Source organism: Saimiri boliviensis, chromosome 6 (assembly GCF_048565385.1).
Source record: "Saimiri boliviensis isolate mSaiBol1 chromosome 6, mSaiBol1.pri, whole genome shotgun sequence".
NCBI classification, from domain to species: Eukaryota; Metazoa; Chordata; class Mammalia; order Primates; family Cebidae; genus Saimiri; species Saimiri boliviensis.
The window spans coordinates 121,413,834-121,485,430 of NC_133454.1; the positions used below are offsets into that span (position 1 = coordinate 121,413,834).

A 71,597-nucleotide genomic window follows, 5' to 3' on the forward strand; every position below is an offset into this window, starting at 1 on the left:
CATGTAGCCCAAATATTTGATGATTCCAGGACCGGCATATAGACAAGTTATGAAACTGTCTGTACCTTGAAGAATAAGGAGAAGAGGAAGAGACAAAGAGGAGTAGAAGAAAAATAATAGGAGGAGGAGGAAGAAGAAGGGAAGGACTAGAAGAAAAGTACAAGAATAACAACAGTGTTGCGAACACCAGATCACACCCTTGGGTTTTGCTTTATATTTTGGAAAACACTGCCACATTCATTCTACTGAAAGCCACGTGTGATTACTGCAGTCCCCAAATTGTCAGGGGTCCAAATATTACTGCCTTCTTGGTTTCTACAAACAGAGCACAGGCTGGCTGGGTTCCCCTTGGTCAGGCTGTCGTGTCCTGGTCCCATGCCAGGTTGAGACATTGCCTCATTCCTGGGAGGGACTAAGGTGCCTCCCTGGGGGATAAATAGAGGAGGGCTGGGTGCTCACCTCCACGGTGGCTTCCTTGATCCCTGCCACACACGACTGAACGCCTGCAGCAGCTGTCTCACCATGAAGCTGCTGACGGTCCTCATGCTGGTGGCCCTTCCGCTGCACTGCTATGCGGGTGAGTTCTGGGCAGAGAGGGCTGGCTGCCTCTGGGCTGGGACTTGTCACCGGGCCCCCTGTAGAAAAACTCCCAGTCCCTAATCCCCAGAACAGATCAGCCCCAGTGTGAAGGGTCTTGGTGTGACAGGCCTTACGATCTCCATGAGCTCCTGACAATCAAGCAGGCAGTGACCACATGGACTGTCCCCTGCATTGGAGCTGCACGCGGCATGCCATGGCACTCAGGGTCTCGCCATGGTCACGGCGACCATAGAAACCAGGATGATTCTCAGGATTAGATATTGAAATTAACGATTTCAGTGGGGCAAGGGCGAGATGGCATCTACACCTAGAAACCACAATATAATCACGGGTGGCCTTCAATGTGGAAAGAAATACAAAACCTCCCAGGACAGAAGGCCCAGGCTGCAGAGTGTGGCCCAGTGTCTCTCACCCTGTGGGGTTCACTCTGCGCTCTCAGAGTTTATCTGAGACCTTCCGGGATGTCCTTTCCCTCCCAATTCCTTCAGGCTCAAGGCAGACCGGGGAGGAGAACTCACAAGATCCGGTGGGAGGAAAAAGCCCTGGCCGCTGAAATCAGCACTGATAGGTTCCATAGGTAGCCTGCCTTGTGCAATTCATAAAGGCGGATTCCAACCCTACCTTATTGGTGCCCAGAGTAGGTGCAGACGGGTAGAAGGGTGACAAGCTCATAGTCAACTAACTAGAAAATCACAAAGTCCAGAGCACAACCAGCTCACATGAACCCAAGTCCTCAGCAATTTCTCCTTCCTTACAGTGGGGTTGGGGGGGGCACCTTAGATGCCTTTATGAACAAGTTCTATTTCACATTCGTGTGTGTGTGTGTGTGTGTGTGTGTGTGTGTGTGTGTGTGTGTGTGACAGGGTCTTGCTCTATCACCCAGGCTGGGAATGGAGTGTAGTGGTGCAATCTCAGCTCACTGCAACTTCTTCCTCCCAGTCTCAAGTAATGCTCCTGTCTCAGCCTCCCAGATAGCTGGGACTACAGGTGCACACCATCATGTCTGGCTAAGTTTTAAATTTTTTGTAGAAATGAGGTCTTCCTATGTTGTCCAGGCTGGTCTTGAACTCCTGAGCTCAAGCAATTCACCTGCCTTGGCCTCCCTAAGTTCTGGGATTACAGGCATGAGCCACCATGCCTGGACGTTCCCTTTTATTGCAGTAGAGTCAACAGAACTAATGGACAATGCCCTAGACCCATTCATCTGAAATCCTTGGAAACCCTCCCTGATGCTGGGCATGATAGCACGGAAGCATTGTATGTCTTTGAACCAAGAAAGCCCAAGCAGTGTCTGCCATGTCCTCCCAGTCAGAGCACCTCATACCTTGAGGGTTCTCTTCACCAAGGCTACACGGGCTTGGGCTTCTTTGGGTTTGGGAGGTTGGCGAGAATTTGCAGACCCTGAGTTTATGCTCCCAGAGTTGAGAACTTTGCATTCTGCAGCAACATCTTTCTGAACTTCGGTCTGTCCTGGAAGGTACGAAGATAACCAGCTTTCCCAATTCATCTGTAAAATGGGTTCACCCCTCTGGTAATGGCCCATGTTCTCGTGTCTTTGCTTTTTCAGATTCTGGCTGCAAACTCCTGGAGGATGTGGTTGAAAAGACCATCAGTTCTGACATATCTATACCTCAGTACAAAGAACTTCTTCAAGACTTCATAGACAGTGATGCCGCTGCAGAGGCTATGGGGAAATTCAAGGAGTGTTTCCTCAGCCAGTCACATAGAACTCTCAAAAACTTTGGACTCATGATGGTAATTTTAGTTTCTTCTTATGTACCTTTTGAAAATCACTGATCAGAAGCAGCAGACTCTAAATTCGGCACCAAGAATGCCAAGCAACTGGTAAACAAACTTCCTGTATCAGTTCATTAAACTTTGTTTCCAGGCTGCTTTGCCACTTCACACTGAGAATCCTTAGGGAGCGATACAGGGAAAAAGCAAAAGGGAGAAAAGGAAGTTTTAGAGATTGCCGATCTACCTCTGACCCCACCAGTCCATCCTCACACAGACATAGACACACACAGACACAGAGGGACAGGCACCTGCACTTTTTTTTTTTTTTTTTGAGACAGAGTCTCGCTCTGTCACCCACGCTGGAGTGCAGTGGTGCGATCTCGGCTCACTGCAACCTCCCCCTCCCAGGTTCAAGTGATTCTCCTGCCTCTGCTTCCCTAGTAGTTGGGATTACAGGTGTGCGCCACCATGCCCGACTAATTTTTGTATTTTTACTAGAGACTAGGTTTTGCCATGTTGGCCAGGCTGGTCTTGAACTCTTGATCTCAAGTGATCTGCCTCCCTTGGCCTCCCAAAGTTCTGGGATTACAGGTGTGAGCCATGGTGCCCAGATAGACACCTGCACATTTTTATCAAGAGAAAATATCTGATTCTCAAAGAGTCACTCACTTGTAGGAACAACCTGCTAAGAAATTCCCTTTCACAAAAACAAATATTCAAGACGTTCTTAATATTTTTATCTAGCTCAGAAAATACAATTTGTGTAAATTCTACAGTTTCAAAAATAAAGAAAAAAATTTTTTTTTGAGACGAAGTTTCACTCCATTGCCCAGGCTGGAGTGCAATGGCATGATCTTGGCTCACTGCAACCTCTGCCTCCTGGGTTCAAGCGATCCTCCTGCCTCAGCCTCCTGAGTAGCTGGGATTACAGATGTAAGCCACCATGCCCAGCTAATTTTTTGTATTTTTAGTAGAGACAGGGTTTCACCATGTTGGCCAGGCTGGTCTCGAACTCCTGAAACTCAGGTATTGCCTGCTTCAGCCTCCCAAAGTGCTGGGAGTATGTTACGAGTTTTTCAAAGAATTTTTTAATATCTCAAAATTTTATTTAAAACATTTCATAATAGAAAATCTAGAGATATATCAAATGCTCAAGGAAAATAGCAAATATTCACTGCAATTTGGGATGGTTGAATTATTTTTTTCTTTAAAAACTCCAATTAGTAGGGCATGGTTGCTCAGGTCTGTAATCCCAGCACTTTGGGAGGCCAAGGTGGGTGGATCACTTGAGGTCAGGAGTTTGAGTACAGCCTGACCAAAACGGTGAAACTCTGTCTCTACTAAAAATACAAAAATTAGCCAGGTGTAGTGGCACACACCTGTAATTCCAGCTACTCAGGAGGCTGAGGCAGGAGAATTGCTTGAATCCAGGAGGCAGAGGGTGCAGTGAACCGAGATAGTGCTACTGCACTCCAGCCTGGGCAACAGAGTGAGACTGCATCTAAAAAAAAAAAAAAAAAAATACTGTAAAATTCCAACCTTTCTTGTTTTTGTTTGGTTTTGTTTTGTTTGGGAAGGGTCTTGCTCTTTTGCCCAGGCTAGAGTGCAGTGGTGCCATCACGGCTCACTGCAGGCTCCATCTCCCGGGCTCCAGTGATCCTCCTGCCTCAGACTCCTGAGCGTTGCCCAGGCTGGTTTAAACTCCTGGGGTCAAGCAATCTGCTTACCTTAGCTTCCCAAAGTGCCTGGATTATAGGCGTGAGCCGTCACACCCAGCCCAGCTCCAGTATTTCATAGGCCTCCAAGGTAATGGTGAAGCGTCTTGGACTGTTACAACATTTCTACCTTTGATGCCTGTGCAGCAACTCAAAACCATCCCATTCTTGTATTTAAGCTGAGATTTTTAACAATTCTGTGTTGTAAAAGTGGTATCAGAAAGAGTCCAAATGATCAGGTCTTCAACAAATCGTATCTGCAGTGTATTTATTGGATAAGTTATTTCAAGGAATAGAATTTTTGAAGAAAAAAGTATTACATGGATCCCTGGTAGGGAAGAGGTCTTAAAACCCTGACCCCTATTTGGCGTTATGAGGTGTCTCCTCGATGACAGAATGAATGGAGAGGGGATGCCGGTTTTGCTTCCCCTGTAAATTTTTCTGGGAGTTAGCTGTTCGTGGACACAAGAGGACAAGTTTTAATATTTGACTAACTTGCAAACCTGAGTGATCTGTCTGTTTTTGTTTTCTAGCATACAATGTACGACAGCATTTGGTGTAACATTAAGAGTAATTAACTTTGCACAAGACGTTTGGCTCAGAGGACTACGGACTACGGCCAGAACTCATCTGGTGATTGCTAGAAACCACAACTTTTCCTTCTTGTTATGTCTTTTTGTGTGGAAACTGCTAGACAATTGTTGAAACCTCAAATTCATTTTCATTTCAATAAACTAACTGCAAATCATTAAAGTTCCTCCTTGTTCTTCTATAAAAAGAGAGGCTTGGCTGGGCGTGGTGGCTCACACCTGTAATCCCAGCACTTTGGGAGGCCAAGGTGGGCGGATCACGAGATCAGGAGATTGAGACCATCTGGGCCAACATGGTGAAACCCCATCACTACTAAAATACAAAAAGTTAGCCGGGCATGGTGGCATGCACCTGTAGTTCCAGCTACTTGGGAGGCTGAGGCAGGAGAATCGCTTGAACCCAGGAGGTGGAGGTTATAGTGAGCCAAGATTGCACAGTGCACTCTGGCCTGGCCACAGAGCAAGACTCCATCTCAAAAAGAGAGAGAGAGAGAGAGAGAGAGAGAGAGAGAGAGAGAGAGAGAGAGGTTTTCCAGGCTTCCAGGCTTCCAGGGTGCACAGTCAGGCTGTAAATGGCAGACAGAGACAAAACTCAAAGGAGAGCGTCCAAGGCTTCTGGGAAACACTTTATTTCTCATCATCTCTAGCCCAAGAGTTGGTCTTCTCTCTCTGAAGTTTTCCACTCTCTACATCCCACTACCTCCCTAAGCCACTTTCTCTGGGGACCTCACGCTCTTGGGCTGTGCTCAGAGGCCCTGATTTTACCCCGGTCCTATCCATGCTGAGCCCTTCTGGTTATGCCAGGCTCCTCTGGGCTGTCTTTGGGCCTCTCTCACGCATGCAGGGCCCAGACCAGAGCCAGCCTGCAAAGCAAGGTGAATCTTTGCATGAAAATATGACTTGCCCTGATTACTGAGTTTTCTAGCATAGCAACACTTTAAATCATACAATGTCCCCTGGTCCAGTCTCTGCCAGGCAGTTCATTCTTCCCTGCCCCACAGTGAGCTGTGAAGGCAGTGAGGGTGGAGGGGAGTTAGTGTGCTGTGCAGGGACCCAGCACAGCAGGGGATGTTTAAATGGAAACTGGGGTCTCCATCATGTCCTGTCCCCAGCACTCTTATCACCAGGGTTAGGTTATTGCCACCTCTTCTGCTCTCACCTCAGCCTGTCCCTCTTCTTTTGGGGGCCATCCCCTCACCCAGGAAGACCCTGTCTATGTCTCTGGACCACTCAGCTTCACCAGGGCTGACTCTTCCATCCAGGTCTGCAATATATAGAGGGGTGTCTGAAAATGTTATAATTTAAAAAATAATTTCCTGAAGTGATTATAATATTAATGAACATATACCAATGAATCTAGCCTGGATTCTATACTTCATCTTACCAACATGGTTGTAAAGTATGTTTAGTATCTTATTGTTAGATACAGTAAGTAACTCTTCAAAGGTTCGGCTTGATTAACTTCCTTGTCCTTTGTTCTTAAGGTCAACCTTCTTGTACAACCCCACTCCTAGTTACCTGCTTAGTAAACAACTTCTCCTGCCTACCTTAATCACCCTTGGCTACATACTCTGTAACTGTTCTTCCCACTGAAACTACCTTTCCCACCTTTGCTGGGCCCTGACATGCCTGGAAATGCCTTGTACCATAATGGACAGCCTCTCCCTTTCCGTTTAATTAGCCATACTCAATTTTAAACAGTAGCCAATTGGATCAGCTTATATTGTACCATCTGACTCCAGCCAATGGGGACAGAACACAGAAGCAGGAACTGACTGCATTAGGGATAAAAACCCCTTCCTTCTCTTGTCCGGTGTGCTCTTTCCATAATAAGGAGTGCCAGTGGCACCCTTCTGCAGAAATAAATTCGCCTTGCTGAGAAATCTTTTGTTTGAGTGCTCGTTTTCCTTGCGACCCTGAGCTCTTGTTTCTAACATTATGAAAAAGTGGCCTATAAAGGCGATAAAATACCTGTGGCCTACAAAACTCATAATGAGCCCCTGCCCACAACACCTTTCCCAAGCCACAGCCCATGGTCTTTGCCTTATGATCCTGAAAGGGAGGAAAATGGAAAAGAGATTCAGAGCTAAAAACTGCAAAATGAACACATGGGTGCCCAGAATATGCAAATCCGTTCAGTGAAGGCCCTGGACCATTTGGTGAGGAGGCCAAACACATTGTAGAAAAGGAACAGGCTCCAAAGTTAGGGGTCACTCCAGGGTGCCTATGTCATGTGGGGAGCATCCCACAACCAGAAATACTTCGTTCCCCTGGGAGCCTATACCCAAGCATGTCAGATTCATGCAGTTGAAAGGGGACCCTACACAGGGGAGGAGACAGAACAAAGAGCTTCTGAAAGTTCTGATGAAATGAACATTCCTGAGAAGAGGTCTTAAGCAAGCACAAAAGTGGTGGGAAATTCTGACTTGGGGCCTTGGGGCATAAGATCCCCACACTCAGCATTTCCTGAAGACCTCTGGGGAACTTAGCACCATCCCCTCCAGTGTCCTGGCTCAGTGGATGACACAAGACTTCAAGGTAGTCCATGGAACAGGAAGCATGGAAAAGCATGGCCTTATCAAACTATAAAGAGGCTAAAAGTTGGAGCTTACACCCAGGTGAGGGAAAGTTCATAGTAGGCTCTGGAGGGAACACATTCAAAGTGGCATTGGTGCCCACCTAAGGCCAGAGATGTCTGGAACTCTAAGATTGGACCCCACAGAAGGATTCTCCAGGGGAACCTCCAGATCTTAAACTCTCCAAAGAGAATGCTCTCCATAGAGGCTCCAAGGTCTAGTAATAAACCCTCCTTAGAATTTTTTTCTCATGATTGCAATGCTGCTTGGCCCCAAAATTGTTTCAAATCTAGTTTACTGTCTAATGGGAAAGTGAAATGGCATTGATGTAACCAGGCTTTTGTGCTGCTGTTCTAAGCATGGGGCCTGGTTAATGTGTGACTTCCTCCTTCGGTACTGTTTGGCCCCAGTGCTCCCTGGAGTCTGGGGACATTTAGTCTTTAAAAATCAAACTGTCATGGAGCTGCTTTATCTCAGATTTTGGTTCACAGCCTTCCTTGGATTATCACTGGGGCAAAGTAAAACCAGCAAGCTTGTATTGCTATCTGATGGCTAAGGTTCCAAGCCATTGAATCTTTATGTGTGTGTGTGTATCCATGTCCAGATGTGTTTATTTGTATGTACACTTATTGTTATATGTTTTATCTACCAAACTGGCTTATAAGTAAAAGGACGTCACAAGTTAAGTAAATAAGTCTAAGTGTTGGAAACAAATGCTTGGTGCCACAAAGAAGAACTAGCACTCAGGCAAAAAATTTTCTCAACAAGGCTATTAACTTCTGTAGAAGGGTGCTGCCCACATCAGTCACGATTGCAAGAGCATGCCAAACAAAGGAGAGAAGCGGTTTTTATCTCTAATGCAGTTCCTGTCCCTGTGTCCTTCCCCTATTGGTTAAGGTTGAACTGTACAATCTAAGCTGATCCTGCTTGCCTAAGACTTAAACTTTTCTGAATATGATAAGCACACAATTTTTTTTATTAGGTTTTGGGGTACATGTGAAGAACATGCAAGATTGTTGCATAGGTACACACATGGCAGTGTGATTTGCTGCCTTCCTTCCCCTCAGCTACATCTGTCATTTCTCCCATGCTATCTCTCCCCACCTCCCCATCCCCCCGTCCCTCCCCCATTTCCCCCCAACCGACCCCAGTGTGTAGTGCTCCCCTCCCCATGTCCATGTGTTCTCATTGTTCAACACCCACCTATGAGTGAGAACATGCGGTGTTTGATTTTCTGTTCTTGTGTCAGTTTGCTAAGAATGATGGTTTCCAGGTTCATCCATGTCCCTACAAAGGACACGAACTCATTGTTTTTGATGGCTGCATAATATTCCATGGTGTATATGTACCACATTTCCCCTGTCCAGTCTATCATTGGTGGGCATTTGGGTTGATAAGCACACAATTTGTAAGGGAAGAAGGGGGTGGGAGTGGTTTGTTTGTTACAGTACGGGACATGTCTGGACATGTTTGTGTATGCCAGGGCACAACCAGAGCAGGAGGGTGGTTTGCAGGCTAGAAACAAGAAAGCACAAGGAGGTTGGGCTTTTGGATAAAGGATAAGAACATTACACAATTAAACCTTTTGAAGGAACTCATTATTCCTAACACAAGCAATTTTCAAGTACATGTGACCCAAGCATAGCTTTACTAAATAAACTGGCATTAAAATTATCGATAAAATAAAGATAGAAATGCCTTCAAAATTATCAGCATACATTTTTGTCTGAATTTTATGTTTGTCTTTCCTAGATTTTTTTTTTTTTTTTTTTTTTTTTCAAGACAGAGTCTCCCTCTGTCACCCAGGCTGGAGTGCAGTGGCATGATCTTGGCTCAAGGCAACCTCTGCCTCCCAGGTTCAAGCGATTCTCCTGCCTCAGCCTCCCGAGTAGCTGGGACTACAGGTGCCCAACACCACACTCAGCTAATTTTTTGTATTTTTAGTAGAGATGGGGTTTCACCATGTTAGCCAGGATGGTCTCGATCTCTTGACCTTGTGATCCACTCACTTTGGCCTCGATTTCCTGACCTCATGATCCACTATTCTTTGCTAGGTATTTTTAAATGTCAATGTTAATTTAAGCTAGGAGCTGCTTGGGACAAGCCTGTCTCCTATTCTGTTCAAAGTCTCACTGAGATACACGCATATGTGAATGCTTCCTTCGGAAAGGATCATCAGAAACTCTAAAGAATGCAACCATTTGTCTCATACCTGTGATCTGAAAGCCCCCAATCCCTCTGCCTGCTCCCCTCCCGCTTTTCCTGACCAAATCAATGTTGTTTATTTTACCTATGTTGATTGATGTCTCACGTCTCCCTTTTTAAAAGTAAAATTTAAGTACAATAAATGAGATAAAATTTTAAAGTAAACTTTTTATGTAAATTAAAATCGTAAAGTTATTATTGATGCTCATTTAATATATGGGTCATTTCCAATTAAGAAAGGGTTGTGATAGGGAAAATATGTTTCTAAAATTGTGGAATTGTTCTTTTCAGTAAATGCCCATATCAGACGGTTCAGGATTTCTTGCTTTTAGGTTACTAAGGATAAACATTTTAGTTAACACGTAATTCTGTATAGCAAATGGCCCAGAAAGGGTTACTTTATTACTGGAAAAAAGAATAGGCTGGGCGCGGTGGCTGAAGCCTGTAATCCCAGCACTTTGGGAGGCTGAGGCGGGTGGATCACGAGGTCAAGAGATCGAGACCATCCTGGTCATCATGGTGAAACCCCCGTCTCTACTAAACATACAAAAAATTAGCTGGGCATGGTGGCGCATGCCTGTAATCCCAGCTACTCAGGAGGCTGAGGCAGGAGAATTGCCTGAACCCAGGAGGTGGAGGTTGTAGTGAGCCGAGATCGCGCCATTGCACTCCAGCCTGGGTAATAAGAGCGAAATTCTGTCTCAAAAAAAAAAAAAAAAAAAAAAAAAAGAATAATTTTGCCTAATTCAGAAGTTATCTAAAAGTTAGTGCAAATTACAGATTTGTAAATGTTATTTGTAAAACAATGTAATGAGGAATCATTAAGTAGGAAGGAAAGATGTGAAAAAAGTTTAAATAACAAAATATTCTTTAAATCCTGATTGAGAATTGGAGACATTTGGCTGATTAACATTTTCATAGTTAAAGCTCTTAGTCTTAATTAAGGTAAAATAAGAAGTATTGTAAAAATGCATCAGCATTTTAGCAATTCTCTCTTTTTTATTGCATAGGTACACACATGACAGTGTGATTTGCTGCCTTCCTCCCCTTCACCTATATCTGGCATTTCTCCCCATGCTTTACCCCCCAGCATTTTCATACATTCTAAGCAATCAAGGAAGCTGTCCCTCCCCTATTTCCCCCTGACAGACCCCAGTGTGAGATGCTCCCCTCCCTGTGTCCATGTGTTCTCATTTTTCAACACCCACCTATGAGTGAGAACATGCGGTGTTTGATTTTCTGTTCTTGTGTCAGTTTGCTGAGTATGGTGGTTTCCAGGTTCATCCATGTCCCTACAAAGGACACGAACTCATCATTTTTTATGGCTGCATAGTATTCCATGGTGTATATGTGCCACATTTTACCTGTCCAGTCTATCATCGATGGGCATTTGGGTTGGTCAATTCTCTTTTTAATATAGTTAAACATGAAGCTGGATTTAGTGTGGAGCCAAATTTCGCACACATGCTTGCATTGCTTCACCTTGTATTTACTGTTTTGCACGGATAGTGTTAGAGTACTTATTGGTCACGTGCCTAAAGTGGATTCCTTGATTGCTTAGAATGTATGAAAATACTGGTGAACTTAAGGATATTGAATTGCGTATCAGAAGTAAAATATTCATTATGTTGGTTTTTGGGGGCCCTAGGTAACCCTGTAGCCCTGAGGGTAAATTAAGTATGAAACTTTAGAGTTGGTTTCTTGTTTGTTTGTGTTTGCTTCTAGTTTCAATCATTTTCTGTTTATCCTCTGGTTTTGCTTGTGTATGCATATATATAAAACCATGATTTTTTAACTTTCAAGTGGAAGGCTTTTATTTGGTTCTGCGAATAGTTATTTCATTTCCTATGTATTTCTAGCAATTCATCATTCAATTTATCTGGAATTCCTAAGCAAGCTTTGTTGGGCTGTAGGAATTAATGGAGCACACCAGCTGTTTATCCTTCAACTAATGTTTTGGATTTTAGGCTTCTTGATACTTTAAGTGTGTTGAATATATACTTACAAATAGAATTTAAGTCATATTTCTCTCTCTGCTTAGTTTCTCCAAAATCTGCAAACTATCTATGAATATTCTTAATTCATGGCAATGTATTTGTCTATAGTCGAGCAGGGTCGCCAGGGTTGCTCAGGGAGAGAGAACCCAGAAACCCAGCATGCCGGCAAAAGGATAAGAATTTCTTACCAGTCAGTCTCTGGCCTCTTTCTCTCTGTGCAAACTGGTTAATCTGCTCTGTGAAGTTTTAGATTAATTGGCTTAATAATAATAAAAGCTTAAATCAAAGATTTTGTCAGAAAAGTAGAAAGTGTAATGCCTTTTAGTTCATGTGACTTTAGCAATCTTTGGGAAATAAAGATGGTTTTCTTGTTGTGGCTGTTGTTGTTGTTTTTTGAGACGGAGTCTTGCCCTGTTGCCCAGGCTGGAGTGCAATAGTGTGATGTCAGCTCAGTGCAACCTCCGCCTCCCAGGTTCAAGCGATTCTCCTGCCTCAGCCTACCAAGTAGCTGGGACTACAGGCGTGTGCCACCGCACCCAGCTACTTTTTGTATTTGAGTAGAGATGGGGTTTCACCATGTTGGCCAGGCCGGTGTCAAACTCCTGACCTCGTGATCTGCCCATCTTGGCCTCCCAAAGTGCTGGAATTACAGGCATGAGCCACCCCACCCAGCCAGTTTTCAAGATTATGGTTAGAATACAAATGTCTTCAAAATGTCAACATGTGGCCTAAATTGTGTTCAAATATTAGGTTGCTAAATGCTTTAAGGTCATAAACTATTTCTTTGGATTTTGAAATATGTTTAACTTGTCTGCTTTCCAGCTAGGTAAGACCTGGAGCCCAGCTGAATTCCTCTCTCATCTTCTTGTCTTGTGTCTTTCTTTCCTGCGATCTATCATCTCCGCACACAAATGAACACCCACTAGACCCTGCAGGGCTGGACCTTGCACCCTGGCACTTAGGATCTGCAGAGTATTTACCTCATGCCTGGTTATTGTCAACCCCCTCACCACACCTACCTACGCCACACACACAAAGGCTGCATCCCACTCCCTAGATAAAGGTAATGGCAGTTTCACCAACCTTAGTTTTAACCACTTATATTAGGTTGGTGCAAAAGTAATCGCAGTTTTGCAATTACTTTTAGTGGCAAAAACCGCAATGACTTTTGCACCAACCTATAGTCTCTCTCCTATCCCAGAAGTCCGTGTTGCTCAGTACTGAGAATGCACTGCGATCAGGTCTTCCTGTTTTCATTGTATGCAAAGTTGCTGAAGGTTGACTGTTATTCCAGCCTAGATCCCTTCTTTATTTCATTTCATAACATACGCTCCAAAGACCCACCTCTGAGTGCCCCCTTTGGTTTAGATAATCATTTTCCAAGTTCTCGTCATTTTTGGATCACAGCTCCATACAAGCACTGAGCTCATCTAAATAGAAGATCTTTGGGGGCGTTCAGTTGCATTCAGTACAATGGTGACTAAGGGATATCTTTTTGGGTCTGCTTCTCCCAGAAGATTGGAACCTTTGAATACATAAATGTGTCTTTTTAATCTTCAAATCACCAAGTCTAGCACCAGGACTGGAATAATGAGGTTTCCTTAGATTGACCATGACTGTGAACTGTGAACCTCAAGGTGGCGCTATTTGTGTAAAATTTGGAATCTCCTTGAATATTTGCAATATGCCTCCAGTCAGTAGGGGGAGGCCTTCACTTTCATAACCAGATGCAAAGCTCAAAGTGTCTAAAATGAAATGATAGTTTCACTGGGTTCTATGAGATCAAGACAACTGACTGGCGTTTCTTTTTTCTTTTTCTTTTTTTTTTTTTGTCAAAAGAGGGTTTTGCATCATCCTGGCAGGTGTATCTAAGGACTGTCTCATTGGATTTCACACCCATGGAGAAAGGAATAAGAGAATGTGGACAAAAAGGCACAGGAAGACAAATTTTGCATATTCTCACTCATACATGGGACATGAAAAAGTTGATTTCATGGAGGCAGAAATTTGAATGAAAAGTTACCAGGAGCCGGAGAAAGTGTGGGGAATAAAGAGAGGATGGTTAATGGGTACAAGCCATAGTTTGATAGAAGGAATATATTCTAATGTTCGGCAGCACAGTAAGGTGACTATAGTTAACGATAATTGATTTATATTTCAAAATAGCTTGAAGATTGAAATGTTCCCAACATAAAAAATGTTAAATCTTTGAGGTGACGGATACCTTAATTATACTGATTTGATCATTATACATTGTATGCATGTATCAAAATACTATTATTTAGTTTGTATGACTGTTATCTTAAAAAAGTGTAGTCTTGGTCAGGCACAGTGGCTCACACCTGTAATTCCAGCACTTTGGGAGGCCGAGGCATGTGGATCACTTGAGGTCAGGAGTTTGAGACCAGCCTAGCTAACATGGCAAAACCTCGTCTCCACTGAAGAATACAAAAATTAACCAGGCGTTGTGGTGGGTACCTGTAATCCCAGCTATTTGAAAGGCTGAGGCAAGAGAATCGCTTGAACCCAGGAGGTGAAGGTTGAAGTGAGCTGAGATCATGCCATTGAACCCTAGCGTAAGTGACAGAGTGAGACCCTGTCTCAAAAAAAAAAAAAAAAGTGTAGTCTTAATTTACTGAGAATAGAAAGATTCTATGGCTCTCCCAAGCTGATGTAGTCCATACTACATAATCCATAGTTGGAAACTAGTTTCAGACCTCACAGCCTTGATTTGACCAATTTGCCTCTCTTTCTCTTTCCTGTTTATCATAGGAATATATTAGGATGCTCAATTCTTGCTGTCCTACAAATAGACAATTTCTAACCTGGATTTTAAGAACTGAAACAATAAACAATACTAGAGGACCTTTCCCTACTGTTGTTACAACTCCTCTTTTTGAAATTGTCTTCCTCCTTGTCACTACTATAAGTTTAGAAAGGTGAACATTTCTCACTACAGGAGCAAAGTTCAAAAAAAGATTTGGAGGGAGTTACTTTTGCTTTTAAACGTAAGTGGCTCTAGTAGGCCCAGCATAGTGGCTCGTGTCTGTAATCCCAGCACTTTGGAAGGCTGAGGTGGGTGGATTGCTTTAAGCTTAAGAGTTTGAGATCAGCCTAGGCAACATGGAAAAACTCTATCTCCACAAAACAAAACACATTAGCTGGCTGTTGGAGGCTCATGCCTGTAGTCCCAGCTACTTGGGACATTGAGGCTGGAGAATCTCTTGAGCCTGGCATATGGAGGTTGTAGTGAGCTGAGATGGCACCACTGCACTCCAGCCTGGGTGACAGAGTGAGACCTGTCTAAAAAAAAAAAAAAAAAAAAAAAAAAAGAAAACAAACCAGGTGGTTTTTGCCTGTAATTCCAGCTCAGCTGGAGGCTGAGCAGGGGCAGTGTCTAAAGCCAGGAGTTTGATAAAATCTGGGCAACAAAGAAAGACACTGTCACTTAAAAAATAAAATGAAAACAAAAACAAGAACAAAGGGAAACAACATCCTTTTGCCATGATTGTCACAATTATCTGTCAGTCAAAGCGCATGACTACAATGGAAATCAACAAAGAAAACACATCTCTTTAGGACGGACCAAGACCGCAGCCTGAGCATGTGTTGAATCTTTTACCATCCTCCTATGAAATCTCAAAAGTTAATCAATTAGAACAACAACAAAAGAGGAAGGTGGTAAACTCTACAGTGTGATGGAAACAAAACAGTGACAACCCTTGGTGAGAATGTTTAAGATTCTCTGACAGAGAGCAGATAGCATGAGCTCCACAGGGAAATAAGACTGGAGAAAACTGAGGTACAAAATATGCTGCAGAAAAAAAAAGAACTTTAGATAGAGGAGCTTTTCATGGAAAAGAGGGAACGATGTTTAGGGCACAACTTGGGTAATTACTGAAGCTGAACGCAGGAAAGGATGAGAGCAGAAACATACAATCGGATAGGGACCGCTATTTCATCCCAGTTCCCTCTGTCCTTTCTTGGTAAGTGTTTTTTCTTAACAGAAGACAGGAGTATAATTTGGACAACTGATTTTCCATAACTACATTAAGTCCGGAGATCAGGTGATCAAGCTGAAAGAAGCCAGGATCACAAAAGATTATGTAGTGTCAACTATCAAGGAAAAATATGTTAGCAAAATACCATTGGTCAAAGCTGCTGGTCACATATTTTTGAAGATGTGAGGATATTTATCCAGAAAACCTGAAACCTCAGAGTCATACAGTTGGCCACCCATTAATTCTCTCTCTAGTTGGCGGGCAGTGTGACATATAGCCTTGCCCATGACAGGACTTCTCTCTTCCCTTTGTCATTCTGCAAGCCACACATCTCCAAGTCTACACTCATTTAAGACATTCTTTTCCAGTGTTTACCAGCCAGTGTCCAGTCAAGAAATATAAAACATTATAGGTAAACTGAACCAAGAAAATTTCATACAGGAGCTGGAATTAGTGGGTTTGATGAGTTGCAGAAGCAAAAAAGGGGTTGTGAACGGTGCCCACTGATTGATAATGGCAGGAAGATCATACCACCCCTAGGCCTGGAAGAGAAGAAGAAAAATGGTGCTGCCTAGATCACAAGACGGCGGGCGAAGGGGAGGCTGCTCTTGATGAAATTGAGCCACCTCAGCAGGAATGGAAGCCATCGCTATGGACTCTTCCCTGCTGGGCTGTTGGGTGCTACAGGCACTGCTGCCATAATCTCTGCAAAAGGCAATGTCAGCAGCAGAGACTTCTGCCTCCTCCAGTCTTCTAGTCTCCCAGCAGTGCCTTCCACTGGAGAACCCACAGAAGCCGTCTACCACAAGTTTCTTCGATGTGAAATACACAGACCTTGTGTTTTAGCAATGATGAGACACATTAGTAGAAAAAAAGCAAATCTGGAGCTACAAAATATGAGCCCTCTCATGCATCCCATGACTGTAATCTGGAGTCTTGGTTTTGATTTTTTAGCTGATTGGTGGCCATTTGTCTGATTTATTGAAGAGTTAATAGCTGGAAAGTTTGTTGTGTATAAGTACCAGATGTAAGGATGTTAGGGGAGCCAGTAACATGTAAAACAAAAGGTTTTTATTGTCTCTTTCAGTGCAGCAGACTGTTGGGGAAGAAAGGCTTTTCTCCTGAGTAAACTGTCAAGTTCTTCAAAGTAAACAGTCCCTAGGAACGCACAGTGAGTGTCAGCCGGTCAGATTCCTGCTTTATCTCACATATCCTGAGGTGATTTGTTCTGCTTCTCCATGAAATTTTCCCAAAATGTACAAAGCACGTCATTAAGCCTGTTGTGGGTGCCATAGGGTAACTGCTTGCTTCTCCAGAACAAGATGAAGAAAATCTACGTAATTTCATCATTCCAAGCGGCACCGGTGCTTGCAGGGGACTCAAATATCCCCGCTTGACATTGTACCTCTGATATGGTTATGGTTTGCGTGCTTATGTGTGTTGCTCACACATGGGGCTGACTTACAAAGACATGCAGGTACCTCAAGCACACCTTACGGACTGTGGGGAAGATCAAGAAGAGGTGTGATGAGGACCTGGCTCAGTTCTCTGGCAGGCAGTTCTCCCTCCGAGATTCCTTTATGTGGAAGAGGTGGTAGAAAAGAGAACCATGGTGACCACCCAATAAGTGTGTGATCTGTGATAGCCTAACCTGTGTTAGCCTGACAGACTCCATCTTGCTGAGAGCCAGACAGACTCCAACTTAACCTCCACCTCAGCCCTCCCGCCATTTCTCTCTTGAGTACATGCCAGAGTCATGCTACTGTGTTGGGTCATGCTACTATAGAAGCATATAAGCTTTGTAACCATATCTTGCTCGACAAGCCCACTTGCTATTGTGAATACTCCCCTTGATTGATTGTATAGCAAGTACTGAATACCTCCCTTGGTAACGAGCAATCATGGGGACCGCTTGTGTGTACCCTCCTTAGTTAATCAACAATCATGGGAGCCTCCTGCCTCCTAGTTACCAGCTTCCTTATCTAACTTGCTTGCTCTGCTTCTGTAAAATTCTGCTTCAGCTAGACTCCCCCTCCCCTCTCTTAAGCATGGTATAAAAAGGAATCCAGCCCCTTCCTCGGGGCCGAGAGATTTTTGAGTGTGAGCTCTCGGTCGCTGGCAGTAAAGGACTCGTGATTCGAACTTAGAGTGTGGTGCTTTCTCTAACACACAGGTTACAACAGTCAAAGTATTTGGACATTAGAATCTCGACTGATCCTCTTAAGGTTTCCATTTTCCTGGAAGATGTCCACCTGTTTGAAGGCCAATCCCTAGAAAATCCCTGGGTAGTAGCTTCAGGCAGAAGGACACCGGCACCAACACATCCTGGTGAGGACAGGAGTCCAAGTACTCTGTGTGTTTTGGGGATCAGTAACCCCACCCCCACCATCCTGTAGACCTAGGTCCAAGACTCATTTTTAAGGCATATTAACAACATCATAATAATAGTCACTTTCACCTAACCATAAAACAATAAATTAGGTTATTAAAAAGTAATGATCTTAACTGTGGAGAATCCTAAGGAAACCAGAACCAAATTCTGAAGCACTCTTTGTTAGCACTTACGGTAAATAAACATTCCTTGTTGGAGGAATCAGTTAGCTTCAGTTTGATATTTTGTTGAGAAAGAGGTGATTGATTTTCTTTGACTTTTCCTGTAGTTACGTAAGTGTAGAAATTGACATTTGGTGCTGAGACACTGTGATGTGTATTTTCCTCCATTAATTCATTTCTTATGTAAATCCTGTGAAACAGATACTGTTTTCACCACCTGAGATTAAAAATGAAGAAACTATGGCTTCAAGGCTAAGCCACTTGCTGAAGAACTCACAAGTGGAAAATGCCAGGGCAGAGCTTCAACCCAGAGAGTCTGGTCCCAAAATTGGGCATCTCCTCACTCCTCAATCATGGATACATTCTAATTTTGAAAGATCCAAACAGCATTTCAGAATTAAACCAAAAAATCAAACTGCCCTAGTAAGATTCTGTTAGAGGCTAGCAAGGTTGTAGAGAAAAGAGAATGCTTATACAGTGTTGGTGGGAGTATAAATTAGTTTGTCCCTTGTGGAAATCAGTGCGGCAATTCCTCAAAGAGCTAACAACAGAACTACCATTTGACCCAGCAATCCCATTACTAGGTGTACACCCAAAGGAATATAAAACATTCTACCATAAAGACACATGCAGGCATAGATTCATTGCAGCTCTATTCACAATAGCAAAGACATGAAACCAATCTAAATGTCCATCAGTGGCAGAGTGGATAAAGAAAACATGGTTCATATGTACCATGTTATACCATAAAGCCATAAAAAAAGAATGAGATCATGTCATTTCCAGGAACATGGATGGAGCTGGAGGCCACTGTCCATAGCAAACTAATGCAGGAAAAGAAAACCAAATACTGCATGTTCGCACTTAAAAGTGGGAGCTGAATGATGAGAACACGTGGACACATAGAGGTGAATAGACAGTGGGGCCAACTTGAGTGTGGAGAGTGAAAGGAGAGAGAAAAAATGTGCTTAATACCTGAGTGATGAAATAATCTGTACAACACCCCCATGATACCAGTTGACCTATGTAACAAACCTGCACATGTACCCCAAACCTAAAATAAGAAGCAAGAAAGAATTCTGTAAGAGGTGACATTGAATTTGTAGAATAATAAAGCATAGCTGACATCTTTGAATTTTTTACTGTTTCTTCCAGGAACCAGGTGTGTGTCTTTATTTATTTACATTTCCTTTTTATGTTGTGAATAATATTTCATGACTTTATTATTAGTGGCTTGCATATCTCTACTCAGATAGATTTCAACATATTTTTGTTGTTGTTGCTTATATTCTTGTCAAAGAACCATTTTCCATTATGGTATGTAATGGTGTAGCTAGTTTGCAAGAAAGCAATTGATTTCTGTATTCTGATCATACATTCAGCTAACTTTATGTACTCATATTCTTTTGAAAGTTTTCTAGTAGATTGTCTTAGATTTTCATCAAAGTTGATCAGCTATCTATAATAGTGTACAATTCATTGATTCAGCTTTTTTCAATAGGATATTTTTCTTGTGAGAAGAGAATATTTCTATACAATTTGCTTCTTTCTTATTTTTCTAAAGCATAATTTTTTAGAACACTTTCAGGTTTACAGAATAATTGAGGATAAAATACAGGGTTCACATCTAACCCCTTCCCCCACATAGGCACAGCCTTCCTTGTTAGTCATACCCTAACCCAGAGTAATATAAATAATTAATAAACTCACCTTGACAAATTATTTTCATCCAAAGAGCATAGTTTATGTTAAGGTTCACTCTTGCTGTGCTACATTCTGTAAGTTCTGAGAAATGTGTAATGACCTGTACACACCAACATAGGGCAGGCACCCTATGCAACAAATGGTGCTGGAATAATTGGCAAGCCACTTGCAGGAGAATGAAACTGGATCCTCATCTCTCATCTTATACAAAAATCAACTCAAGGTGGATCAAGGACTTAAATCTAAGACCTGAAACTATAAAAATTCTGAAAGATAACATTGGAAAAACTCTTCTAGACATTAGCTTAGGCAAAGACTTCATAACCAGTAACCCAACAGCAAATGCAACAAAAACAAACATAAATAGATGAGACTTAATTAAATGAATATGCTTCTGTACAGCAAAAGAAACAGTCAGCAGAGTAAACAGACAACCCAAAAATAGGAGAAAATCTCCACAATCTATACATCCAACAAAGGACAATTATACAGAATCTTCAAGAAACTCAAACAAATTAACAAGAAAAAAAACAAACGACCTCATCAAAAAGTGGGCTAAGGACATGCATAGACAATTCTCAAAAGAAGATACACAAATGGCCAACAAACATATAAAAGTGCTCAACATCACTAATGATCAGGGAAACACAAATCAAAACCGCAATACAATACCACCTTACTCCTGCAAGAATGGCCATAATAAAAAAATAATAGATATTGGGGTGGATGTGGTGAAAAAAAAAAAAAGCACCTACACTGCTGGTGGAAATGTAAATAGTACAACCACTATAGAAAACAGTGTGGTGAGTCCTTAAATAACTAAGAGTAAAACTTCCAGCAATCCCACTCCTGGGTCTCTGCCCAGAGGAAAAGAAGTCTTATACAAAAAACATGCGTGTACTGCATGTTTATAGCAGTACAATTTGTTATTGCAAAAATATGGAACCACCCCAAATGCTTATAAGTCAATGAATGGATAAAGAAGTTGTGGTATATATATTCAATGGCCGTAAAAAGGAATGAATTAATGGCATTTGCAGCAACCTGGATGGAACTGGAGACTATTATTCTAAGTTAAGTCACTCAGGAATGGAAAACGAAACATTGTATGTGGAAGCTAAGCTGTGAGAATGCAAAGGCATAAGAATGATACAGTGGACATGGGATACTTGAGGGAAATGGTGGGAGGGAGTGAGGGATAAAAAAAAAAAAACTACAAATTTGATTCAGTGTATACTGCTCAGATGATGGGTGCACCAAGATCTCACAAATCACCACTGAAGAACTTACTTGTGTATCCAAATACCACGTGTTCCTCTAAAATCTATGGAAGTAAAATTTTTTAAAAAATTCAGAATCATTTCCCTGCCCTAAAATCTTCTGTGCACTCCCTTTTTGTGCCCCCGCGTCACTAACCTCTGCCAATCACCAATCTTTGTCTCCATATGTGCTTTTCAGAATGTCATATGATTGGAATCCTACAGTAGGTCACCTTTTCAGATTGGCTTCTTTCACGTAGTCTTATGCATTTGAGATGCCTCTTTGTCTTTTCATGGCATAATAGTTCATTTCTTGGTAGTGGTGAATCATCTTCCACTGTCTGTCATTTCTTCTTGGTGGTGAATCATTTTTTACTGTCTGTATGTCCCAAAAGTCAATAATCTCTGTACTTATTAAAGGACTTCTCAGTTGCTTTCCAGTTTTAACAATTTTCAGTCAAACCACTATGAATATCTGTGTCCACATTTTTGTATACAGATAAAATTGCAACTAATTTACGTCAATATCAAGGAGCACACTTACTGGAATTTATGGTGAGGATATGCTCACTTTAGTAAGAAACTGCCATATTGTCTTCCAAATGGTTGTACCGTTTTGCATGTTTTAGGCAAACATTCACCTATGTTTTAGGTACCTATGCAGTGAACATGGTAGTGATGGATGAGGCTGAGGGGAAGGGTAGGTCTTGTTTAGACTTGCTCAATTGTGCTTGAAACAAGTGGCTGGCTGCCAGACATGCAGGGGGATCAAAGCAGGATCTCGTTATATCCCTGCTCTCCCATAACCAAAACGCAGCCTTCCAGCTTCCTATGCCTGCCAAAGTCAGAGTTCACCTGTGTCCCTGCACTGATATAAAGAAAAAAAGAAATAATCAGCAAAAGCTCAGAAGGAAACTGAGAATCCCGGGAATATTTCCGGAGGTGTCTGAACTCACCTGGAGCACAGAGCAGAGTTCCCACAGGGCCGCCCTCCTGTGCTCCGCCCCACTCAGGATGCAGGGAGGCATTGGGAGGTGACCCTGATGGATGGCAGCAGCTGTGGGTAGAAGGGGCAGGCTGGGAGCCAGGCCCCGTGGCCAGTGCCAGCTAGGCTCCCTAGGTACAAATAGCCCTGGACTCCGCAGCTCCATAGGCTCCTGGGGTGGAGTCCAAATCACTCATTGTGAAAGCTGAGCTCACAGCAGAATAAGCCACTATGAGGCTGTCGGTGTGTCTCCTGCTGGTCACGCTGGCCATTTGCTGCTACCAGGGTGAGTACATCATCAGTCATAAGTCCAGCACCAACCTCTGGGAAGCACCCTGCTCTGAGCGTGGGGTCACCTATTCAGGCTGGGGTTGGGATCTGTACAAAACCAAAATTCCGAACCTTTTTCTGTGCTTGTTGAACAAGCCCCTCATAAAGTTCAGAGCTATTTCTGGTACTCCCCAGCACCTAGGAAGTTTTATAGAAAATCCGTGCTGGCAAATGTTCTTCTGCCTGAGCTTCACTCCTGGATGGAATCTGTGTCAGATGACATCATGTGAGGTCTGGGGTGAATCTGGGCTCACTACTTCCCAGCCCTTTAACCTTGGGCGTAGTGGTCCCCCTCCCTGAGCCTCATCCTATCACTGGTGGTTAGCGCTTCTGCTTCTGCCAAGAGTGGCTATGGGAATGGAACAAGAAAGATTAATTCTGTCGAAAGAGTCTAGCTGTGGACAGGGCATGGTGGCTGACGTCTGTAATCCTAGCAGTTCGGAAGGTCAAGGTAAGCGGATTGCTGGTGAGACCAGCTTGGGCAACATGGTGAAACCCTAGCTTTACAAAACAAAACAAAACAAAACAAAACAAAACAAACAAAAGAAAAAAACAAAAAATCATCCAGGCATGGTGGCATGCACTAGTAGTTTTAGCTACTTGCGGAGCTGAGGTGGGAAGATCACGTGAGCTCAGGAGGTGGAGGCTGCAGTGAGCCGGGATTGAGTGCACTGCACTCCAGCCTGGATGGCAAAGGGAGACACTGTCGCAAAAAAAAAAAAAAAAAAAAAAGAGAGAGAGAGAGAGAGAAAGAGTTTAGCTGTTGATACGAAGTTCTCCCTTTATTGTGTGACCTTGAGGAAGTAAGTCACCCCTAGAGGTCTGGGATTGTCATCAGCACAACAAAGGCATGAGAACACAGAACCCAGGGGATCCTGTCTGGCCTAACATCAGGGAGCCGTGAGAGAAGAATCGACTTTCCTAACATCAACTATATTTTTATTCTTGTGCTGCAGCCAACGCCGTGGTCTGCCCAGCTCTTTTTTCTGAGATATTGGGCTTCTTATTCATTGACGAACCTGCGTTCAAGTTACAGCTTGCCAAATTTAATGCTCCTCCAGAAGCTGTTGCAGCCAAGTTGGAAGTGAAGAAATGCATAGATCAGATGTCCCTTGAGAAACGAGGCCCACTTGAAGTAGCCCTGGTAATTTCTTTCTCCTTTATGTGTCTAGGCTTCTGGTCAGCTGCACGGTGTGAAGTGAGGTCAGCTTGCTGCTCTGGGGGGGATGCAGGTGATAGGGTACCTGTCTAGCTGGTCACCTTTTGAGAAGGTCACTCGGGGCCACAGAGTGGGTGCTACCATTTCACCTGCAGAATTAAACTCAGCTGCACACAGCATCCTGCACGTTTCTCCTTCTCAGGTCACCTTCCTGGATGCCGTGTCCCTAGAGTGTGCTGAGGACACAGGGAGTGTGCCTGGGCCCAGGCAGGGATGGTGACGGACCAAGCATGGGTGCCTCCCTGCTGGGAGCTTTTCTGAGACCAAGCTACCCTCGTGCAGTGGACACAGTCACTCTGGAATGGCCTGAGGAGATGGGAGCTTTGAACATGCAGAGGAAAGCAGAGAGAGACCTAGAGCAGGGGGTCCCACAGATGCAGCGCTGGCAGGCTGGACTTCTCTGCAGCTTCTGCAGAGCCAGGAAGGAGCCCCTTCTAGCTCCTCAGACCACATACTCCCCTCCTCACCAAGAGGCTCTCCTGACCACAGTGGGCCAAGACCCTCACTGCTCTACCTCCTGTAGTGCCATGGAAGCAGGATGTTCTCACTCTGTCTTTCTCAAGAAATCAGAGGCTTTCCAGGGGCCTCTCAACCTGGCTGCCTTTGGGTTGCTGTCCTGAGGTTTAGCTGCAAATGTCTATGGAAACCACAGGCTCAGGACTGAGAAGTGACTGGGCCCTGAGGCAGAATTCCCACAAGGGGAGGCTGGAGGTTACTGGAAGCCAGGCTTCCCAGAGGCCATCCCAGCCCTGACCAGCCTCTCAGCCCTGGGTCCCCCATTGCAGGAAACAGGAGACTCCAAGACCTGGGACAGCTCAGACAATGACCTCTGGCTGCTCTGTCCACACCTCCTCTCTTCCTTCTATGAAGATCCCAGGCCTCCCTCTCGGATTCTTCCAGGGCTATTGCCCTGGTGAGGAAAGGCTGCACCCTCACTGGCATGGGTGCTGTGAGGCCACGAGATCTAGGCCTCAGTTTCCCGAACTGAGTTGTTGCTTCTGGCCTTCCAATCGCCTTCGGGGGCAGAATTCCACTGGCCTCTTGGATGTTAGCCTGTCATCTCCAGCAGCAGAATGACTGACCCCACCTTCCTTTCTTTTTTCTTTTTCTATTTCAGTTGAAAATCGTGGAGAAATGTAACAAGTGACATGTAAAAACTTTCATCCTGGTTTCCACCATCTTTCAATGATACTCTGCTCTTCAATGCAGAATGTAAAAGTTTCAACGTCTTGCCTTAATAAATCACTTGCCCTGCACATCTCCACTGGTCTTGTTTTAATCCTGCAGTCTCAAGCCTTGGGTAGAGGTTGGTCTCCATAGAGGAGTGGTCTTTTGCTGTGGGGATAGTTAACTCCAGAGAACCAGGGTCCTGTTACCAATGGAGCCTGAGTCCAGGTGTCACCGAGGGAAATATGTGATAGGAATTATCCTGCATTCCTTACAGATTTTCCATCCTGCGGCCATGAATAAAAACCGTGGTAATGAGGACACAGGAATTGAAACGTTCCTGCTGGTCTTGTACTGAGGGAACCCCCAGCCTGAATGGGTGTCCAGGCCCAGGGTTACCACCCAGTAGAGACTACTGTGATGTCCCCTCAGACCCACAGTCAGCTTGCTTGGTGCCACCTCTGCACTATGGTTTCTCTCCCGTCACGTCCAGTATTCTTTATTTTCCATTTATCACAATTTGGGGGCCTCTTCAGTTTTCAGCCCGGAGTTCACATTGTGTCACTCCCCACACTCAGAGCACTCATCAGTGTCTGCATTACTCACCAGCACCTGAGGCAAACGTTTCCTTCCTCAGGTTCTCCCAAGAGCTCCAGAGACCAGCACCCCTGCCAATTGGACAGCTCCCAGTGCACCCTCCGACGCAGTCATTTCAGGAGCAGGATGTGAAACGGAGCACAGGGTCTGCCCCCAGCCTGCTCTCCTTTCCATGAACCCATCCAGGCTAATGCACCCACCCAGCAAGTCCCCTGACCAGGACCCAGGGAGATGCCACAAGTGTCCTGTGGCTACTGGGACAAAACTCTGCAAACTTTGTGGCTTAAAACAACTGATTGTCAGGCATCTCCGGGGTCAGAAGCCCAACATTAGTATCACTGTGAAGAGGTCAGTGGGTAGCAGGGCCCTGCTCCCTTTGGGGGCTCTTGGGGAGAATTCACTAAGGGCTTCTTCTGGCTTCTGGGCTGATAATCGTCCTGGTCCCGTGACCACATCGTTTCAACCTCTGCCTCCATGTTAGGTTCCCTTCCCCTTTTCTTTCTATATCAAGCCCCACCCACTCTGACTTTTAATCACAAACTACACAGGTTGGGTTTTGGGACCCCACGGATTATTCAGAATAACACCCCGTGTCATCGTCCTTAACTTAATCATGTCTGCTAAGTCACGTAATGGAACATTCACAGATTTTGTTTTTGTCACGTAATGGAACATTCACACGTAATGGAACATTCACAGATTTTGTCACGTAATGGAACATTCACAGATTTCAGGGATTAGGACGTGGGTTTCTTCAGGGTGGGCAGGAGGCCGCCAACGGCAGCTCCCCTCCCTCCTGACTCCTAACAGTGCACTATGTTCTGTTCCCTCCATTGCCCAAGAATCACCTTCGCAACTTGCTTCTTTCCCATCACACCATCACATCACAGTGTGGTCTATGTCCTTCCCAGCTCAGACCAAATTCTCCTAAATTGTCTTGCAGCCTCTGTGAAGGCTTCCTACAATACATTTGTCTCATTCATGCCACAGCGAGTCTCCTACATTTAAAACGTGATCCTGTTCTCCTGTCAACAACTCTAAATGACCAGAGGGCACTGGTTCTCAAGGGTTTTAAGTAAGGGAAATTATTTTTTACCCCAAATCTATCTTTATATGATAACAGTGCATCATTATACAATTGGCAGAAGAGTAGATAAGTTATTATTAATTAAACATTGCTTTTAAAAGAAATGTGTATTTTAATCATACCAGAAATTATGTACACTTAAACATAGAACCTAAATATATGAAACTTACTATCAGCAGGCATAACATGTGCTGCTGTGTGCGGCAGATACAAGAATTTATGGAGCTCTCAAAACACTGAGAGAAAACCAGAGAGGTTTTCTGCTGGAGAAGCAAGTCCACACCCTTGTGTTGCACACAAGGACTTCCAAGACCCTGCTTCTGGGATCCTTTGTCTCCTCCTCTCCTCTTCCCTCAGGCACTCTGTGCTCAGTCATACTTGGTTATATCTCATTTCTTAGGCCTCATGTTTTTCACACTCCTGCATAAGTGCGTATGGGTCTCCCTGTCCCTGTATAGCCTTCTCTCACTATGGTATCTGACAACCTCATTTATAGAATCCACTTCACATGTCTCCTCCTCTGTGAAGTGCTCTAGGATTCCCATACCTTATATCTTTATACACATATGTGCCCAGATACATAGACATCCCTCTTTTATTATCAGTTTATCTTTCCGTGATATGGGATGCATATCATAGTATTGTTGTGAGAACATATTAAATAAATTAATACTTTAAAGCACACAACAAATTATAGCAATCATTATTATAATGCTTACAACGAATAAAAGTTTCTATTCATTGATCATCCTGATATGCATTTTTTTTTTTTTTTTTGAGATGAGATTTGCTCTCATTACCCAGGCTGGAGTGCAATGGCCCAATCTTTGCTCACTGCAACCTCTGCCTGCTGGGTTCAAGCGAATTTCCTGCCTCAGCCTCCCGAGTAGCTGGGATTACAGGCGTGTGCCACCACGCCCAGCTAATTTTGTATTTTTAGTAGAGACAGGATTTCTCTATGTTGGTCAGGCTGGTCTTGAACTCCTGACCTCAGGTGATCTGCCCGCCTTGGCCTCCCAAAGTGCTGGGATTACAGGCGTGAGCCACCATGCCCAGCCTGATATGCATTTTGTTGGAAGGCTTCCAAGTTCTCTCTCACTTCATCCTCCCTAGTACCTAAGGAGGTCCAAGATTATTCCTGCTAATAAACATGAGAATGACTAATGCCCTACCCAGTGATCCTCAACCCTGGCTCTGTTTTGGAATCCACTGGGAAGCTGTCGAAATCAAGTGATGCTCAGCCTCCATCTGGGGCATATGTGTCTATCTGTAAGTAGAGCCCCTGCCATCCCCATTCTTGTACCTTCAGCTCCTATGGGTGAAGTCATCCAGTGACTTGGGAAGGCAGTAGCTGGGACAAGAGTCCCTTGTGATACTCACAGGACTCCCAGCATCACCAGGGCTGTTACCTCGAGGACTTTTCCTTAGCTACTTTCATAGCCTTTAAAGACTAGGAGTTGCAAGGTGCTCACTCTTTCACCATAATTCAGCTAATCACATTGGGGCCACCTGTGGAAAGGTCTTCCTTCCTGAGCTGCTATTAAAAGAATGTGACATGAAATCCAGCAAGACTGAATAGGCTGGGGCAGGGAGGGGGGCATTAAAAGCCATTCTTTAAGGGCTGTTGAGTTTCTGATTGGGATGATGATAATTTCCTGGAAATAAATACTGTGACAACATTGTGAATGTCTTTAAGGCCACTGAATTATGCATTTAAAAATGATTGAAGTGACAAATTTTATGGTTTTTTTATAAACCACAATCCAAGAAAAAAAAAAAGACTCTAAGGGCTGCTGCTGTCTGGGAGGCCCAGGAAGATACCTGGGAAGCAGAGCTGGGCCTATATTTTACCCCTGGACACGCTCTCTCAGACCTATTGGCATCTCACAGTCAGCACATCTCTCGATGTCCGTGTTCTCTAATTCACCTCCTAGATTTCTTCTTTGATGAGGTTATCACTAATTTCTATGAAAATCTGGTCCAAAAATCTGAGATTAAGGTTTACCAAAGACATAGGATTCATTCATGCAGGGTCTCCTGGCTTTTATCCCTTAAGGTCCCTCCAATGACCACTGAACTAAGTCGAGTCTCATAATCTCCCCCCTGGACAAATATTATCAATCTCTGCCTAGGCTCTTTTTCTCCAATATCTTGTCCCTATGATCCATCTGGCACTTTACGATAAACCCAATATTCTTTTTCTTTTCTTTTTCTTTTTTTTTTTTTTTTTTGAGACGAAGTTTCAAAAAAGCAACAAGTTTCTTGTTGCTCAGGCTGGAGTGCAATGATGCGATCTCGGCTCATTGCAACCTCTGTCTCCCGGGTTTAAGCGAATCTCCTTTCTCAGCTCCCTGAGTAGCTGAGATTACAGGCATGCACCACCATGCCTGGCTAATTTTGTATATTTAGTAGAGCCAGGTTTTCTCCATGTTGGTCAGGCTGGTGTCGAACTCCCAACCTCAGGTAATTCACCTGCTTCGGCCTCGCAAAGTACTCGGGTTATAGGAGTGAGCCACTGTACCCGGCCTGATAAGTCCAATATTCTGATAACGAAGTTTAGAGTTTATTATAGGCATTTTTAAAGTACATCATCAGTGGATCTCAATTTTCTCTTAATAAAACAAAACTCAATATCTCAATTAATAAATTAGAATATTCAAGTTTGTGTAATAATCACAACCTCATATTGTTTAAGAATGTATGTTGTTTTCTTTCTTTCTCTCCTATGCTTCCATCTTTTCTCTTCCAGTGAACTAACCATGGTTTCTGACAGAGTTAGAAACCAGGAGAAGAGGAGAGAGAAGAAAATCAGGAAGTTCTGAATTGGTTGTTTTGTGATTGGTTCAGGCTCTCTGGGTCTGTCAGATGCTTTGCGTCCTGGGCAGTTTCATGGATGCTTCTGAAAGCCCACATTACCTAAGTCCCTCCTTCCTTTGATGATTGAATAAGTATTCAGATAACAATAAAGAACTCTAGGGGAATTAAAAATATTATAGTTAGAAAAATTAATAAAAGAACTGGAAAGAAAAGTCTAAATAGTGTAACAAAAAGTAGTACATACGTACTTGAAAATCTACAGAAAAATTAAAAGATAAGAAGGTTAGAAAATGAATTCGTTATGTGGCAACTAAAATAATTCTAGAATGAGAGAAGTCATGGTGGGTAGAAAGCCACCAATAAAGTAGTAAAAGATAATTTTCCAGAATGAAAATATTGAAAAATCTGTAGAAATACACTGGTTTCCCATGCCAAAAATTTTTTGATTATATTTTGGAACATCATCTTAAATAAAGGCCCCCACCCACCCACTTTTTCAAGAAAGAGTGAAATACATACTACAATGGGGAATAATACTGGAACCAATACAAGAACAGGAAGGCAGAGGAGTAACACTCAGAATTCAGAGTAGTCCAACCTGTAATACAGATATGAATCTACATCCAGTCCACCATTACTCAAGTATGAAGACAGCATAAAGCTATTTTCAGGCATGCAAATCTTCAAACATTTTGTCACCAATGAACTTCTTTTCAGAAAGGTATCGGAGGATATGCTCCACCAAAAAGAAGTACAACAAGAAAGACAAACACGTGGGGTTTGATAAGCAGGGATTATAATAGTAATTAGTAATTATTGGATTCATCAACAGAACAGCAAGAAAAGACTATTGAGAACATGGAAATACCTCCACATGAAAACAAGCTGAAAATGAGGATGGGACTGGGAAGTCTGCAGAGGAAAAGCAAGGAATGATTACTTTTAATAAAATGCTTTTTTTGCATGCACTATATTCCTTTTCAAAACATGCATCTATGCCAACTTTTAAAAAATTAAAATAGTTAAAAAAGAGGATGTTGGAAAACAAATAAGAGGGAAAGAGAGCACAGAAGAAAAAGGGCAAACAAGTGGGCAGAGAGGAGATAACTGGGCAAAAAGAAGCTAAGAAGCTGCAAATGGCTGCAGGTTAAAGCAGAATCTATACCACACTGAACATTATCTATAGAGATATATATCTATATCATCATCTATACAGATATATATGTATATATCTGTAGTGTATTTTGTTGAAAGAATTAATGAATTTCCTTAAAGAATTAATTAGCAAGTTGAATGGGAAGACAAGATGTAGAACTCAAGAGAGACACATGTATATCGCTGAGATGAGATCTTATTACACAAATTAAAAGCCTCCAGACATTCGAGGAAATGTCGAGTAAGGCTTGTGGAAGAGGTGATGGCTGAGTGGAACCATGAAGCACAGAGAAGATGAGGATGGCCGGCAGGGGAAGCAAAGGCACGGACCAGAGGCCGACCCAGTCCCCTGGAGGACAAAGATGCCCACACTCCTTTCGGCATCTTGAAGGCTCATAGTTATTTCCCTAGCGCAGGATTTCTCAGTCTTGGCAGTAGTGATATAAAGGGCAAGTAATCCTTTCTTGTGGGATATGCCCTGTGCATTATGGGAGGTTCAGCAGCACCCCTGGCCTCTGCCCACTCAATGCCAATAGTACTTGGGCTGCCATACAGCTGTGACAACCAAAAACACCTCCAGACTCATGTCTGCAGGGATGGGGAAGGTGTGGAGTAGATACGTCCTGGTTGAAAGTCACTGCTTTGGAGTGGGAAACTTCATCAGTTCTGCTGTACAACTCTACCAATACTTCTAATGATTAGACATTCACAACAGTGGAATTAATACAGGTACAAGAAAAATAGGGGCACTGAAAATAAAACAAATACCAACTTGATGATATAAATGTTGAGATATTTGAGGAACAAAATCAGCAGTCACACATGTACAGGATTAACGTTTAATCACGTATTACAGGGAAATGTCAGGTTGAGTAAAGTTCAGGGTTTGGTGAGGGAGCCAAGGGAGAATTAGTCAGGGCTGACACCTGATTCTGGCTCTGCTTTCAAATTCACCTCTAGTCTGAACTCCATAGATAAATCCAAGTCATATGCTGTTACTGTTAACAGTCACTTTTGGGGAAAAGGACACAGGTGGCTTAGGCACTGGTGGGTCAGTCTCTACCTACCTCTTCTTTTAGCTGATTTCCTCCCACCCTGATCCCAAAGTCCTCACCCAAGACAGCACATCATTGGTGTTTGTGTCCAGAATGTGACTGTGATGTGTGGTCGGTGTTGCATTTGATCCCTGCCTTTGCTAAAGATTCAGATGTAGATGAGCATCTATTTCTAAATACACCTTATAGCAAAACATGTAGTATCATCAGTGAACTTGTGAAAACAGCAAGTTCTGCTCTGAAAAATCAATAAAAAAATTGTTCATTAGGCACCTACCCTATGATACTGCCATATAAAGACTTTGAAAGACTACCTATCAGGTACTGTGCCCACAATTTGGGTGACAAGATCATTGGAAGCTCAAACGTCAGCATCAGAAAATATACTCATGCAACAATGCTGCACATGTTCTCTTTGAATCTAAAAAAAAGTACAAGGTGCCTGCATGTGATAATGAACAGACAACTGTATTAAAAATTCATTAGATGTGCAAGGCGCAGTGGCTCACACCTGTAATCTCACCACTTTGGGAGGCTGAGGCTGGCAGATTACTTGAGGTCAGGAGTTTGAGACCAGGCTGGCCAATATGGCGAAATACCATCTCAACTTAAAATACAAAAAAATTAGCAGGCATGGTGGCATGTGCCTGTAGTCCCAGCTACACGGGAGGCTGAGGCAGGAGAATTGCTTGAACCCAGGAGGCAGAGGTTGCAGTGAACTGAGATTTCACCACTGCACTCTAGCCTGGGTGACAGAGCAAGACTCTGTCTCAAAAAAAAAAAAGAAAATTAATTTTATCTATGAAAATAATTACCAGGAGAAACACTGAACCAAGTTCAAGGTAAGTATGGACTATATTGTGAGAATGGAAAGGAACAAAGAACTAGTATTTTTGATTAGAATCTATTTAATGAGATTATATTTTTTACTCAATGCACCTATATCATTTAAAAATTAGAAGTATTAAAAAATAAGTTGGAAGACAAATGAAAGGTGAGGAGATACAGAAGGAATACTGGGAAAAAGTGGGTGGTGAAAAAATTTAGTGGAAAGAGGCTATGATGCTGAATATTATCTCAGTTCAACCCACAACCCTACCAAAGGCTTAGGAGGTACATATTTTATCAAAAGAAATAGAATTAATGACATGGTGAACAACAAGACGCAGACCGAGGACTCATGAAAGGCATGAAGTATATCACTAAGAATAAGATTTCCTCATGAAAATTAAAGGCCTGCAGAAATTCAAAGAAAAACAGTGTCTTTCTGAGCTGTGCATGCTTCAATAAGAAAGGCTTCTTGGCCGGGCGCGGTGGCTCAAGCCTGTAATCCCAGCACTTTGGGAGGCCGAGGCGGGTGGATCACGAGGTCAAGAGATCGAGACCATCCTGGTCAACTTGGTGAAACCCCGTCTCTACTAAAAATACAAAAAAAAAAAACATTAGCTGGGCATGGTGGCGTGTGCCTGTAATCCCAGCTACTCAGGAGGCTGAGGCAGGAGAATTGCCTGAACCCAGGAGGCGGAGGTTGCGGTGAGCCGAGATCGCGCCATTGCACTCCAGCCTGGGTAACAAGAGCGAAACTCCGTCTCAAAAAAAAAAAAAAAAAAAAAAAGAAAGCCTTCTTGGAGAAAGCACTGGAAGTGTTAGGGAAACAGGAGTCTAGGAGAGCCAGAGTGACACCATTTTAAAATCAACTCCATCTGAAAACCAGAGAGACACATTCCCTTCCAGTTACCACCCATGGTCCCAAAATGTTTACAGCTAAGGAAGCAGCTTGGTCATGCCTGCAAAGACAAACGCCAACAACAGAAAGTCCAGATGTTCCAATACCCATAACAATATATGCCTTCAAGATAATTATGGTTATGCTTGGATGTACTCACACAAGAAAATGTCAAGGACAGTTTCCTTCAAATCCATACATTTTATCATGCTGTCTGCTCACCCTCATGTAGTCACAGCTTAGTTTAGTCTTCACATAGACAAGACCCCTGTACAAGAAAAAGTGAAAACTAAGATGGTGCATTTCTCCAGCTGCTTTCTGAGGATGCCTTACTCTGTAATGGATTAGTTTCTAAGAAACTCACTTCTTTTATTGTGCTCTGTGACTCACCTTGAGTTCTGTCCTGAGTGAGAGCCAGAAGCCCTCTCTTGGGGTCTGGGTTGAGATCTCTTTTCCAGTAACAGAAGGACTTAGAAGATGAAGAAGACAGAGGAGGAATTAAGGTCCTCCTGGCGGGCAAAGCAGCCTGGGAAAGGGCATGCAGGTGAGATGGAGTACAGCTCGTTGGAGGACAGAGATGCCCATACATCTACTGGCATCTTACCATAGTTGGGACTGCGATAATTTTGCACCAAGTGTGAGGCTAGCTAGCATTCTGATGTTTCATTACCAGGACAAAGTCTCTTTGATATTTCTGTACATAAGGCTTCTCAATATTGGCAATATTCGTATTTGTGACTGTGGACAGCTGTCTTGGGCATTTCAGGATGTTTAGCGGAATTTAGTAGGATGTTTAATTCCTAACCTCTGTCACTTGATCTCAATAGTGCAATCACCCCATGTAGTAGGAACAACAAAAACTCACTGCAGACACTGACAAAGGGTTCTCCAGAGCTGAGGAAAAGGGCAAAATGCTCCTATTGTGACCCACTGCTCTAGCAGTGGAGATGCTTTATATAAGTCCCTGTATACCCCAGGGAAGGCCCCCATTGAAGCAGAGGCTTATGACAGTGGGATGACAGCTGTGTCCAGGAAAGTGCTGGCTTTGAAGCAAGGGATAAATTAATAACTCACTGGCAAAAGCACTCACTGGTGAAGATATCTAATGAACCAAGGCAAACTTTCTCATGTTTTTGTGCATTAACATTTGAAATCATATTCATTATGGGGACATGGGAAGTTGTGTAATTTCTGGGTTATGATGAAGAAGCCAAAAGAATCTGCCAGAGGCTGACAGCTGATTCTGGCTCTACTTCCAGATCTGGATCCTGATCTCAACTCATTAGGTAGATCCTGGTCACATGGTGTCATGGTAACAGTCACTTCTAAAGAAAAGGGACACTGAGGTGACCCAGGCCCTGTTTGGCAAGGTCTCTGGTCACCTCCTCTCTTCACTTGTGTTCTTTCTCTCTTACTCCAAATTTCCCTCCGGGAAAGTGCAAATACTGGTACATTGCCCAGGAAGTCACAGTGATGTCTGATTTTAGTATTAAGTCTGACGCCTGTTTTCAGTAAGACTTTAAATTAATCCTTTTTGTCTAAATAGACTTTGTCATAAAGCATGTAATTCAATCAGTAAACGTAAAAAAGTCAAAATCTGCTCTTGAAAGTCAATTTCACGTTAGTAATTAAACACCTCGGCTGTATGACTGTTACACAAAGACAAGGAAACCACAGCATTCTCAAGAAGCACATACAAAGAGGAATGGGCATGTGTCAGGATTCTGGGGATGTCAGGAGAGAGCTCCTTTAACTATATAATCTCTTGATCGAAGAAAGAGTGTATACCAATGACTGTGTATTTAATAATGCCCTTTAAATAAATTTTCATTTCTTTCTTTTTTAAAACTCTTAATTTTTTATGGGTGCATAATAGGTGTATATATTCATGGGGTACATGAGACATTTTGACACAGGTAGACAATGTGTAATAATCATATTTACCAATGTCAGTAAATGTGGTATGTATCACCTCAAGCATTTATCATTTCTTTGTGTTACAAATCTTCCAAGTATACTTTTTTAGTTATTTTAAAACTTAACAATGTATCATGTTGGCTGCAGTCACTGTGTGGCTGTGCTGTCAAATACTAGATCCAATTCATTCCATGTAATTATATTTTTGTTGTCATTGACCATCCCTACTCTGCCCCAAAATATCTGAATTAGCATTTCTCAAATGAGGACATACAAATGGCCAAGAAGTATTATGCTTTTTAAAGTTATTTTAAAAAAATTTTCCCCACCTCTGGTAGGTACCATTCTACTCTCTATCATCGTAATTCAGTTGTTTTAATTTTTAGGTCCCATAAATGTGAAAACATGCCAAGTCCGTCTTTCTGTGCCCAACTTATTTCATTTAACACAATGTTCGCAGGTTCTATTTATTTATGTTGCAAATGACGGAATCTCATTCATTTTTATGACTGAATATGGCTCCATCGTGTATATGCGTTACAGTTTCTTTGTCCATTTATGTGTAGATAGAAGCTTAGGTTGATTCCAGATCTTAGGCTGTTGTGATTGTGCTACAAGAAACATGGGATATGTTCAATATATCAATGTCCTTTCTTCTGGGTACATACCTAACAGTGGGATTGCTGCATCATATGCTAGTTCTATTTTTAGTTTTTTGAAAAATCGCCATAGCGTTCTTCATAGTGACTGTCCTGATTTATATTCCCACCAACAGTGTATGATGATTTCCCTTTCTCCATATTTTTTGCTAGCATTTGTTATTGCCTGTCTTTGGTATAAGATCCATTTTAACTGCGGTGAGAAGATACCTTAGTGTATCACATTTCTGGGACGATTTATGATGTTGAGCACTTTTTCACATACTTGTTTGCCATTTGTAGGTTTATTCAGATCTTTTGCCTATTCTTAAATGAGATTCTTACATTCTCTCTTATTGAGCTCCTCATGTATTCTAGCTATTAATTCCTTGCCAGCGGAATAGTTTGCAAATATGTTCTCCTGCTCTGTGCATTGTCTCTTCACTTTATTGATTAAATGTGTCTATTTCTAATCACATCAGGAAATATGTTTATTTGAAAAAGTCCCTAAATGTGTTAATCACATTACATCTTGAATCTCTATGCTGGGTTTCATAGACACGAGGATTCAAGAAGTTCTCACAAAATTCTGAGAACCCACTGGGGAACGTCTGCTGGAGGATCATGTTTATCCTCATGGCATTGGACAGAACAACCTTCAGGCCCCTGCACCTGCATGCCACACTAATCTCATGTCCCCGCAGGCACTGCTGTCTATATGTCTCACTCCCGCATTGGGGGACTTGGTGTACTTTCTGCCTGTCTAACCTTCCCAGCCTAAGACAACTTCATCTGTAAGCTTACTGTCATGTCTTCTTCTCTGTAAAGCCCTCTGTGGCCACCACTTCTTAAAATAAATATTTTGTACACACAAACACAAGCATGAGTGCCTACACATCTTTTTTTCATCATCACTATAGCTGTCTGTGACACTATAAGTATATTATAAAGTTGACGTGAAATTAAATTAACAATATAAAGTACTCAAGAAACATTAGCAATCATTATCATTATTTTATGCACTACTAAGAGTTTCTATTTATGGTGAATTCTTATGTGCTGGACATGATGCTGGAAAGTTTACATGTGTGTTTCTTATATTACTTCCTTTAGCCCAGGGCTATAGAGAGTGTCACCACCACTTACAGAGGGTAAGAAATGCCCTTCCCAGTGGTCCTTTGTTTCAGGGTCAGCTGAGACGCTTTCAAAAGCCAGGACAAAAATATCAGTATCTGAGCAAGATGAACCTATCCAGTCCTCATTTTCAAATCTCACATTCCTATAGGAAAAAAAATTCAGTAAATTCTGGAAGCAGGGTGTAGGGTAAGAGAGTTCTGAATGAGAATCAGAGAATTGCATGATTCCCCAGAGCTGTCACTTTGAGACCGTTCCCTTCTAATATTCTCCCTTCAAAGCTGGAGATTGCAGATTTTTCACTGGTTTCCTTGTTATAAAAATAATCACATTAGATTCATATGCTGTCTGATCCCTCCAGGAGCTACTGCTGAAGAATGTGAGGTGGGATCAGGTAAGACTTGGTAGGCTGAGGGCATCTGATGGCAATAGGTAGGAACCACAAAAGGGAGTGAGCACTGCGTGTTTATCCCCATTGGACATCCTCTTCTAGAACCATTGACATCTCCCAAGACCACACGTCTCTAGCTGTCAACAAACTGTAAAAAATGAAAGTACATTTTGCTATACCAAGTGCAAAGAATTTACTTATGCTGGCTCCTTTTATGGAACCCTTGTTGCCTCTCCCATTGGGCATCTTAACTGTTTTCTTTGACAAGACTTACTAATCTGTGCCTATGATCTTTCCCTCAAAATCTCTTCTCCTTACTGTCTACCGCTTAGGCAAAACAAGGTCACACTGAAAACAAAGGCATGATTTTGCCAGAGGGTCACTGATGGTGAATCTCAATGTATCTACTCTTTCCACACAAGACGGCTCAAGGTGCCAATTTAGAAAGGAGAATATGCAGCTGTGTGTAATAATCAAAACTTCACGTGGACTTAAAGTTAGGGCTTCTGTTGTTTCTCTCTCTCTCTCTCTCTCTCTCTCTTTCTCTCTCTCTCTCTCGATGTTTCCACAAATTCTCCCCAGAGTAATTAGTTATGGTTTCTGACCTCTTCAGTGTTCGGGGATAGAAAAGAGAAAAAACAAGGGCTAAGATGGTCTGGGTTTTCTGGGCCTTACACCTGCTTCCTCTCATGGGACACCCTCAAGGATCTCAGAAAGGGTTCAGGAACACTGAAACAAGCTGAAGGTGACACAAGACAATATTGTGGGGATCAGAAGAGGCAGGGAACTGATTTTTTAAATTACAACCTATTTTACTCTATTCTCTTATTCACAGTGTACCTATATGACACTAAAAAATTAAAATTTTAAAGAAATGTAGGTTGGAAAACAGTGAAAAGAAGTTGGTATAGAGGAAATACTGGAAAAAAGTGGGTGGGGGGATAATTTCCTAGAAAGCAGTCAAGATGCTACAAATTATCTCAGGTCCATTCAGAAAACACCATGAAATATCCAGGAGGAATTTGAGATATTTTATTAAAAGAAATAATAGACTTCCTTAAAAAATTAATTACATGTTGAACAACAGGATATGAGACAGAAGACTGAAGAAGGGCGTGTGGCGTATCTCTAAGAATGAAATTTTATCATGGAAATTAACGGCCTTTGGAAAATCAAATAACAATGTTCTGAGCTTCACATGCTCTGGGAAAGAAGTTTGTGGATGAGATGATGGTTGAGTAGCATCTTAAGGACCTAGAGGAGGAGGAAGAAGACATAGGGATGGAAGTAAGGCCCTTCTGGTGGACAAAGCAGCCTGGGTCAGGGCATGAATTGACATAGAGTCCAGCTCATTGGAGGGCAGAGATGCCCATGTACCTGCTGGCATCTTACCATAAGTGGGGATGCACCCACTGTGCACTGGGTGTGAGGCTGGCTGGTACTGCTGTTTTTTCATGACCAGGGCAAAGGCTCTTCAATATTTCTGCACACATGGCTTCTCAGCATTGGCAATATTAGTATTTGTGGTTGAATATCTCATTCTTGTGGATGACTGTCCTGAGCACTGCTAGATGTTCAGCAGGATTTAGTTGATGTTTAATTCCTGGCCTCTGTCACTTGACCTCAACAGCACACTCACCCCATTCAGTTGGGACAAGCAAAACCCACTCCAGACATTGGAAAAGGCTCTTCATGGTGCGGAAAATGAAGAAGTGCCCCCACTGAGGCCCATTGCTCCTGCTCATACACTGTTGTTCAACATGTAATTATTATATGATTATTATTTCTCTTGAGACAGAGTCTTGCTCTGTCTCCCAGGCTGGAGTGCAATGGCAAGATCTTGGCTCACTAAAAAATTCTGCCTCGTGGGTTCAAGCGATTCTCCTGCCTCAGCCTCCTGAGTAGCTGGGATTACAGGCATGCGCCAACATGCCCAGCTAATTTTTTAGATCTTTAGTAGAGCTGGGTTTTCACCATGTTGGCCAGGCTGGTCTTGAACTCCTGACCTTGTGATCCTCCCACCTCAGCCTCCCAAAGTGCTGGGATTACAGGTGTGAGCCACCATACCCAGCCAACATGTAATTAATTTTTTAAGGAAGTCTATTATTTCTTAGTAGGATTACTTTATATAAATTCCTCCACATTCCTCCTAAGGCCCCAGTATAACAGAGGCTCATGACAGCAGGTTGACTACTGTTCTTGCATAAATGTTGGCATTGAAGCGAGGGAAAATTACTAATTCACTGGCAAACATACTAGTTAAGGTATCTGATGAGCCAAGGCAAACTTCCTCTTGTCTATGTGCATTAACGTTGTTAACCACACACATTGTGGGGACATGGTGAGTCGCATAATTTCTGGGTTTTGGTACAGGAAATAATTAGCCAGGGGTTGACGCTGATCCTATCTCTGCTTCCATATCTGGTTCCAGGTCCCAATTCATTAGATACATCCTGGTTAGATGATGTCACGCTAACTGTCACTTCTAGGGTGGCCCAGGGTCTGGTTGGCAGGGTTTCCAACCATCTTCTTTCTTCACTGCCTTCTTCCTCCCCAACCCCACGTTTCCCTTCAGGAAAGTACAAATGATATTGTATTCACTGTGTCCAGGAAGTCACAGTGGTGTTATTTAAGTGTTACGTCTGATGTCTGTGTTTAGTAAAACTTTAATTTTAAATGAGCTCCTTTTCCTGAGTAGATCTAGCAATAAAACATAAACTACAGTCAATACACTCTTTGTGTAAAACAACAAAATCTGCTCTTGAAAAACAGTTACACAAAAATTAAGGAAAATAGTTTCCATCACTATAATACAAACACGAAGTACCAAAGCCGTGAGTTCAATGAGCAGCGACAGGGAAGAAGGGCCAGTGTGAGGGTCCTGGAGATGTCAGACAGGGCTGCCCATGGAGAGATACGGGATCCTGTGAACAGGGAGGTACTCTGAGATGCAGGGAACAGCAAAGAACACAAGGCCTTAGCCGTCTTTGATGGGGCCTTTGGAATGAGTGAAGTGTTTCAACCCAGAGCAACTGAGGCAAGGGCAGTGGAGGAGGGGAATCCACTTGGAGTAAAGGTTTCAAACAGAAAATTCTTCTCCAGGGCTTGTGCAGAAATCAACCCAGAGTTCCCACAGGCCAGCAGTGGGAGTCAGAGCCACCAGGACCCATCTGAGCCATGATGTGCAGGTCTCTCAGGATTCAGCCAAGGAGAGAAATAGTGTCGAGAGCAGCCTGTGGAGCCAGAACATCTGGATTTTTATTCTGCTTCTGCCCCTTCCTAGCTGTGTTCTCTCAGGTAAGTTTCTTAACCTCTCTGTGTCACATTTTTGGTAGGTGGGGTGCAATGACATGCCTATGTCATAAGCAGGTGACCACTCACGCTGATTTGCCCAGAGCAGCCTGGTTATGTTGCGTTATTGTCCTAGCATACCATTAATTTTGTTTCTTTTCACCCACCAAAGTATTGGAGTTTGGGTAATAAATTATAGACCATCTTTCTGCCAGGGTTGCTGCTGGGAGTGTTGTCACAGGGTTCAACAGTGCCTTTCAAACAGCAAACTGCTACATAATTGTGATCCCTGCTCTACTGAACATTAAAAAGCAAGAGGGAGCACATTTGGAGCTGAGTTCTGGGAAGATTCATCAGACAACAGTATGCGGGGTCTGTTTAGGAGAGAATTTACATGTCAATTAGAGCTCAGTAACCTAGTATACTTTTTATTTTGTAAAAGATATAAGATGAGTAAGTTTCAATTTATAACTAGGAAAAAAACCAAGAGTTTTACAAATACAAAGTTGCTTCCAACTTTTTTTTAATGGGATTTTACAATGTTACCCAAGCTGGACTCTTAACTCTTGGGCTCAAGTGATCCTTCCTCCTCAGCCTCATAAACAGTTGAGACCACAGGGCTTCCTGTTTTTAAATGGAGCATGTTTGTTTACTTGATCACTTTAAGAAGTGCAATTTACATTGAGCTGACTTTTTTTTTTTTTCCTTGTACTCCTTTCCCCAATAAAAGTTTATTCTGAGGAAGTCACCAGAGAGAAAAAGATTTTCTCCCAAAATTTTTATGAAGGTAGAAAGACAAAAATATCCAGAAGAATGAGAAATTAGAGTACATATAGATAATGCAGTATTACAAAGCTATCGAATTCATGTCTTAGAGAACACTTTTTTTTTTTTTTTTTTTTTTTTTGAGACGGAGGTTCGCTCTTGTTACCCAGGCTGGAGTGCAATGGCGCAATCTCGGCTCACCACAACCTCCGCCTCCTGGGTTCAGGCAATTCTCCTGCCTCAGCCTCCTGAGTAGCTGGGATTACAGGCACGTGCCGCCATGCCCAGCTAATTTTTTTGTATTTTTAGTAGAGACAGGGTTTCACCATGTTGATCAGGATGGTCTTAATCTCTTGACCTCGTGATCTACCCGCCTCGGCCTCCCAAAGTGCTGGGATTACAGGCTTGAGCCACCGTGCCCGGCCCAGAAGAACATTTTTAAAGCATGAAAACGGTTTGAATATGAAAAATAAACAAGCATTTAATACAATTACAGTCCAAGTACATAAAATGCATATATACACATATGTGGATACATCCTGAATAATGCACACCTTAGTGACCAATGAATACAAATATGTCCATTTATTACTTAAGCTGGAAATTAACTTCTGGAATAATATTGTAAATTCCTTACAGACAAGCCATCTAGCTGGTAACAATTATATGCTACATAAAATACAGGAAATGACTACCAGAGAATTCCGAAGAGTAAAAGAGCTGCCAGGGTGTAGTGGGGAGATGAAAGTTGGAGCAGTGACTGGCAAAAGTTTTCCATTTTTATTGTAGATTTGATTTGTGGATTTATTTTTTGTAGCAGAGGAGGCATATTGTAGGTGGGTAAAATTTTGATAGTTCTCTGTCTTTCTGGCCAGCCGATCTAAAAAGGAAGTCTGATTAATGGCAGTTACTAGAAGTGAAGGGAGAATTCTGGAGAGGAGAGAGACAGAGAAGGAAGTCCCTTAATTTTCTATGTGATCAAATACACAAGTTCAGGCTGATACCTGAGCCAATATAAGCACAGGACTGTCTCGAAGCAGTACAACAAGGAGCTAAATAATTGAATTAGGATTTAAACCACCAACTACAGAAGGAAAGGCAGAGCCTACACAACTCCCCAACTGGACTAAATGCCTGCTAAGACAAAAAAATCCAAAACAAAAACAGCATGATGGATGTCACAGAACACAGAATCCATAAAACACAACATTAAATGTTCAAGATAAAATCCAAAAGTACTCACTATACAAAGAAGCAGGAAAATGAATTTAATTTTCTAGAATAAAGATAATCAGTAGATGCCAGCTTCAAATTCATTTGACATTGGAATTGTTTGATGAGAATTTTTTTTATTGCATTTTAGGTTTTGGGGTACATGTGAAGAACATGCAAGATTGTTGCAGAGGTACACACGTGGCAGTGTGATTTGCTGCCTTCCTGCCCCTCACCTATATCTGGCATTTCTCCCCATGCTGTCTCCTCCCAACTCCCCACCCCCCACTCTCCCTCCCCTATTTCCCCCCAGCAGACCCCAGTGTGTAGTGCTCCCCTCCCTGTGTCCATGTGTTCTCATTGTTCAACACCTGCCTATGAGTGAGAACATGTGGTGTTTGATTTTCTGCTCTTGTGTCAGTTTTGAGTTGACTTTAAAATGAACTCAATTCACTTAACTGTTTTCTTTGTTTGAAAGACTGACAGGAAAAATCTCATTTATTTCTTAAAATTTCCACTAGGTGATGCTCAAGTGATATTAATTAATTGTCTTTAAAAATCCACTAGTTCTCAAAAGTTTTGATCTTATTTTGGTGCTCAAGATGTTTTGATAGAAATCATCTATCAAATATTATGGAAAACTAATTGACTTATGCTACATGACAAGCAATAATCTGTTAAAAACATTTCAATTACATAATTCTGACCCTTATAACTGTGGGGTCCTTGGAAATAACTGGCAGTACCTGGACCATACCTTGTGAACCATTAATTTATAATACAGTACTTTAAGAAATTTGGATAAGTAATCTTCCAATTACCAGTACTCAACTTTTAGATATTCAGCTAAAGTAATAAAAACTTATGGCTCACTTCTGATCACATGCATTTATGTGGCATTACCTATGGTATTTAGAGGAGTCTGCAAAAACTGTTACAGTCCTCTTCCTCGGTACTATGGACAGAGGTCCTCTATCAGTGAGGGTCAGTAAGTTTCCCCCTTTGCTGTGTGTTTGTTCCCCAGTGATCTCTCTGGCTCATGATGGCAGAAATCACAAAATTACCTCATTGCAATATATGGTCTTCAGCTTTTTTCCTGATTGTATCATCAATAAATAAAAGAAAAAAAAAACTCTTTTAAATGGACTGGGAGAAAAGATACCCAAGCATGGATCACAACACAGTGCTTTATTTTCCAAGTTAAGGGATTTTGCTTTGTTGAACTATGGTTATTTTGATATATTTTGGAGAATATTAAGGGCAGACTAATTTTCCAGTGTTCTGTGATGAGCCTGGTAGTCCTAGGAGTTGAATCATAAACACAGCTCTAAATAATAGGAAAAGACGCTGAGCAGCTGACAGTTAGACATCACTGACTCTGCACCAGGCACTGTTTCAAGTACCTTACCATTTTTACTTTACTTGTGAGTCACAACCATTCTATGACTGATTCCGTTTTGAAGGGGGCACAAAGAGTTAAGTCTCCTGCCACTGTGGAACCCTCAGCAAACAGGAGAGCCTGGATGTGAACACAGGCAGTCGGTCTGGCTTGGGGTCCTCACTCAGGAGCCATTAGCCATGGGTCTGTGAAGGAAAAGGGCTGCAGAACTCAGCAGAGATGCAGCTTCCAGGGTCGGCCATTCCAGGCTTTTCTGTGCAAATACAGAAATCACTGAGAAAAGATGACTTTCCAACAACGTTGCTATTTCATATTAAGTACGGCAATGCCTTCTATTTGCCAACATGTCTCTATGTCTCAGCTCTTTTGTGAGTCCAAAGCCAGAGTAGATGTCTGCCTTTTTTTTAAAGGCATGCTTTCCCCCCTCCCAAGACACAGGTTCATTCTGGAGAGAATGTGTGAATGACCTGTTGCTTTGCCATAGTAAAGGCTCAGTAAACACTTGTCACAGAAACACTGAAGACCGATGGACCCTTGGTCTCCAGTTTCTGAACTGAATTAGGGACCTGAATAAAAGACCCTTTGGAGAAGAGAAAACATCGGACGAGCAGTACAGCGTTTTTACCTCCTGGTTCTCCTCTCTCCCTGCAAATGCTGGCTTGCAAGTGAGTCTCTTGGGCCAGGTATGTTTTCTGCCTCATTTGAAAATGATCACTGTCAGATCAGATGAAAGAAAACACCATCTCTTTGGTGGGGCACCATGTAGGTGGTGTGGGGAGTTGATTTTAGATGGGCCAGATACCACTGGGTGAGCGTTTATGTCTGTAGGAAACAGGGAAGGTCCATAACGACTGGGGCACTAGGCAGAGCCCCGTTCAGTCGGCCAAGGAGAGGGTCTCTCATTTCTTTTTTTTTTTTTCTTTTTTTTTTTTTTGAGATAGAATTTCGCTGTCGTTACCCAGGCTGGAGTGCAATGGCGTGATCTCGGCTCACCGCAACCTCCGCCTCCTGGGTTCAGGCAATTCTCCTGCCTCAGCCTCCTGAGTAGCTGGAATTACAGGCACGCGCCACCACGCCCAGCTAATTTTTTGTATTTTTAGTAGAGACGGGGTTTCACCGTGTTGACCAGGATGGTCTCAATCTCTTGACCTCGTGATCCACCCGCCTCGGCCTCCCAAAGTGCTGGGATTACAGGCTTGAGCCACCGCGCCCGGCAGGTCTCTCATTTCTTGATCAAAGTTTTTCACCGCACTTATGGAAGAAGGATGCCAGCCGTGGCCAGCTGGGTGAAACTATACCTGAAAGTGCAGAACCCTTCTTTTCTAGCCTCTTCCCAGACCAATTTTGTTCTCAACTGAGAGTATCTTAGGCTCCAGCTGAGTGATGGAAAGAAAGATGTCGTGAGTAATCAGGACAGCAAATAATGCATCCACGGGAAGTGAAGAACAGACTCATCTCTCTGGCTCTCTCATCCGGATCTTCTTTTACAAAACACCCGAGACATTTGTACTTCTTGTTCCTATGACCTTCGCCATGCCCCTAATTAAACAGGGGTGGGTTTTCTGTCACGTGAGGCTGTCCCGCCCTCCTGGCTCCATGTGGCCACGTTCCTGGCCTGCCTTATCTGGCCAAGTACCATCTTCCCTCTGTTCTCTGACCTTGTCATTCCCCCTTCATGGAACACTCTTCCCTGAATCTGTCACTGGACACTGTCATCCACTCATCCAAGCGTCAGCCGAAATGGCACAGCCTCCTCCCCTCGGCAGTCCATCTGTTTCATTTTGCTGTTGTGGATATTTTGTGTCCTTTGCAGTGATTACTACTTTCCCATATCTCTCTTATGTGGCAGGATGCTTGTTGCCTCCCTTATCGGAAAGTCAGCTCCACAAGAGCAAGAACCTGTTCTAAACTGCGCCTGTAACTGAATTTATGGTGTGTAGCTCAGTGACAGGTCACAGGAGATGCTCAGTAGTTATTTAAAGATGGATGGATACATGCGTAGATGAAGCCGTCTCTTTATGTGTGACTGCTTTGTACTGGGCTGTGTGAAACAATCTTTCCATGAAGCAATATCGCCCTTATACAAATTCTGCATGCTATCCCATCCTGCCTCTTTTTCTTCTTCAAGTGATGAAAAGGAAGGATGCTCAGAGAGACCAGCAAGGACATGGCAGGACTGCAAGTTGCATCCAGAGTCCAAACCCTCCTCCCTGATTCCACATTCCATCACCACCCACCCATGGCCCAGCACTGCCTGCCCCGCCCATCAGTTACTCTCCTAATTCACAGCATCCTTTCAATCCGCGGAAGGAAAACCCTAAAAAGTTACCAAAGAAATAAAGTTATCAATCCATTTCTAATTCACTGAGATAATCCTTGTAAAAATAACTTTCAGCGGAAGGTGGATGGCCTTACGTTTCTCCACAAAAGTTAGACCTTTCCCAGACATCCCTTTCTGAAAGCGAGAGGTCAGTGGATGAGCAAAGCCTGTCCCCTAGAGGAGGTGCGCGGTACTGCACCTAACCCCGCTGCCGGGATAAGCAGGCACAGACACACAGGACATGACCCTGTCATTCTCACCTTGAAGGAAGAGATGGAGAAGAAAGGGAAGGGAAGTGGGTGGAGAAGGAATACAAAAAAGAGGAGGAGCAGCTGGAAGCTTCTACACACAGGCTGGCTGTGCTTGCCTTGGTGCATGCTCCTGTTTACTGGTCCCATGCCAGATTGGCTCATCGCCTCATTCCCGGGAGGAATTAAGATGCCTCTCTGGGGGATAAATAGGGCAGGGCTGGGTGCTCACCTCCACAGCGGCTTCCCAGATCCTTGCTACTCGTGACGGAACGTGGACAGCAGCTGTCTCACCATGAAGCTGCTGATGGTTCTCATGCTGGCGGCCCTCCCACTGCACTGCTATGCAGGTGAGTTCTGGGCAGAGAGGGCTGCCTCAGCGCCAGGGGTTGTCACTTGGGCCTCTATGGAAGAACTCCTGCTCCCCAGTTCTCAGCAGAGATCAGCCCCAGTACAAAGGCTCTAGGTATAACAGGTCTTAGGATCCCCATTGCAGGCAATCAAGCTCGTAGTCTTTCAGGGGCTTTCCCCTGCATTGGAGGTACACGCAGAGTCTCTTTGCATTCAGTGTGACCCACTATGGTCAAAGTGACCATGGACACCAGGGCAAGTCTCAGGAATGAATATTGAAATTATTTATTTCAGTGGGGCAAGAGTGACACACTAATGAAGGCCCCATGGCATCTGGACCCACAGACAATGAAACAGTCATGAGTCTCCCTGAATGCGGAACGAACCAGGAAACTTCCTGGGACAGAATGCCCCAGCTGCTGAGTGTGACACAGTGTCTCTCACCCTGAGGGACCCACTCTGTGTTCTCAGAGTTGATCTGAGCATTTCTGGGATGCCCTTTCTATGCCAGTTCCTTCAGGCTCAAGGCAGACCGGGGAGGAGAACTCATACCCATAAGTCCCATAGGCAGTGTGCCTTGTGCAATTCACAAAGCTGGAATCCAAACCCTGCCTCACTGGTGCACAAGGTAGGTGCAGGCAGTGCGGTAGGGTTTGGATTCCAGCTTTGTGAATAGAAGGGTGACAGGCTCATAGTCAGCTAATTAGAAAGCAGCCAAGCCAAGAGCACAACCAGCTCACATGAACCCAAGTCTTGAACACTCTACAGGAGCTGCCACCTCCAATATCTTCACAAACAAGAGGTTCTGTTTTACATTCTTTGTTATTGCAGTTAGATTCAACAGAACTAATGAGCAATGTTCTAGAGCAGGCATCCCCAAACTACAGCCCGTGGGCCGCATGGGGCCCCCTGAGGCCATTTATCTGTCCCCCCACCGCACTTCAGGAAGGGGCACCTCTTTCACTGGTGGTCAGTGAGAGGAGCACAGTATGTGGCGGCCCTCCAATGGCCTGAGGGACAGTGAACTGGCCCCCTGTGTAAAAACTTTGGGGACACCTGTCTAGACCCATTCATCTGAAATGCTTGTATTTTTTTTTTTTTTTTTGGATCACTGAGGTTGAAGTGGGTCACCCACTCCAACTGGGTCACTCAGGTTGGAGTGCAGTGGCACCATGTCAGCTCACTGTAACTTCCACCTCTCAGGCTCAAGCCATCCTCCCATCTCAACTTCCCAAGTAGCTGGGACCACAGGTGCGCCCTACCACGCCTAACTAAGTTTTCTTAGAGACGGGATTTCACCATGTTGCTCAGGCTGGTCTTGAACTCCTGAGCTCAGGCAATTCACACACGTCAGCCTCCCAAAGTGCTGGGATTATAGGTGTGAGCCACTGCACCTGGCCTAAAATACTTGGAAATCTTTTGTGATGCTCTGAATGGTAGTAGTGAAGCATTGCCTCAGTTTGAACCAAGGAAGACCAAATAATCTTCAGGAATCCTTCCAAGTCCGAGTATTTTATTTCTCGAATTTTCTCATTAACTGGAGCTTCACGAGGCTTAGTTTTTCTGAACTGGGGAGAGGAGAGGTAGAAGTTGCAGGGCTTACAGGAAATGTTAGAGCCTGAGACTTCCTCCTAGAATTGAGAACTCTACATTCTGCATCATTATCTTGGAGTCTGTATTCTCTTGGGCTGTCAGAAGATGAGGAAGATAATAGGTCTGCCCCAAACCTCTCATGCCTTCCATACTAAGCCTGTTTCCTTGTCCTTCCTCTCTAGGATCTGGCTGCCCCTTAATGAAGGAGGTGATTTCCAAGACAATTGATCCAAAAGTATCTAAGACTGAATACAAAGAATTTCTTCAAGAGTTCATAGACAATGATGCCACTGCGAATGCCATAGATGAATTGAAGCAATGTTTTCTCAGTCAATCTGATGAAACTCTGGACAATGTTGGCGTGTTGATGGTAATTTCATTTTCTTCTTTTTAAATCTGCTGACCAGGGACAAGTGGGCTCTTTATTTCTCACTGACAATGCTAAAGAAACTGGTGAACAAGCCTTTTCTTGCATTGGTTAATTTAGCTGGATGGTTAGTCTAATGACTTTGCCATCAAGAAAAACATATGGGGCCCCTGGATTGTCACTCCACTCAGAGAATCCCCAGTGGATGATAAATGAGTAGGCCAAGAGAAGAAGAAAAAGAAGGGTCAGGGAAAGGCTTACCTATCCCCAGAGTTCTCTAGTTCATGCTCATAAACACAGACACAATCACACAAACACAGAAACACATATGCACACATCCAGACACATGCAAACACGCAGACACAATCACACAAACACACACACAGTCAGACATACACAAACACAAACGGGCAAAGACACAGACGCAGACACAATCACACAAACATATGAACATCCAGACACAAACACAGAAACACACAGACACACTCAGACACACACATACAAACAAACACGTTTATTCTCTAGAGAAAAAAAAAATTCCTGAAGACCCACACCTATAGACCAATCTGCAGAGAAAAGTTCTCTTCTTTTTCCAAAAAAAAAAAAAAAAAAAAAAAATTGTAAAAGTGTTCTTTAAAATGCCCTACTTTTGGATAGAGTTTGGAAAATAACATTTGAACAAGATTCAATATATCTTAAATAAAAAGAATTTAAAATATACTTCCAGGCAATTATAATTTGTTAGCATAAATGATGAGAAACCTTGAAGAACTATTCAACAGACAAGTGTAGATCATGGGTATGAAACCATCCGGGAGGAAAGAATTGTCTCAAACAAAAACCAATAGTTTTGTTTCTTTCTAATTATACATGTATGTTATTGAGAGTTTTCTCTAATATTTATTCCCTATGCTGAAATTCTTCTTTAATCCTTCCACAGTAGAAAAGTTAGAAATATACCAAACACCTCTATAAGATTGAAAGTGAGCAACACCTTGGGAAATCCTGACACCTCTACAACATGAATGAACCTTGAGGACATTACACTGAGTGAAGCAAGAAGTCACAGAAACACAATTGTTGCATGACACATGCACCTGGGCATCTGGCAAGTCAAACTCAGAGACGGTGAAAAAAGTGGCGGTTGTCAGGGCTTGAGTGCAGAGGAGAAGGGGGAGTCGTGTTGAATGGGCCCAGAGTTTCAGGTGTGCAAAACAGTCTAGAGTTGGGTCGCACAACCATGTGAATATACAGAACACTCTTGAACCGTACACTTAAAATGGCAAATTTTATGAGATGTCCATTTTGCCACTATTAATAATTTGTTAAAAACGAAATATCAACTGCAGTAAATGGTGACCGGATATTTTTCTTTAAAAGCTTCTATAGACTAATCATAGTCTACCGCACCAATTACTGGTACAGCACGGTGGTAGCGGCAGAGGGCGGCAGACTGCTGCCAATATTTCCACAGTGGAGGGTTATATAAGAACTCAAAGACTCACATTTTTTTTTCTTGCATTTGAGTTAAGATTTTAACAATCCTGTGAAAATAGGTAATATAGTCACATATTTGTTGAAAACGTTATTTCAAAGAACAACAAACACAGAGAAAAAATATTTTAAAAGTCCATGGCGGGGAAATGATCCGGAATCAACAGTTCTTCTCCTTCCAGCCCTCACTGTCTCTGATGCCAGATGTTTGTGGAAAACCCTGGAAAACAGTTAAGTTTCTGTTTTTCAAGGTTTTGTTGGAGAGTGCAGAACAGAAAATTTAAGTGATGTCTCTGTTTTTGCTTTCTAGCAAGCAATATATGACAGCCATTTTTGTGATAACTTTTAACTTTCCACAAGACCTTTGGCTCATGGGACTGCAGAGGATGGTGAGAAACCAGCTACGGATTGCTATAAACCACACCTTTTCTCTCTTATGTCTTTTTACTACAAACGGCAAGACAATTGTTGAAACCTGCTATACATGTTCATTTTAATAAATCGACTGCAAATACTAAAGTTTCTATTTGTTCTGGCACAGAAAAGAGGCTTTAGAGGGCCTCACATATTACACACACACACACACACACACACACACACACACAAACACACACACGCACACACACACACAGAGCTCGTGGTCACGGATTGAAGACTCAGTGAAGCACTTGCTTCCTCAGTCTGTCCTCTAAGCCTTGATCCTCTCTCTCTGAAGTGTTTCCCTGCCCCCATCCCACAACCTCCTCAGTCGACCCTCTCTGGGGTCCTCAGGCTCTGGGCTGTGTGGCAGGGGTTTCAGTCAGAGGCCCTGCTTTCACTCCAGTCCTCCTGTCCACGCTGATCCCTGCTGGCCATGCCAGGCTCCTTTGCACTGTCTCTGGGTCTCCCCGAGACATTCAGAGCCAGCCCAGGAGAGGAGGCCTGCAAAGCAGGGTGCCTCCTGACTAGTATTTATATTTTGTAAAATTTTTCCTCATGATAGATGTTGGCCTTGGTTTTAATATATAAAAATATTATTTTTATATATTAAATATATAAATATATATATAATATTTATATAATATTATATATAAATATTATATATATGAATTTATATAAATATATATAAATAAAAATATATATAAATATATATATTTATAATATATATATTTATAATTTAATATATTTATATATTATATATTTATATATAAAATAATTTAATATTAAATATATAATATATTTATATATTATATGTATTATATAATATATAAATATATATTATATAATACATATAATATATAAATATTTTATATGTTAAACATATATAAATATATTAAAAATATATTTAATAAATATATTAAATAATACTACATAAAAATATTATTTCTCACCATATTGTTATTATTTGAATCCTATGCAATATGATTACTAAGTTTAACAACACCCATGTTAAAATTTTCAATGTCCTCAGTCCTGTCCCTGCAGTGGGAACGGGGTCCATCCTCTCCTGCCCCAGAGTGAGCTGTGATGGCCACGAGGGTGGAGGGGAGCGAGAGCACTGTGCAGGGCCCCAGTACAGCAGGGAATGTTTAAAAGGAACTTGTCTCCTTCACGTTGTGCCCCCAGGATTCCTGTCACCAGGGGTAGTTATTGCCACCTGCTCTGCTCCTACCTCAGCCTATCCCTCTTCTTTGCAGGGCCATCCCCTCACCCAGGAAGACCCTGTTTCTCAAGACAACTCGCCTCCACCAGGGCTGACCCTTCTATCAGGCAAGGCAGGTGCGGAGATTAAGGCCCACGAACCTTATAAGAATCCATGAAAATGTCATAATTTAAAAATCATTTTCTAAAGTGAGTATAATAATAATGATGAATATTTATCGATGAATCTAGCCAGAGATATACACATCATTTGACCAATGCAGTTATAAAATACAGTGTTTATCATGTTCTTATGGAGAAGTGGCCCATGAAGACAATAATACCTGTGACCTACAAAAATCATAATGAAGGCTGGGTGCAGTGGCTCATGCCCATAATCCTAGCACTTTGGGAGGTCGAGGCAGGTGGATTCCCTGAGCTCAGGAGTTCAAGACCAGCCTGGGCAACATGATGAAACTCCATCTCTACTAAAATACAAAAAATTAGCTGGGTGTGGCAGCGTGAGCCTGTGGTCCCAGCTACTCGGGAGGCCGAGCGGGGGGAATTGCTTGAACCTGGGAGGCGGAGGTTGCAGTGAGCTGAGATCGTGCCATTGCACTCCAGCCGAGGCGACAGAGCGAGTCTCTGTCTCAAATAAATGCATAAATAAAGTCATCATAAGGCCCTCCCCACAACACCTTCCCCAAACCGCAGCCCGCACTCATTGTCTTAAGATCCTGAAAGGAAGGAGAAGGGAAAAGATTCAGAGCTAGGAACTGGAAGATGGGCACGTGGGTAGCAGAAAATATACATCTCTTTAGAGATGGCCCTGGTCCCTTTGTTGAGGAGGCCATACACTTCCTAGAGAGGCAACAGGCTCAGGAAGAGGGGGCATCCGGTAATCAAAAACAGACTTCCTTCGGTAAATGAGCCCAAGAGAATCATCACTGACCTTCCAGTGTCCTGGCTCAGTGAAGCACACAGGACTCCATGGTGGCTATGCTGGCAGCAGATGAGACTCCAATTTGTTTAGAGTGACCATACCAGGTGACTTTCGACAGCCACCATGAAAGCTTGTCTTGGTCAAGACCCAAGCAGGGAAAAACTGAAGGTTCAGAGCACCGCTCAAAGGAAATCACTGCTGGACATTATTTGACAAGGTATCATTTGAGGGACTATCCCCTGGGTAATTCCTCAATGGGATGAAAATTCTCGATGTCTGCTGGGATGGTTGGGGACAATGCTCTTTCACTTCCTAGAGGCCTAGGATAGATCATAAATTGTAGTTTAGTATTAACTCACCTGGTATCTGTAATCAAAGATTTTTTTTTTTTGGTAAGGAAAATTAAGATCATATTTATGCATCAAAATATCAAGAACACATATAAGTTTTAGACTGCTACAGGAAAAAATGAGATTAAACACATTCCAATCAGTGCAAAAGAAGGAAGAAGGACAGAGAGAAACACAGAAAAAGCACCAGTATGCAGCAAACCACTACCATGGCATGTTTATTCCTGTGTAACAATCCTGCACGATCTGCACATGTACCCCCAGAACTTAAAGTATAATAAATAAATGAAGCATCACTGTTGCCACGTTGGGCCCCTGTGAGTTGCACTCTAGAATAATTGGACAAGTATCTAGCTGAAGACAAGAGAATACATGGAGAAAATACAGGGAGAACTACCAAAAGCATGAACAGCTTGGCTTGGATCCTGGCAGGACATGGGGGGATGACTACACATTTGGGGCTGGTTGTCTTCAGGTAGCAGTTGGCAGTCCTGCAGGTAGGAATGACAGTCATCACATTCATGATGATAGGGCAATTGAGGCTGATGTCCAAGCTCTGTCTACGGGTCATTCCATCTCAAATCTCTCACCTTGGATGGAGAGAAACCTAGAAATGAAAGTGAAATAGAAGACAGGCCCTTGCCCTAGTTCAGTGCCAGTGATACGGAGGTGATCACAGAATGCATGACTCCAGGCATCCCAATGCGTCCATAGTTGGCTGTAAGAAGAAAACGTAAAGAGAGGAGGAGGCTGTCATCCCAGGCCTTGTAATGCAAGAGACTGATGCTGCGTTTCACAGATTCTGATCCTCTCAACAAACCAGATGGCCTCCAGGAAGCGAAAGAGTATTATCCCCAACCATCTCAGCAGGAGGCAGGAGTAGAGAAGGGTTTATCCACTGTCCCTGTTTGCCCGCACCTCACAGCCCAGGGCCGGACACAGACACTTTTACAACAATTTCAAAAAGTATTTAATGACCCATTGATCATTGAGCAGTAGGGAGTTTAATTTTCAAGTGATTGGAGAATTTCTTATTATTCTGCTCTTGATTTTTAATTGGACTCAGTTATGGTCACAGAACAAGGTTTGTGTGATCTAAATTATTTTCAACCTGCTAACACAGATGATGCAACTCCAGCCACTTGCAGTCCTGGACCTGCACAGTCTCATTCAGTGGTCTTTAGACACCATATCCAGCCCCTGGCCCTGAGGTAGGGCCCTGGGCTGGTCACCACGTAGGTGCCCCAGCTCCTCCTGCAGCTCTCCACACAGCAGTGCTGGGGCCAGAGCCATTAATGACAAGTGTCCTTCCTGCCAGGTGCCACTCCTGTCTTCAGTCTCCAGGGCTCTTCATTAATCCCTGCCTCAGGACCTCAGCATCCACCCCTGCCAGAAGGGGTGGATCTCAATCCTCCCTGAGACATACACATCTTTCCTGTGGACTGTACGCTGATGAGGTGAAGTTCAAGCCTGCGCCAGGACAACCTCCGGTCTACAGATAGGGAGAATGCCTCACAGACCTGCTGAAAAGAGGTCTCAGTCCTGAAGCCCACGTCCATGGGTCTGTAGACTCAGAGACCACGAGCTGGGTTTCCTTCCCCATTTTTTCAGAGAGAAATGTATCCAGGTAACCTTGTAGTTCTGAAAGTAGGTGATGTCATGGATTTTAGCTGTGCTTTAAATTAGGAACTAGTGGCAAACCATGACATGTATGACAAATGGAACAAGATAATAGTAGTTAATATTCACTGAGAATTTACTGTGTGTCAGACATGGGTAACTTTTACCCAATGTTGTAGGCACCGTTATTTACCTACTTCCAGAAAGAGGAAAATTGGGTTTACATAAACTGAGCAATTTTCCTAAGGTTCAAGAGCCCTTAGATGTGGGTTTGAACCCTCCTAAGCCGTAAGCCTCACCAGTGAACCTCCCACTCCTTGGTGGTAGTGGCAGAGCTGGCTCAGGGACTCCCTCATCATCCTGTGTGATGGAATCGAAATCCACTGTTGCCCTCAGCTGAGACTGAACCAAACCCACTAAGGTGTTTCTGATGACACAACCCATTAGGCTCCCTTCCTTCATGAAGGTCTTACTGGTCTTCCTTCATAAAGGTTTTCAACCCTTCTCCCCATCAGAATCACCAGAAGAGTGTTTGGTTTTTTGTTTGTTTGTTTCATGGAGTTTTGTTCTTCTTGCCCAGGCTGGAGTGCAACAGCGCGATCTTGGCTCACTGAAATCTCTGCCTCTTGGATTCAAGTGCTTCTCCTGCCTCAGTCTCCTGAGTAGCTAGGATTATAGGCATGCATCACCATGTCCAGCTAATTTTATATTTTTAGCAGAGATGGGGTTTCACCATATTGGTCAGGCTGGTCTCAAACTCCTGACATCAAGTGATCCACCGGTCTTGACCTCCCAAAGTGCTGGGATTACAGGTGTGAGCCACCTCGCCTGGCCCAGAGGAACTTTAAATAGCACAGGAGTCTGGGCCTCAGCCCTGATTGACTGGATCATAATCCTCAGAAAGGAAAGTCTGGAGGTCCATATATTTAAAAAGCTTCCAAGTGGTTTGATTGTACAGCTGAGAATGAAAACTTCTGGCCTGAGCTATGACACTTCTCAAATGCACTTTCATTGAGCAAGAAATTTCCGGTGATGTGCTCACACCCACATGATGGCATCACAGTGGAGAGGATGTGTGTGTATGTGTGTGTATTGCTTAGGCTGGGGGCTGCCTTCACTGTCCCCAAACTGGGATGGCTCAGGCAGCACAGCTAGGCTTGAAGTGGAAAACTCAAACCCAGGGAAAAGGGGGAAGTGGGCACCCACCCTGTTCACCTGTCTGCTCCTTTCCATCATCTTCCCTGGTTGGAGCCCTAGAACAAAGAGCTCTCAACACATCTGATGTGTGATAGGCTCTAGACACCCCCAGATCTTTCTGGGAAAAAAGAGTCAGGTGTTTAATCATTACATCAGCCTTAGGCTGAGATGTGTGTGGGTAGATGTAACAGGAGGCTTGCTTTTAATAGAGAGAAAATGTGAATCTTGTTCATGTTGACAACTCCCCATAAACAAAGACTCTGGCCTCAAAGTGAGGCAACCTAGAGAACAGGTACAGCAGTCGCTTATCCCAAGGAAATCCCCCAAAAGTGAGCTGCATTTTTAAAAATTGTACTTTGTGCAGCACATGCAGATTTGTTACATAGGTATACATGTGCCAAGGTGGTTGTCTGCATCCATCTCCTCATCGTCTACGTTAGGGATTTCTCCTAATGCTATCTCTCCCCTAGCTCCCCAACCCCCCAACAGGCCCTGGTGTGTGATGTTCCCCTCCCTGTGTCCATGTGTTCTTATTGTTCAACTCCCATTTATGAGTGAGAACATGTGGTGTTTGGTTTTCTGTTCTTGTGTTAGTCTGCTGAGAGTGATGGTTTCCAGCTTCATCTGTGTCCTTGCAAAGGACATGAACTCATCCTTTTTTATGGCTGCATAGTATTCTGTGGTCTATCCTGAGGATAAAGAAAAGTGCTACATTTTCTTTAACCAGTCTATCATTGATGGGCATTTGGGTTGGCTCCAAGTCTTTGCTACTGTGAACAGTGCCCCAATAAACATACATGTGCAAGTGTCTTTATAATAGAATAATTATAATCCCTTGGGTATATACCCAGTAATGGGATTGCTGAGTCAAATGGAATTTCTAGTTCTAGATCCTTGAGGAATTACAACACTGTCTTCCACAATGGTTGAACTAATCTACACTCAAGGTGAGATGTATTTTAAGGTACCTATGTAGTGAAGACTGTCACCTTGATTTTGTCAAACAAAATCCATGGGCAACTGAAACATGTAGCCAGCTGTGAGAAAGGCAGAGAGGAGTCAAAACCAGACCCATATGGGCCTGCTCTCCAGAAACCAAAGCACAGCCCTCCAGCTTCCTGAGCCCCTGCACTGACACAAAGAATGAAGACATACATATCAAAAGCTCAGAAGCAACTGACGATACTGGGAACATTTCAAGAGGCACCTGAACACTCACCTCGAGCACAGAGCAGAGTTCCCGCAGGGCTAGGAAGAGAGGGCCAGGAGCCAGGCCTGTGACCTGCCAAGTGTCTCTGTGGGCAGGACCAGCCAGGCTCCCTAGGTACAAATAGCCCTGGGCTCCACAGTGCCACGGGCTCCTGCTGTGGAGTCCAAATCACTCACTGTTTGCTAAAGCTGAGCTCACAGCAGAATACAACACCACGGAGGCTGTCTGTGTCTCCTGATGGTCACGCTGGCCCTTTGCCGTTATGAGGATGAGCGTAATCATCATGAGTCCAGCACCAGCCCCAGGAAGCACCTTCCTCTGAGCACAAGGTCACCTATTCAGACTGGAGTCCTGGTCTTCAACAACTAACATCCAAACCTTTTCGGTGCTTGTTGAATGAACCCCATATAAGGTTCAGGGCTATTTCTTCCACTGCCTAACACCTAAGAAGTTTTGCAGAAAATCAATACAGGTAACCGTTAGAAATTTTTCTGCCTGAGCTTCACTCCTGGATGGTATCCGTGTCAGATGATGAAATGCAAGGTCTGCAGTGAATCTGGGCTCCACCACTTCCCAGCTCTTTGACCTTTGGCAGGATGCTCACCCTCTCCGAGCTTCCTCCTGTCCCTGGTGCTTAGAGCTTCCACCAGGAGTGGCTTTGGGAGTGGCGTGGGATGACTTGAGTGGGAGTCTAGCTGTGGATGCGCAGCTCATCACTGTACTTACCATTCTCCTCTATCAAGCCTTTTGAGGCCAACTGAGTTCACAGCTTCTTAAGTTGTAAATTCAGACCCATAAAATGTTACATCTGGCAGGATCCTTGGACAGCTCCCAGTCCATGAAGAAACGGTGGTCGCTGGAGCTCTGAATTATTATCGAGAGACGGACTGTGAAAACAAGCAGCACTCAGCATGTGTCCAGCGGTCCTCCTCGTTTTCTAGGGGTCCTGCTGGTCATGGTGGTAGAACTGGTATAATTGTGAGCATTGCAACTTCTATTTTCTATGGCGAATTCTAGACATTCTTGCCACAATTTTTGGGGTGTCTCCTCTCTCAGTCTTCTCTCAGGACGAATCCAGTCTTTCTGAGTTTTCTCTTTCCTTTGCATTTCTGGATCTCTTCTGCTATCCCTGTGTTGCCTCTGGTCCCACCCTCTCTAAGTTCTTTTCATAGCTTCGTATTTTCAAGTCAGGGGTTACGCTGGAACCCAGTACAAGACTTCCTGGATGTATGGTGTTTGCAAAAGAGTTACAGATGCAGTGCTGGAGGGCTGGGCTTCTCTGCAGATTCTGTAGAGCCAGGATCCCCTCCTGGCTTCCCCTATGCTCCCTTCCTCATGAAGCTCTCCTGATCACAGCCAGTGTGCAGAGACCCTCCCTGTAGTGTCTCGAAAGCTGGGTGTCCCTGCTCTGTCTTTCTAAAGAAATCAGAGGTTTTCCAGGGGCTCCTTAGCCTGGGTGCCTCTGGGTTAGGTCATGAGGTTCAGCTGCAAATGCCCATGAAAACTGCAGGCTCAGGCCTGAGAAGTGCCTGGGCCAGGAGGCAGAATTCCTGCACAGGGAGGCTGGAGTGTTCTGGAAGCCATGCTTCACAGAGGCCCTCTCAGCCCTGCGGGGCATCTCAGCCATGGGTCCCCCATTGCAAAGAACAGGAGACTCCACTGTTCCAGGAGACAGTCCTAGAATGCCCAAGAAAATAATTCTTGGCTGCTCTGTCTACCCCTCATCCCCCTTCCATGAGGACCTTTGGCCACACTCCTGGGTCTGCTATTGGCCTGGCAAGGAGAAGCTGCTCCTTCATGGGCATGGGTGTTGTAAGGCCACCAGGTCTAAGCCCTGGTTTCCCACATACATTGGGTTTCTCCCTCTGCCCTTCCAATTGCCTTGTGGGGGCAGACTTTCATCTGCCACTTAGTTGTTAACCCCTTGTCTCCAGGAGCAGTACGACTCACCCTACTTTCTTTTCTTTCCTTTTTTCTATTTCAGGGGGAAGTATTAGTGAAGTGTAATAGCTGAGATGTGAAAAGACTTGTATCTTTGTTTCCGAAGTCTTTCAACGATTTCCTGATATTCACTGGAGAATGTAAAAGTTTCAGCGTCTTGCTTTAATAAATCACTTGCCCTGCATGTCTCCACTGATCTTGTTATAATCCTGTAGTCTTGGGCCTTGAATTGAACATGGTTCCCTATAGTGAGTGGCCTTATAGTGTGGGTAATAATCAGTCTCAGAGAACCAGCATCCTGTTACCAGTGAGGCCTGAGTCCAGACATCTCAGAAGAAAATATCTGGTAGGAATCATCCTGCATTTCTTACAGATTTTCATCCTGTGGCTGAGAGTGAAACCATGGTAACAGGGTCACAGAAATTACAGTGTTCCTGCTGGTCATGTACTGAGGGAAACCCCAGCTTGCCTGGGTATCCTGGCCCTGGGTTCCCACCCAGCAGTGGCCCTAGTGTGATGTCACCTCAGACCCACAGTCAGACTGCTCGGTGCCACCTCTCCACTGTGGTTTCTCTCTTCTGTCACACCCAGCATACTTTTCGTTTATCATAAACTCTGGTGCATATCCTGGTTTCAACCCTGAGTTAACATTTTCTACTCCACACACTCAGAGAGCTCCTCAGTGTCTACATCACTCACCAGCACTTTAGGACAGTGCTTCCTTTCCCAGATTGCAAGGATTAAGGTGTGGTCATCTTTTGGGGGCCATTGATCGGGTCATGCTCCCTCCTCACATCTAAGGTCCCTCCACCTCCACAGCATCACGTGGTTGAGTCTCTCGTTTCCATACCACAGTCATCATCACAGCCAGTCTATACCCTTCCTGGTTCAGAGCAACGCCTCTTAAGTGATCTTAACCTTTGATTTAACCTTTCTGCAATACATCCCCCATACTGATACCAAAGGAAGTCTCATCAAATTGAACTGTGATCCTGACACTCACTTCAATAACCATAAAAAAAGAGATGTGTTCCCAAATGTTTCAAGTAGGGGATCTATCAATCTAAAACCAACCTCATGTGAGAAAAGTTATATTTATACAATGTCTTGATTAGGGAAATAGTACACAAGAGCTATATGAGTCCAGTAATGCTTTTACAATAAACCTGTATAATCATATCGACATAAATGTATGTTTGAAATAGTTCCTAAATGAGTGAAATAAATGACCTATTCTCTATGCTTGATAAACACAAGGATTCATGGAGCTCATGCAACAACACTCTGAGAAACTCAGATTAGAACCACTGATGAATGATCATTTCTCTATTCTTGGCCTTGCTCACAAATACTTCCAAGACCTCGTTTCTCTGCCCCTTTAAACTCATTTCCCTGCTTATGCAGGTCCTTTCTGCTCGACCCCACTTCTTCATTTGCCATTTGCTTATGCAGCATGTGTAGCCACAGGGTTGTAGCAGTGTGTATGGGTTTCCCTTTGCCTCTATCTCCTTACCTGAATGGGAGAGCCAGCCACCTCATCTGTAAGGCCATTTCAAGTAGCTTCCCCTGTGAAACCCTCTCAAGTACCCACACCCTGGAATACACCTTTCTCTGTTGTCTCCATTTTACCTTTCTGTGATAGACTATGCATTTCATAGAGTTATTGTGAAATTTCACCAAGTTAATTAATGATGTAAAGCACTCTACAAATGTTATAAGTCATTATCTTAAAACTACCCTTTATCCAGAAAGTTGTGCCTTGGAACTATGGCTGGAAGTTTTCAAGTTTTATCTTACCTAGTCCTCTTGAATGCCCAGGAACACAGAGACATTACCACCAGTGAGTGTGTGGATGAGAAGTGCCCTACCCCATAGTCTCCAACCATGTCTCTGTATGGAATCAACTGGGAGGCTGACATTTCCCATTCCAGGACAGGCATATCAGTACCTGTGCAACTCAAATCCATGCCATCCCCATTCCCTCACTCCCAGTCTTCTACATGAAGACTGCTAGCGATTTGTGGATGAAGGATCTGGAAGACAAGAGTTCTGTATAGGACTCTGAGAATTGCAAACATCACCAAGGCAGTACAATAATCAAAACTGTACAATAATCAAAACTTGACCTTGAAGCCTTTCCTTTTTGTACCTCTTCAGCCCTCCAAAGCTGGAGATTGCAAGCCATTGTTGTGTGTTATCCTAAGCTCCGTGTGATATTCTTCTGCAGCGGCTGTAAAGAGTGTGAGGTGGAATCAAGCCAGACTCTACAGTCAGGGGCCATCTGAGCAAGGGCAAGAAAGTGATGGAAAGCTGAGCAGGCCTGTATTTTAATCATTGGAAATACTTTCCCAGAATCTCTAACACCCTGAAGGAAATACATCTCTGTCAACTTTCTGCTTGACTCACATCCTATATAACTTCCTTGTTTAAGACATCACAATTTTAACAAACTCTAGTTAAAATAAAAGGGAAATTGAACTTTATCAGGTACAAAAGATTTACTTACGCAGGTCCCTTTAATACTTGCAGCCTCTCCCACACCTGTTCACTTATGCAGGGGTCTTACAATATGTTTTTCTTTGAGAAGCTTTACTTTTGTCTGCGTAGACTTTCTTGTTGAAATCACTTTTGCTTATTATCTACCTAATACTCTAGGACAAAATCGGTGTTGTGAAAACAAAACTGTATCTTTCTCATAAGTTTATTTAAAGTAAACCTTTAATGGCTCTCCTCTTTTTTTTTTGTTTTTGTTTTATTTTTTTTATTTATTTGGCTCTCCCCTTTCTATAAATACTGCTTAGAGTCTCAATTCAGAAATTAGAATATGCAGACCTGTACAATAACCAAAACTTCACAGTGATTCAAAATTAAGGCTGCTTTTCTTCTCTCCTGAAACTTCCACTAACTTTTCTTAGGGTATCTAACCGTAGTGTATGACAACTTCACTGTTGGGGAGTAGAAAGAGCCAAAACAAATATATGAAAGCTCTTTTTTTTTTGAAAGCTCTTAATTTATCCAAATGCCTTTGTAATTGGTCTAGACATGAACATTATGATGACTCATCTCATAGGACACAGTCATGTGTCTCAGAAAGTCCACATTGCTAAAGTCTTTCATTTCCTTGATGCTTCAAAAATCACTGAAAAAGCAACAGAGTTTCAGAAAAGGAAAAGTGTTATTGGATAAAAAATTTATGAAAAAACTAAGAATAAAATTAAAACAGGGTAACAAATTATATATTTGTAAAAGATAAAGAAAGGAAAACTATGAATGAAAAGGGAAGAATGTTGAGGAACTAACTAACAATGTCAAACTCTAAAATTCCATCATAAGAAAGAGAGAAAATGATTGGAACCATGATATCAAAGAAGTAACACACAAAATCATCCCAAAATGAAGGATATGGGATTAAATTAAGAAGGCCCTCATTCTCCACTCCAAAAACTATCCAGGTGAAATTTTGGAACATAATTTTAAAGACAGAATCTTTCCCCTAGAAATAACACATAGTCCTATCTAAGTTGTGGAATAAAAATGGCATCAACATATGCAGCAAACCACCATAGCACGTGTATACCTGTGTAACAAACCTGCATGTTCTGCACATGTACCCCAGAACTTAAAGTATAATAAAAAATAAAAATAAATGAGTAATTTTCACATAAAAATGGCATTGACATAAGAAACATAATGGCAAAGGAGAAATACATATTATTTGTGGGATTTTCAACGTATAACTCTATATGGATATAATTCTACAATGTGCCAACTGTCATTTAAGTGTGAAGATAGAATTAAGATATTTTTAGACATGTAAATTTGTCCAAGCTTTTTCTACAATGATCTTTTCTCAGAAAAGTAAGAAAAGATATGCTGTAGAAAGAAGTGGTAGGAGAAGGGGAGAAGTATGTGTTCAACATTGAGGATTCTGCATAGCAGGAAGAGGTGTTAAGGATATATTTAACTGAGGGGTGAAAGACCAGCACAAGAAGGACTAAAATACACTGCTGAAAGAAATGATAAAAGACACAAGCGCATAGAAAAGCATCCCAGGCTTGTGGATTGGGAAAATCAATGTTATTCAAATGTCCATAAAGCAATCTACAAACTCAAGGATATCCTATCAAATTTTCTATATAATTTTTCACAGATTTAGAAAAACTTGAAAAATTCATATGGAACCAAATGAGAGCCCTAATAAACAAAGCAATTCTATGAACAAAGAACAAAGTTGGAGCCATCACATTACTGGACTTCAAACTATACTATAAGGTTACAGTAACCAAAACAGCATGGTACTCATACCGAAATACACATAGACAAATGGAACAGAATATAGAACTCAGAAATAAAGCTGCACACCTACAGCCATCTGATCTTTAGCTAAGTTGACAAAAATAAAGAATGGGAAAAGGATACTCTATTCAATAAATGGTGCTAGAAATATTGGCTAACCATATGAAGAAGAATAAAACTGGACCACTACCTCTCATCATTAAAAAAAATCACTCCAGATGAATTAAAGACTCAACAATAAAGTAAGACCTCAAGTAATAAATAGGTAAAACCATAAAAAGTAAAAATCCTGGAAGAAAATGTAAAAATAATTTTCTGGACAATGACCTAAGCAAGGAATTTTTGACTAAATCCTCAAAAGCAAATGCAACAAAAATAAAAATTGACAAATGAGGCCTAATTAAATCAAAGAGCTTTAGCACAACAAAGGAAACTATCAACAGAGTAAGCAGACAACCTTTAGAATGGGAGAAAATATTATCTATTCATCTGACAAAGGACATCTGTCCAGAATCTATAAGCAAGTTGAACAAATCAACAAGAACAAGAAAAATAATTAATCTATTAAAAAGTGGGTGGAGGCCATGAACAGACACTTCTCAAAAGAAGAGATAGAAGGAGCCAACAAACATGAAAAAATCATCATCATCTCTAATTGTCAAAGAGATGCAAATCAAAACCACAATGAAATACTATCACACACAAATCAGAATGGCTATCATAAAAGTAAAAAAAAATACCAGTTGTTGACAAGGAACACATATACATTGTTGGTGTAAAGGCATATTACTTAACTTCCCGTGGAAAGCAGTTTGGAGCTTTCTCAAAGAATTAAAAGCAGAATTACCATTAGACCCAGAAATCCCTCTACTGGGTATATAACCAAAGAAAAATAAATCATTCTACCAAAGAGACACCTGCACTCATATGTTTATCATAGCGCTATTCACAATAGCAAAGATATGGACTCAATGTACCCAGCAACAAGGGATTGTGTGAAGAAAATGTGGTACATATACACCATGTAATACTATGCAGCCATAAAAAAACACCACAATCATGGCATTCGCAGCACCGTGGATGCAGCTGGAGGCATTATCAAAAGTGAACTAACACAGAAACAGAAAAACAAATATCAAATGTTCTCACTTATAAGCGGAAATTAAATATCAAGTGCATATTTTACAACTGCATTGGTAAGATAGAGTATATATTCCTGGCTGGATTCATCGATGTATATTCATCACAGTTATATTCACTTTATGATATGGTTCATGAAAATTATTTTACGTTTATGGTCCCCTATAGATATTGTGGGCCTGGATCCCTGCAGCTGCCTTGCCTGAGAAAAGAGTTGGCCCTGGTGGAGGTGAGCTGTCTGACCCTGAGAAATAGACAGGGTCTTCCTGAGTGAGGGGATGGCACCAGAAAGAAGAGGGACGGGCTGAGGTAAGAGCAGAAGAGGTGGCAGTAACCTACCCCGGTGACAGGTATGCTGGGGACAGGACATGAAGGAGACCCCAGGTTCCATCTAAACATCCCCTGCCGTGCTGGGTCCCTGCAGAGCACACTCACTCCTCTCCACCCTCATTGCCTTTGCAGCTCACTGTGGGGCAGGGGAGGATGGACCCCATTCCTACTGCAAAGAACAAACCCAGGGAAACAACAATTTCAGGAGGGTGCTGTGAAATGCAGTAATTATATTTATGTGTCTAAAATATTGTAAAGATGATTTTAATGCACTATTCAAAATAATCAAATCTGAGGCCAGCATCCACAAATAACAAAAATTAAAATTGAAAATCCAGACAGCATCCACCCTGCTTTGCAGGCCTTCCCTCCCTGGCTGGCTCTGGTCTGGGCCCAGCACAACTTGGGGAGGTCCAGGGACAGTGGAGAGGAGCTGGCCTTGCCAGTGGTGCTCAGCATGGGCAGGAGTACCAAAGTGGAAGCAGGGCCTCTGAGCAGGACCCACCCTGAGGACACCAGAGAGAGTCACGTGGGGAGGTGGTGGGATGAGGGTAGGGAAACAGTCTTCAGAGAGAGGCCCAGTGCTTGTGCAAAAAAACAATGAGAAAGCAAGTGCTTCGCAGAAGCCTGGTCCCTCACCCGACACTCGCAAGACCTGTCTGTGGCCTGTCTGTGTCTGCCTCCCACAGGCGGCCTGACTATGAAGCCTGGAAAGCCTCCCTTTCCTGAAACAACAAAGGAAACTTTGTGATTTGCAGTTAGTTTATTGAAATCAAAACAAATTTGGGGGTTTCAATCATTGCCTTGCAGTTTCTACGCACAAGGTCTAAAGAAAAAAGAAAAAGAAAAAATTGTGGTTTGTAGCAGTAGGTACCAGTTTTCTGGCCGTCTTCTGTCTTACAGCGTCTGAGCCAATGTTCTTGTATAAAGTTAGTAGAGATCACAGAAAGGGCTGTTGTATATGACTTGCTGGAAAACAAAAGCAGGCCACTTTAATTTGCAAATCACTCTTAGAAAGTGAACTTTTCAAATACAGAAACTTTTCTTCATGTTGTTTTCCTACATTCGTTCACAAACGTCTCACACCCAGGAAAATTTGAACTGGAACCAAAACAAGAATTCTCTTTTCATTTATTCTGTCATCCAGGAGACACTTTTTTTTTTTTTTTTTTTTGAGACAAAGTTTTTCTCTGCTTCCTACGCTGCAGTGCAGTGGTGTGACTTCAGCTTATTGCAAACTCTGCCTCCAGGTTCAAGCCATTCTCCTGCTTCAGCCTCCCCAGTAGGGGGCATTACAGGTGTCTGCCACCATGCCTGACTAATTTTTGTATTTTTAGTAGAAATGTGGTTTCACCATGTAGGCCAGACTGGTCTTGAACTCCTGACCTCAAGGGATCCGCCCACCTCATTCTCCCAGAGTGCTGGGATTACAGTTGTGAGCCACTGTGCCAGGCCCAGGAGATGCTTACTGATGCCCAACAGGAGTCATTTTTAAGATCTTTTTTCCAGCAGGGATCCCCTTAATACTTTCTTCTCCAAAAATCCTATTCCTTACAATAGTTTATCCAATACATGTGTGACATGTGGTATTTATCTGCCAATAAACTGATTCTGATACAACTCATTCAACACAGAATTGTTGAAGTCTCAGCTCAAATACATGAACGTGATGTTTTGGAGCTGCTGTGTGGCCTTGCAAGTGAGAAATACTGAAACACTCTAAGGCTCCCCAACACTACGTTGGTATAGATTTTAAAAATATTGGAGCTAGGAACAATTAGTCTACTCCAGACTTTTTTTAAGAGACACTCTCAGCAAGAATACTCCAGATTTTTTAAGAGAAAATATTCTACAATTGTTTGGTAGATCTCCAAATTTTCTACCATAAAATATTTCACATGGAATTTTGAAATATTAAATAACTGTTAAAAATGGAATCTGTAAGTAATGTGTGTTTTTAAATAGGCAGAAATACTCGTTGTTATAACGGTTGAGTTTTACGGTAAAGAATTCTGGCACTTGTGCTGTTTCACGCCATGATCTACACTTCCCATTTCCGGAGGTGCTTAATTAAATGGTGTGTGATTCCCAGTCATGTGTGCTAAGAAATCTGGGCTTGGGTTTTAAATTCTTTACATTAGAATCTGTAGAATGTTCATAAATGGTATTTTCTGGACTCTAAAAATATTTGAGAACGTTTTGATTATTTGTTACTGTGAAAGGGAAAATTGTGTTATTGGTTGCTCCTAGCAGTGAGTGGCTCTTTGAGAATCAGATATTTTCTCCTGTTAGAAAATGTCCAGCCTTACCAACATGGTGAAACCCCATCTCTACCAAAAAATACAAAATTTTCCCAGAGTCGTGGCAGGCACTTGTAATTCCAGCTACTCGGGAGGCCAAGGCTGAGGCGGGAGAATCCCTTGAATTTGGGAGGCAGATGTTGCAGTGAGCCAAGATCGCACCACTGCACTCCAGCCTGGGTGATGGAGTGAGACCCTGCCTCATCAAAATTAAAAAGAGAAAGAAAATATGTGTGTGTCTGTACCTGTGAGTCTCTGTCTATGTTTCTTTTTGTGTGTCTATGTGCATGTGTCTGTGTGTTTCTACGTATGTGTGTGTGTCTGCCGTGTCTTTTTGTGTTTATATGCATGTGTGTTTATGCGAGTGTGTGTGTGTGTGTGTGAGTGAGTGAGAGAGACAGAGAGAGAATGAACTGGAGAGCCGATGATTAGCTCTTCCTTTTTCGGACTTTTCTTTTCTTTCTTTTTTTTCCTGCCTTTTCCATTTATAACACCCTGAAGACTCTCAAAATGCAATGGCAAAGCACACTAAGGACAAAATTAAATTAACTGATGTATAAAGAAAGCTTCTTCACCAAGTTCTTAACACTCCTTGTGGCACATTTAGAGCCTGTTTCTTTTTGGACAGTGATTTTAAAGGGCACATAAGAAAAAAAAATGAAATTACCATCATCACTCCAAAATCATGCAGAGTTTCATTTGACTGGTCGAGGAAACACTGTTTGAATTCCCCTGCAGCCTCTGCACTGTCACCACCATCTAAGAACTCATGCAGATATTGCTGGAATTCTGGTACAGACACTTCTGGATCCGCAAGCTTTACAACTATTTCCTCTAGCAGTTGGCAGCCAGAACCTGAGACAAAGGCATAAGAACATGGACCATCCCCAGAGGGATGAACCCACTTTGGGGATGAGCTCTGAGGCTAGTCATCTGCTTTCCTCCCAGGAGAGACCAAAATTCAGAAAGATTATGGCGCACAGTGTCAAGTTCTCAATTCTGGGAACATCAACTCAGGCTGTGCAAATTCTCCTGACCTCTAAAGCTCAGATCAGCCCAATCCTGTGTATCCTTGGTGAAGAGGACCCTCAGGAAACGAGGTCTTCTGACTGGGGACACACAGCAAACACTGCTTGAGCTTCTTTGGTTCAAAATCATGCAATGTTTCCCTTTTGTCATTCCCAGGATCAAGTAGGGGTTCGAAGATTTCAGACGAATCGGTCTAGGATACTGTCCATTAGCTCCGCTAACTCTGCTGCACTAGAAAGGAGCCTGAAACAGAACTTTTTGCTCATGATAGGACCTTAGGTGGCCCCCACATTTGGGGAGTGGAAAGTGATCAGGACATGGATTTGCATGAGCTGCTTGTGCTCTGGGCTCTGCTGTCTTCTGTTTAGCTGACTGTGAGTTTGTCAGCTATTCACCCATCTGCAACTACTTTGCGAACAAATGAGGCAGAATGTGCAAGGGAAGCTTTGTGAATTACACAAGGCAGGCCACTGACGGGACCTATCAGTGCTGATTCCAGCTGTCAAGGCTTTTTCCTCCCACTGGATCTTCAGTGCTGGAAGAAGACTTTAGGGGGTGTGAGTTCTCCTCCCTGATCTGCCTTGAGACCAAAGGAACTGGGATGGAAAGATCATCCTGGAAAGACTCAGAACAACTCTGAGAACACAGAGCGAGCCCCACAGGGTAGATGCTGGGTCACACTCTGTAGCCTGGAACTTCTGTCCTGAGAGGTTTCCTATTTCTTTCCAAATTCAAGGAGACCCATGATTGCTTCATCGCCTGCGGGGGCCTTTATTTACGTACCTCCCTTGCAACACTGAAACAGCGAATTCCAATATTTGATCTTAAACCTCATCCTGGTTTCTGTGGTTGCTATGTCCATAATGTGACCCTGAGTGCCATGACACACAGCGTGCAGCTCCAATGCAGGGGACAGCCTGTGACAGCAGTGCCTGCTTGATTGTCAGGAACTAATGGGAATCTTAAGACCTATGCACCCAGACCCTTCGTGATGGGGCTGACCTGTGCGAGAAAGTAAGGTCTGAGATTTCTTCTACAGGGGGTCCAGGTGATGAACCCTAACTTTAAGGAAGCCCTTCCTGCTCATAACTCACCTGCATAGCAGTACAGGGGGCAGGCCACCAGCATGAGGACCATCAGCTGGTGGCATATGTCATGGGTCCTTCATTCATGTCTCACCCTTGCAACACTGAAATAGCTAATTCCAATTTTCAGTCCTGAGACTCATCCTGGTTTCTGTGGTTGCTATGTTCATAATGTGACCCTGAGTGCCATGACACACAGCGTGCAGCTCCAATGCAGAGGACAGCCCACGAGAGCACTGCCTGCTTGATTGTCAGGAACTAAAGGGAATCCTAAGGCCTGTCACACCCGGACCCTTTGTACTGAGGCGACCTGTCCTGGGAATTGGAGTCTGGGAGTTCTTTTACAGGGGCCCAGGTGACAGACAACCCCTAGCTTTGAGGCAGACCTCCCTGCCCAGAGCTCACCTGCATAGCAGTACAGGGGGAGGGTCACCAGCATGAGGACCACCAGCAGCTTCATGGTGAGGTGGGTGCTGTCGATGTTCAGTTGTGTGTGGCACCGATCAAGGAAGCTGCTGTGGAAGTGAGCACCCAGCACTGCTCTATTTATACCCCAGGGAGGCACCTTAGTACCTTCCAGGAATAAAGCAATGTGTCAACTTGACGTGGGACCAAGACGCATTAGCATGCACCAAAGGGAACCCAGCCGGCCTGTGTTCTGTTTGTAGAAACAGAGAAGGCAGTGATTTGGGGTCCCCTGACAATTTGGGGACTACAATAATGACACATGGCTCCAGATAAATTGGATGTGACAGTGTTTTCCAAAATGCAAAGCAAAACCCAGCAGCGTGACCTGTGCTCTCATCACTGTGGTGATTATGTTCGCGTCTTCTCTATTCCTTCCTGCCTTGTGCTTTTTCTCTCCTCAACCCTTTCCACTTTTGCTTCTCTTTACGTCTTCTCCTTCTTCTCCTTGTACTTCAGGATACAGACAGCTTCACATCTTGTCTGTCTTTCTCTCCTGGAACTATTACAGTTGGAGTAGGTGCAATACTTGTATCTTCCCCTGAGAGGCAGTCCTTCCCCATCCATAGTTATCGTTTTGGTTTGTTTTTTTTGTTTGTTTTTTTTTTTTTTTTTTTTTTCATTAAAATTTCAAGTTTGAAGGGAAATATATTAATATCTAATCTCTGGGTTTTTGTTTTATTAAGTTCCAGGGCACATGTGTAGTATTGCCGGTTTGTTGCACAGGTAAATACATGCCATGGTTGTTTGCTGCAGCTATCAACCCATCATCTAGATATTAAGCCCAGTATTCATCAGCTCTTTTCCCTAATATTCTCTTCCCTATCCTCCCCAACTGGCCCCAGTAAGTGTTGTTTCCCTCTCTTTGTCCATGTGTTCTCGTTGTTCAGCTACCACTTGTAAGTGAGAACATGCAGTATTTGCTTTTCTGTTCTTGCGTGAGTTGGCTGAGGATAATGTATTCCAGCTTCAGCCATGTCCCTGCAAAGGACATGATCTTATTCATTTTTATGATTGCATAGTATTTCATGGTGTATGTGTACCACATTTTCTTTATCTGGTCTATCATTGATGGAAATTTTGGTTGATTTTATGTCTTGGCTATTAAGAATAGTGCTGCCGGAGTGAACCGAGAGCTTAGTGACCAACATGAGCCTCCTCAACAAGCCTAAGAGTGAGATGACCCCGGAGGAGCTGCAGAAGCGAGAGGAGGAGGAATTTAACACGGGGCCACTCTCCGTGCTCACCCAGTCCGTCAAGAACAACACCCAAGTGCTCATCAACTGCCGCAACAATAAGAAACTCCTGGGCCGCGTGAAGGCCTTCGATAGGCACTGCAACATGGTGCTGGAGAACGTGAAGGAGATGTGGACTGAGGTACCCAAGAGTGGCAAGGGCAAGAAGAAGTCCAAGCCAGTCAACAAAGACCGTTACATCTCCAAGATGTTCCTGCGAGGAGACTCAGTCATTGTGGTCCTGCGGAACCCGCGCATCGCCGGCAAGTAGGACCCACCTATCCCTGTCAGTCAACAGAACTCACTCCCCTGTCCTACGGAGACCGCTGCCGCTGGTGTTGAGAACAATAAAACTCTGTGTTTTTTTCTAGTGGGAAAAAAAAAAAGAATAGTGCTGCCATGAACATACATGTGCATGTATCTTTATAATAAAATGATTTGTATTCCTTTGGGCAGATACTCAGTAATGGGTTTCCTAGATCAAATGATATTTCTGGTTGTAAATCTCTGAAAACTCACCACACTGTCTTCCACAGTGGTTGAATTAATTTACATTCCCACCAACAGTGTAAAAGCATTCCTATTTCTCCACAACCTCGCCACCATCTGTTTTGTTGTCGTTTGTTTGTTTGTTTGTTTGT

The 71,597-nt window shown here is 43.1% G+C and overlaps 3 protein-coding genes and 1 pseudogene across 3 annotated transcripts; all 4 read left to right on the forward strand.

The window, feature by feature from the left end:
• The first annotated feature begins 488 nt into the window (after positions 1-488).
• Positions 489-4,805, forward strand: SCGB2A1 (secretoglobin family 2A member 1). The gene is made up of 3 exons (XM_003920224.4): positions 489-577; positions 2,168-2,355; positions 4,586-4,805. The coding sequence occupies exons 1-3, from the start codon at positions 523-525 to the stop codon at positions 4,628-4,630; spliced, it is 288 nt and encodes a 95-aa protein (XP_003920273.2). The 5' UTR covers positions 489-522; the 3' UTR covers positions 4,631-4,805.
• A 17,283-nt stretch (positions 4,806-22,088) lies between these two features.
• On the forward strand, positions 22,089-24,731 carry LOC101030772 (secretoglobin family 1D member 2). The gene is made up of 3 exons (XM_003920225.3): positions 22,089-22,208; positions 23,209-23,396; positions 24,589-24,731. Exons 1-3 carry the CDS (start codon positions 22,154-22,156, stop codon positions 24,616-24,618), a joined length of 273 nt encoding a protein of 90 aa, XP_003920274.1. The 5' UTR covers positions 22,089-22,153; the 3' UTR covers positions 24,619-24,731.
• A 21,895-nt stretch (positions 24,732-46,626) lies between these two features.
• Positions 46,627-50,700, forward strand: LOC101031097 (mammaglobin-A). Its single transcript, XM_003920226.4, has 3 exons — positions 46,627-46,740; positions 48,517-48,704; positions 50,506-50,700. Exons 1-3 carry the CDS (start codon positions 46,686-46,688, stop codon positions 50,542-50,544), a joined length of 282 nt encoding a protein of 93 aa, XP_003920275.1. The 5' UTR covers positions 46,627-46,685; the 3' UTR covers positions 50,545-50,700.
• Positions 50,701-70,850: 20,150 nt separating this feature from the next.
• On the forward strand, positions 70,851-71,227 carry LOC101031401 (small nuclear ribonucleoprotein Sm D2 pseudogene; annotated as a pseudogene).
• The last annotated feature ends 370 nt before the right edge of the window (positions 71,228-71,597 follow it).

Bases quoted from the DNA above. Each gene is read 5' to 3' on its own strand.
- SCGB2A1 (XM_003920224.4), top strand. From the start codon at position 523: ATGAAGCTGCTGACGGTCCTCATGCTGGTGGCCCTTCCGCTGCACTGC. The intron at 578-2,167 runs GTGAGTTCTGGG...TTGCTTTTTCAG, and splicing joins TCCGCTGCACTGCTATGCGG to ATTCTGGCTGCAAACTCCTG. The intron at 2,356-4,585 runs GTAATTTTAGTT...TTTGTTTTCTAG, and splicing joins AAAACTTTGGACTCATGATG to CATACAATGTACGACAGCAT.
- LOC101030772 (XM_003920225.3), top strand. From the start codon at position 22,154: ATGAGGCTGTCGGTGTGTCTCCTGCTGGTCACGCTGGCCATTTGCTGC. The intron at 22,209-23,208 runs GTGAGTACATCA...CTTGTGCTGCAG, and splicing joins GGCCATTTGCTGCTACCAGG to CCAACGCCGTGGTCTGCCCA. The intron at 23,397-24,588 runs GTAATTTCTTTC...TTTCTATTTCAG, and splicing joins GCCCACTTGAAGTAGCCCTG to TTGAAAATCGTGGAGAAATG.
- LOC101031097 (XM_003920226.4), top strand. From the start codon at position 46,686: ATGAAGCTGCTGATGGTTCTCATGCTGGCGGCCCTCCCACTGCACTGC. The intron at 46,741-48,516 runs GTGAGTTCTGGG...CTTCCTCTCTAG, and splicing joins CCCACTGCACTGCTATGCAG to GATCTGGCTGCCCCTTAATG. The intron at 48,705-50,505 runs GTAATTTCATTT...TTTGCTTTCTAG, and splicing joins ACAATGTTGGCGTGTTGATG to CAAGCAATATATGACAGCCA.